Below are 72089 nucleotides of genomic sequence, written 5' to 3'. Positions count from 1 at the left end.
TAAGCATTATTTGAAATTTCCCGAAAAAAAAATATTTTTTGTATATAGGATCCGTTAATATATCGAAAAAAGCATTAAATAAATAATATAGTGTAAAAAAGCAAAAGAAAAAATTTTTAAAGATGACCTCAGCCGGGGTTCAAACCCGCACCCCCTTGCCTAAGGCTTAATTCACTCGCGCACGGTCTTAGCCGTTGGACCGCGTTCATACGGGATTCGTGCAACTACATTGCTTCAAGTAACCTCTTCCGGTCATCTAAGAAAAAGACTTAAGGGGCCTTGGTGACCCCCCTAATTGACCTATAAAAATTTACCTCAGTAAGGTGTTTTGGCTCATAGACGATAATTTTCGATCCTAGTTTGAAAATTATAGCTTAATATGAAAGGGAGTTAGAAGGCCTTGAAATCTGAACCTTTTCCCCGCCATTTAATTTCATTTTATTTTTTATTCCGTTATGCGTTCTTTGAGAAAGAAAGACACTTGATATCAATCATAGAACATCTTTGTCATGTTAAACTATCGTCAAAATATTGTAATAGGAGTTTAAAAAATAATATGATATAAATAATCTAAATATCGGGGATTTTTCCAATTTTTAAGCATTATTTGAAATTTCCCGAAAAAAAAAATATTTTTTGTATATAGGATTCGTTAATATATCGAAAAAAGCATTAAATAAATAATATAGTGTAAAAAAACAAAAGAAAAAATATATAAAATTTTTAAAGTTGACCTCAGCCGGGGTTCGAACCCGCTCCCCCTTGCTTAAGGCGTAATTCCCTCGTTCACGGTTTTAGCCGTTGGACCACGTTCATACGGGATTCGTGCTGCTACATTGCTTCAAGTAACCTCTTCCGGTCATCTAAGAAAAAGACTTAAGGGGCCTTGGTGACCCCCCTAATTGACCTATAAAAATTTACCTCAGTAAAGTGTTTTGGCTCATAGACGATAATTTTCGGTCCTAGTTTGAAAATTATAGCTTAATATGAAAGGGAGTTAGAAGGCCTTGAAATCTGAACCTTTTTCCCGCCATTTTATTTTATTTTATTTTTTATTCCGTTATGCGTTCTTTGAGAAAGAAAGACACTTGATATCAATCATAGAACACCTTTGTCATGTTAAACTATCGTCAAAATATTGTAATAGGAGTTTAAAAAATAATATAATATAAATAATCTAAATATCGGGGATTTTTCCAATTTTTAAGCATTATTTGAAATTTCCCGAAAAAAAAATATTTTTTGTATATAGGATCCGTTAATATATCGAAAAAAGCATTAAATAAATAATATAGTGTAAAAAAGCAAAAGAAAAAATTTTTAAAGTTGACCTCAGCCGGGGTTCGAACCCGCACCCCCTTGCTTAAGGCTTAATTCACTCGCACACGGTCTTAGCCGTTGGACCACGTTCATACGGGATTCGTGCAACTACATTGCTTCAAGTAACCTCTTCCGGTCATCTAAGAAAAAGACTTAAGGGGTCTTGGTGACCCTCCTATTTGACCTATAAAAATTTACCTCAGTAAGGTGGTTCGGCTCATAGAGGATAATTGTCGGTCCTAGTTTGAAAATTATAGCTTAATATGAAAGAGAGTTAGAAGGCCTTGAAATCTGAACCTTTTTCCCACCATTTTATTTTATTTTATTTTTTTATTCCGTTATGCGTTCTTTGAGAAAAAAAGACATTTGATATCAATCATAGAACACCTTTGTCATATTAAACTGTCGTCAAAATATTGTAATAGGAGTTTAAAAAATAATATAATATAAATAATCTAAATATCGGGGATTTTTCCAATTTTTAAGCATTATTTGAAATTTCCCGAAAAAAAAAAATATTTTTTTGTATATAGAATCCGTTAATGTATCGAAAAAAGCATTAAATAAATAATATAGAGTAAAAAAACAAAAGAAAAAATATATAAAATTTTTGAAGTTGACCTCTACCGGGTTTCGAACACGCACCCCCTTGCTTAAGGCGTAATTCACTCGCACACGGTCTTAGCCGTTGGACCACGTTCATACGGGATTCGTGCTACTACATTGCTTCAAGTAACCTCTTCCGGTCATCTAAGAAAAAGACTTAAGGGGCCTTGGCGACCCCCCTAATTGACCTATAAAAATTTACCTCAGTAAGGTGTTTTGGCTTCTAGAGGATAATTTTCGGTCCTAGTTTGAAAATTATAGCTTAATATGAAAGGGAGTTAGAAGGCCTTGAATTCTGAACCTTTTTCCCGCCATTTTATTTTATTTTATTTTTTATTCCGTTATGCGTTCTTTGAGAAAGAAAGACACTTGATATCAATCATAGAACACCTTTGTCATGTTAAACTGTCGTCAAAATATTGTAATAGGAGTTTAAAGAATATTATAATATAAATAATCTAAATATAGGGGATTTTTCCAATTTTTAAGCATTATTTGAAATTTCCCGAAAAAAAAATATTTTTTGTATATAGGATCCGTTAATATATCGAAAAAAGCATTAAATAAATAATATAGTGTAAAAAAAAATATATATATAAATTTTTTAAAGTTGCCCTCAGCCGGGGTTCGAACCCGCACCCCCTTGCTTAAGGCATAAGTCACTCGCACACGGTCTTAGCTGTTGGACCACGTTCATACGGGATTCGTGCTGCTACATTGCTTCAAGTAACCTCTTCCGTTCATCTAAGAAAAAGACTTAAGGGGCCTTGGTGACTCCTCTATTTGTCCTATAAAAATTTACCTCTGTAAGGTGGTTCGGCTCATAGAGGATAATTTTCGGTCCTAGTTTGAAAATTATAGCTCAATATGAAAGGGAGTTAGAAGGCCTTGAAATCTGAACCTTTTTCCCGCCATTTTATTTTATTTTATTTTTTATTCCGTTATGCGTTCTTTGAGAAAGAAAGACACTTGATATCAGCATAGGACACCTTTGTCATGTTAAACTATCGTCAAAATATTGTAATAGGAGTTTAAAAAATAATATAATATAAATAATCTAAATATCGGGGATTTTTCCAATTTTTAAGCATTATTTGAAATTTCCCGAAAAAAAAATTTTTTTTGTATATAGGATTCGTTAATGTATCGAAAAAAGCATTAAATAAATAATATAGTGTAAAAAAAAATATATATATAAAATTTTTAAAGTTGCCCTCAGCCGGGGTTCGAACCCGCACCCCCTTGCTTAAGGCGTAATTCCCTCGCACACGGTCTTAGCTGTTGGACCACGTTCATACGGGATTCGTGCTGCTACATTGCTTCAAGTAACCTCTTCCGTTCATCTAAGTAAAAGACTTAAGGGGCCTTGGTGACCCCCCTAATTGACCTATAAAAATTTGCCTCAGTAAGGTGGTTCGGCTCATAGAGGATAATTTTCGGTCCTAGTTTGAAAATTATAGCTTAATATGAAAGGGAGTTAGAAGGCCTTGAAATCTGAACCTTTTTCCCGCCATTTTATTTTATTTTATTTTTTATTCCGTTATGCGTTCTTTGAGAAAGAAAGACACTTGATATAAATCATAGAACACTTTTATCATGTTAAACTATCGTCAAAATATTGTAATAGGAGTTTAAAAAATAATATAATATAAATAATCTAAATATCGGGGATTTTTCCAATTTTTAAGCATTATTTGAAATTTCCCGAAAAAAAAATATTTTTTGTATATAGGATTCGTTAATGTATCGAAAAAAGCATTAAATAAATAATATAGTGTAAAAAAACAAAAGAAAAAATATATAAAATTTTTAAAGTTGACCTCAGCCGGGGTTCGAACCCGCATTAAAGTTGACCTCAGGCGGGGTTCGAACCCGCACCCCCTTGCTTAAGGCTTAACTCACTCGCACACGGTTTTAGCCGTAGGACCACGTTCATACGGGATTCGTGCTACTACATTGCTTCAAGTAACCTCTTCCGGTCATCTAAGAAAAAGACTTAAGGGGCCTTGGCGACCCCCCTAATTGACCTATAAAAATTTACCTCTGTAAGGTGGTTCGGCTCATAGAGGATAATTTTCGGTCCTAGTTTGAAAATTATAGCTCAATATGAAAGGGAGTTAGAAGGCCTTGATATCTGAACCTATTTCCCGCCATTTTATTTTATATTCCGTTATGCGTTCTTTGAGAAAGAAAGACACTTGATATCAATCATAGAACACCTTTGTCATGTTAAACTGTCGTCAAAATATTGTAATAGGAGTTTAAAAAATAATATAATATAAATAATCTAAATATCGGGGATTTTTCCAATTTTTAAGCATTATTTGAAATTTCCCGAAAAAAAAAATATTTTTTGTAAATAGGATCCGTTAATATATCGAAAAAAGCATTAAATAAGTAATATAGTGCAAAAAACAAAAGAAAAAAAATATGAAATTTTTAAAATTGACCTCCGCCGGGGATCGAACACGCACACCAACATTTCGTATTTTACTTTGGTTATCATAATCCCATTGTAAATGTTATAGATTTGGATAATTCTCCACTCGAAAATGATACTTAAAAGATGCGATCAATTGTGAATTGTAAGCAAAGTTAATAAAGTTTGTCTTAAGGAAACAATATGATTTCACTAAAAATCAATTTCTTCCCCGTCCTATTTTCATTTCCACATTACGAAGTTTCACTTCTTCCACGCGGAGGGACTCCACGCACTGTTTTTTTTTATTTCTTAGTTTTTTGTTTTCTTTTTAGTTATAAACTTGTTTTATAATTCTTATCATGTTTCTGAAAAGATTTAATTTGCTTTATGTAAATAATTCAGTGAGTAGGATATAGTTTTTTAATTATTTTTATAAATTTATTTCAAATAATTTATGGTGCCTTTACCAAGTATGTGGACGCAATATTTAATGATGCATCAGGCTTTTGTACTTTATTGTTTAGTTATTAAATCCTTTAATTTAAGTAACTGCACAATTTATGAATTTTAATCACTTTCTTTTCGTATGTGTGTAATGATGTGGAGATTGCTTTTGTCAGCTTTACACCATTCCTGAATTTATTCTTTTTTACTCTTTTGACACAGATATCTATGATTAAATATGATGTAATGATACCCATTTGCAGTTTTTGTGCCAACAATATTTATGTCCAAACAATCGTACTTAGCTTTGACACTTTTTTGTAAATGTTATGTCCCAAACGATAAATTCATTTATGCTCATTATCCAGTTAAACAGCTTTGATCGCCAAGGGTTGAAATTGAGTAGAAGTTAAAGTTAATTTATGAGATGAACATAATTTTTATTGAAGAGTGCTTTTTATGATTTGTAAAACAAAAAATATAATGCTTGTATAATTTAAAAAGTAAGCTTCTCATATCATAACTTTGACATTCTCATATCATAACCATATAACAATTTAAAGGCCACCTGTTTATTTATTTCTGATTCAGCAAAGACTTTATACGTGACAAGATATTGAGTCAAATAAGAGAATCTTAGCAATTTTTACATTTAACAATTTACGTTAAAGAAAGAAAGTAGTTTTCAAGCAATTGGGATGAAAGACTGAGAACTTACACTTCTCTCTAAAACAATTAATCGATGTTATGATAATAAAGCAAAACTCTTACGAGCAGGGCCCGACTTAACCTCATAGGGCCCGGGGCAAAAACTTGCTTGTGCTCTCTGCTCTCTGCTTAACCATTTCAGTAATGAAGAACCGAACTTTCAGGAAGTATTTCAATTTTTTACTTCATTATAGATATATAACAAGAAATTGACTAAGAGCCTAAAATAGCTATAAATGTCCCCCTCACTTCAATGGTCATATTGTTCTGTCCATTTTATTGATTTTCTGACATTTCTACGTCCATCATGCCGAGTGCAGTTTTCCGATTGTTAACTTTTGTCATATAGCTGCGAAAAATTCTTATCCTTGCTGACATTGGGGTGGAATTCAGTTAAATTTTCGAAATGACAATAGCTCAATTAGATTAATCAGAAACCTGTAATTTTGTAAACGTATAACATTTTACGACAGGAAAAAAAAAGACGTTTGATTGAAGGAATTTGTCCATCGTAATTGCGAAAATTTTGGCTGAATTCCACACTAGAAATCCATGGATTTACGAAATATGGATTTTTTGTGTTCAGAGAATGGATCAATGAAAAAGCTAACATAAAACTGGCGGATTTTGCACTGCACTGATATTTTGTTTGAAAAAAAGTTCATTAAAAAAGAAAATCTAAGATAAGCCTTTTATTCTATGCAACTAAATACAATCCCAGTGGTGGCTGAAACGATTTCTACATCCGACTCGAACCAATTAAAGTGTTGACGTAAAAAATTCTCAGTAGTTGACGAATCATGAGTTAGAGTCCCTTGCCATCAGGCTAACCGTAGGCAGTTTCCATGGTTTTCTTCTCCATGTAACTAAATTCAAGTTAGTTCCATTAAAAAGAATTCCACGAATTTAAATTTCTTCTAATGTTTATTCCAGGAGTTTTTCTGCGTTCTGGATTAAGTTCAAACTTACGAGGCTACGAAATTTAACATTAGTAGACGTAAACTCAAAAGTGGGGTCATGAGTTCAACGACGGTTATAAAATAAAATACATGAAAAAACAGTCGTTTTGGATCAGGGCGCTTGCCTCCCAATGAGGTAACCCGTGTTCCAATCCCAGCGATAGCTGATCGATACGAATTCCGTACCCGGCTTGCACCGATTACAATTCTGAAGGAAAATATTCTCAGTGGTTCACGGAATATGGATTAGTATCCCCTCGCCGTCGTGCTAACCATGGGAGGTTTTCATTCGGCGTGTAACGCAAATGCGGGCTTATTCCACCAAATAATCCTCCACGAAGGTTAGTTTACTTCAATGCTTGATCCCGGAGTTCCCTTGGCTTTTGGGTTGGATTCAACAATAAAAGGCTACGAAGTTACAAAACAAATTAAAAAAATTACAAATCTGATTGTTGGGTCGGAATTGGGAATATAAAAATACATTAATGAGGTTTTCCCCAAGATAAGCACAAGATGGTTTATTAAAACAACTTTTCAGGGAGAAGATAGAAAACGTTTATTTATTTCAGATTTCTGTATCAAAATATTTTATCACACACTCCACATAAATTCTATCCAGAGAGAAGAAAATAATCTGCTTTTAGATCAGCCCTGTGTGCGAATAATGCAATTTCTCCCTAGTATGTACAAGATAGTGTCTTTTTTAATCCGACTTTTTTTTTTGTAAAAGACTTATTACAAACACAACATTAGTGAGGTTTCTTCCCAATATGTACAATGAGTAAGAAAAAAGAAGAAAAAAAAAAAAAGACGGACCACACTGAATAATTTTTGATTTAATGATCGGATCTTCACGTTCTAGGTCTCCATCTTAATGATTCGTGAAAGAGACATGAAATATACTAATTAGTCATTGAAGTTGATGTCTTAGGCTAAACAGATGAAATTTAAATATCGTCCAATCTGTTAAATATTAAATATACAAATTCTTTAAAATTCGATTTCCCAGAAACTATTCAATCCTTTTCTCTGAAATTTTGTATTTTGCCATGCAAAATTAAGCAAATTAAGTGTGCAAAAAATTTTCAATTTACTTCAAAATTTATGTGTGGAAAAATAAAAAATAAAATTAACATTAAGAGGTCAGATCGCTCTCCTGACCAAACTATCGGGATCCTATTTCCGAGTTTGCGGCTAACCCCTATACTTTCGAGGTTCGAAATTTGAATCAGTCGAAAAAAAATGTTTATTCAGAAAAAATAAGTAATTTGTGTCTGATTTCGTAATTCAAATTATCGTCTGTACTGATTAATTATCATATTTGAGGTCACCCCCTTGCACCATTGAGTCCTAGAACGTTAAGTTCCGAACATTAAATCGAAGGTTATTCAGGGTGATTCGTTCTTTTTTCGAATACAGAAAGGCTGGTTCATTCCCTACTACAAGCTGAAGCTACGATTCTCCACCTCATAACGTCACGCCGCGCACACATCTCAAAAATCACACTTGAAGGATATGAAAACTTTGCTTTTCATATTTTCTGTAAGAAATGAGTTGAATGTTCGACACTTTTCGAACAATAACTGTCAAACTTGACACTGCTAACAAATTTTATCTGTTCTAAAATGTGATATTCATACATTTTCTTGGTATTCCTTATAATATTAAAAAAAAAGAAGACATTTTAAAGTTCGAAAAATGTCTCAATGGTTGTCGTCATCGTTTTCTCATTATTTTGTTGTTATTTTAGTTTTTAACTTTCACTGTTAAATAAATGAAAGCATATAAGAATATTTTTATGGTAAAATTTTGTGTGATAATAATATGTAACTATAGAAGTGTCCTCATATTTTATTAATTTTAATATATTTTCTTATTTATAATTGCAATGGCAATTTTTTTTTTGTATGCAATGGCAATTTTTTTTGTGCTAATTACTAAAAATATTGATCTTTGACCATATAATAATGGAAATATATATTTTTTCTTCTTTTTTATACATTTTGTACATTTTTATAAATTTTTTGTACATTTTTTTTCTTCTTTTCTGTATAAAGTAACGAGATAGTATCGATTTCAATGACGAAATTAAAAGTTCTTAACACTTAATATACCAACATTTAATCTATACCTATTTCTACCACAGCCGGTCAAATGACCGGACGGATATGTTTCTTGATTGAATGTATGAAATGTGGATGTTGGGAAGGAAATAAACTAAAATAAAACTTTATTATTACTAAACAAAATTGTATATTGTCAATTTTCATGTATTATAAACACACAGAATAAGAATTTTTAATTCACTAGGAGGATTCGCCACCTGCTCGCTGGCGCTCGCCAACCCTTGGAACTGCTTTCGCAGTTCTTTTCGGATTGCTTCGCAATCCGATGCTCGCTCATTGGATACGTTCTTAACGTCTAGCTTTTGTATACTTTTTTGAACACTGAAGTTCCGAAAACTTTTCACTGTAGAAAATTCTAAACCTGTGCATTTCAATATTAATTTGAAATTGCAAACCGTTCGCATATTTTTCTTAATCACACTATTCTAAATTTCAGTTGTTGAGAAAAGTAACTTTTGTACGTTTTGTTTTAAAGTCTTTCCCATCAGAGGGCTAAGACCATGTGTTGTAAAACAATATGAAATAGTACTGAACGCTGGATGTAAAGCATCGGCTTCGATGAAGATAATTTTGTGAGAATCTTTTTTTATAATTCGGTGAGAATTCACCCGATTAGACATATGATACTCACTACGTGCTCTTGCGTTCCAAAGCCTATCAATTAAAACGTATTAGCGTTTTATATAATATAGATTAGCCATAAGATGCTCACTACGTGCTCTTGCGCGCCGAAGCCTATCAATGAAGAATGAAACTGTTGCCAACGCGAGAAAAGAAATATCATCGGTTTTATTGATACATACGTATTAGCGTTTTATATAATATAGATTGCTCAACACTTTTTCTACATATACAGGGTGTTTATATTGTACATTTTCCACAAACATATTTCTTTTAATTATTATTTCTGTAATTATAATAATTAATTATTCTTATAATTATAATAATATATAAGAATTATAATTGTTATAATTATTCCATCTGAGAAATTCGGCTGTCTTGATGGTTTCGACATTTTTCTGGGTAAAAGCTAACAGTTAGTTAGAAATGAAGCGAAGCTATCAAAAAAATATATAAGCTACTTCCCAAAGCATTTAGTTTTTGTCACTTTTTCTTACACAAATATGCCTATTTAAAATATTTGGTACTAAAATTGAGTTTAAAGTTATTCTGATTGAAATAACTACGCAACGGTCTTTGCAGATATGTGCAACTCATCGAATGCTATACGTTGAACTCGCATTACATGGTCATTTCTGATCCGATAACCTTATAAAGCAATAAATTATACTTTCGATCACATGACCGGTTGAGGTAGGAATAGGTATACGACGCGTATTATTTGAAACAAACAAAATACACACAAACTAATAATATAGGATATTAACTGTATATAATTGTTAGAAAAAGTCATGAAGTCAAATGTGCAAAAACGATAAGCACATTTTCGATGCAAAAGTTCCTAAACGATCATTTTACTGGCTATGGTATGTGTTAAAAGTCTATACAAAAAACATGAAACATAATGTTTTTATTCACAGCAGGATAAATTCGTCCAGTACGTTTTATAATTTATTTGATGTCATCTTTGTATATTCTGAAATAAAACATGCAAAATTGCGTTTTCTCATTTTGTGTCGTACAATAATTCTTTGCCGGTCGCTATCGCGCAAGCTCATATTTGACTACTTCAGTCAAATTTTTGCAATCAGATGACAATAAAATCACCTTTAAATAAATAGCAAAAATATAGAAAACAATGAATGTATTGAAATAAGCTTAAAAGAGAATGAGTCTCCTCAAAGGAGTGGCTGTTCTATTCTCTCTTTAGCCCTTCGATTCGACAACCATCAAAGCAGTTTCTTCTCCCAAATCATATGAAGTCACAGGACAGTTTTTTCTTTACTTGCAATCAAATATCATTGCTTAGAATAATAACAATACGATTCAGGAGAAGAAACTGTTTTGATGGTTTCTGCATTTGTTGTTCGACAGCTGTGAATCATAATTTAGGGCTGCAGGTCTGTCGCGGCGCGAATTTCCGCGATGATTTCCGCGAAATTGTCATCTTTTTTCCTAAAATCCGCGAATTTCTCAATATGTCTTGACTTGCGCGAAAATTGCTTAAAATTTGAAATTTTTTTTTTCATTTTTTATTTATTATTTTTATTAAACAGAATTTTTTTCCCCCTGAACCTTAAATTGAACATGTAAAATTGATTAGATATTTAGGGGAGTGAATCGATAGCAAAATGACATGAAAATAGTTCAGAGATAAGAGATAATCACTATTTTGTCAAGTAAGGTGGTCTTTCTACACTTAGGGAGGGTAATTACCTTCCTGAAGTCAGTAAGAGTACAAAAGAAATTTGAATCACAAAAGAAGGAAAATCTTGACAGAAAAATTGTTATACATGCTATTGCACTGGGCAATGAAATTTCTATTGCCTTTCTACAAATCCAGTTAATTTTTCCTAGGCGGCTTCTTGTGATTTCTGAAATATGGATCAGTTTCTTAGATGAGAGAGGGGGGGGGGACTAGTAGTTAGTAGGGACTTGTATAGTAGTTTGAATGTAGAATGCTTGAGTTTTCACAGCAATTACTTCTTACAAAGCAACTTTCAAGGAATTGCGCGTTGGTGAAGGAAAATTGATCGAGTTTTGGAAATCAAAGGCCGAACGCTCCAAAATTGGCAATTCGATGTTTGTCGGTGCCTAAAAACAGCGTTGACGCAGAAAGATCGCTTTCTAAGTATAAAAATGCATTAAGTGAGCATAAATAAGAATAATCTGACAATGTACAATACTTTGTACCAAAATTCTGTTCATTTAAATAAAAATATTAATATTGCTTGAAATTCAAAGAAATACTTTTGTTGTGTATTTTTAAGCTTTTTTTATTATATGCGCAATTTCTGTCTTTTGCATCATTTATATAAGAATTTTTTTTATGTTTAGAATTTGTGTAATTTTCAAAATTTCCCCCTCGATTTTTCCGCGAATTTGGGTTTTTTTTTCCCGCGACAAGCTTGCAGCCCTAATCATAATTCATGTTGTCTTGCTCTTTATGAACAGGACTCCATTTTCGCCCTTTTCTATGCTTGTTTATTATTGCACTTGAAATTGCAATGTTTATATGTAGAGCCATTATTTGATTCATTGTGAACACCTGAGCTACGAACATGAATATTTACTTGCATGTTGTTCTCAAAACTCTTAAAATAGCTCCATCTCTATGAATTTACAGTTCCTGGCGAAATTAGTTGATGCACTATAAGGATCTATGTTAAATCTTAATTATCAGACGATACTATGCAGCTTTAATGTTTTTACGCGATTGAAACTGTTTTACGTTTGTTTATGTTCGTGCGACAATTAATTGCGTAATTGTTCGTGCAGCAATTGATTAACATAGTAATGCAATAAGTTAAGAATAAATACAAATAGGAAGTAGATAAAAAAATCTCTTGAATAAAAACCCATTACATGCGTATTTAAATATAAAAGTGTTGCCTATAAACTCGTACAAAACATGTCATTATTAAAAAAAAATACAGCGTGTCTAATTATTATACTATTTCATATAATAAAAGATGCTCGGGTAAAAAATATATCGGCGGTAATAATATTCCGGTAAAAAGAGTACCGCCATAGGTTAAACTTTAACTGAGACAGTTTTTTGTTTTAATTTAATGTTTTTGAAATAGTTTTACAGTTTTTTTTTTTATAAAAAAATAAAGTTATTGTTCTTTATAAAAAGATAGTTAAAAAGGCTACATTTTAACGCAATTTTTATACTCCATTGTGTAAAATAATCTAGAAACAAGAAGTTATACTTTAATTATAAAAGTTAATTGTTTCCGTTTTAAAAGAGACTTTTTTCATTTTTCCGATACCGACATCAAATTATGAGTTATTTCTTAGAAGAGATTCATTTTCATTAACAGAAAGAGAAAAATTTATGATTTTATAAACAAAAGAACTCAAGAGATTTCAAGACATACTCATGTTGATTAGTTATTTCCCGAGATCAGTTTGGGAAAACTATATGTTACTGATCATAAAAACGCGACATATATGTATACGTCACGGTGAAAGACCGAAATCGGTGATTGTTGACTTTACGATTGCAACATTATATTTTATGCTGCTTCCAATAATTTCCCAAACAGAATTTAAAAACCACAATAAATTCAATTTTATCAAATAAAATTTTCAATTACGATACCACGCTATATGTGATGCACTGGCGTGCTTCCAACAATTTCCAAAACAGAACTTAAAAACCACAATAAATTCAATATAATGAAATAAAATTTTCAATTATCTGGGACGAAAATCAAAACAACAAGAACAACCAAATTCTTTTTAGAAATATGCTATCTGTGTACTCTGGCGAGTAAAAGAATTCACTTTAGAACACTGGCGTGTTCGTACTCTGACGAGTAAACTAAATTAATGTTCCATGTCGGAACACAAACATTTAATTTCCATTTTGTATAATTTTCGCCCAAATAATTATAATTACTTATTTATGGGAGCATACATTTACAAATATAAAGTGAGCTCTCACCTGGTTTTTGGTTCTGCATCATCCTGCCGGCTGCGCCAGTAATATTTCGCAGGTTCTTTTTCAGATTTTTCAATGTGAAATGATTTCACCATAAACCTTTCTTGGCATAAACGATTTTATTTAGATGCATACTTATGCCACGGCACAAACATGAAGTATATAGAAAATAATAGTAATTAATCACATAATCAATGAAACTTCGCGCTCCATCATAATACATTCCAGTCTTTTCACACCAAGCTAGAGAACAGCCTCCCGCTTCTTTTTTTTTCTTAAGTTTTTTTTCTTAAGTTTTTTTTCGTATCTCGCAGCGCCATCTATTGTCGACGATTCTTACAACCGGTGAATGTCGACAAACACCAAATACGACGGTGAAAGATCAAATATTTCATTACATTCTTGTACATTCGGACCCTCACCGGTGTATATCGACAATCACAGATATGCTTTGGTGAATGTCGGAAATATTTATTACATTCGATTTGATATGAATTTATTCGTGGATATAATTAATTTTATTCCACATTTTAACCCCACACTGATGTTTTTTTAAGGTCAAGTGCCATTGCCCGGTATATATTTGCCCAATACTCCAAACACTGATGTTTCTTCTAATCTATCGTCAGCAAGTATTAAAATATTGAATAAATATAAATATATCAAATAAATATAATAATATTAACGAATAAATTAATATAAAATTGGATATAACAAATATTTCGGACATTCACCAAAGCGACTATGTGATTGTTGACATTCACCGGTGAATGTCGACATTCTCCAGATTTCGGTGTTTCATCGTAACATATATATAACATAATAAAAGGGAATAAAAGAAAAGAGAGGTTAGCGAAAATAATTGAGAAAATGAAGAAATATAAAAATATAATAAGTTTTATTCATTGCGCATATAAGCTGCAAATATATAGAAACTATAAAATAAGTCTGCAAAAAAATTATATATTTCTTAAATCGAAGACGAAAAATTAATAAAAATATTTACATTCAATAATATTTACATTAATTAACATTTTATTTGTTAATTTGCTTTTATTAATTATTTATTTGTTAATAATGCACCTAATAAGTGTTTAAACTGGGTTCATAATGAAATCACTTCATTTAGGCTCCTGATAATGTTTAAAACTTTTAGCTACATCGTTATTTCAACATTAACTTCATTGCGTTCTGGTTAATTATTAATTAACTGTCTCGATGCAGTTTTTATTATTTTTTTAATTCAACATTAACTTTGTTTCTTTCTGGTTAATTATTAATTAATTGTATTGATGCAATTTCTATTATTTTTTTTATTTCAGCATTAACTATGTTGCTTTTTGGTTAATTATTAATTAACTAGGAAGCTTCGCCCCCTGCTCGCTGGCGCTTGCCAACCCCTGGAACTGCTTTCGCAGTTCATTTCGGATTGCTTCGCAATCCGATGCTCGCTTTGCTCGCTCATTGGATACGTTCTTAACGCTTAGCTTTTGTATACTTTTTTGAACACTGAAGTTCCGAAAACTTTTCACTGTAGAAAATTCTAAACCTGTGCATTTCAATATTAATTTGAAATTGCAAACAGTTCACATATTTTTCTTAATCACACTATTCTAAATTTCAGTTGTTGAGAAAAGTAACTGTTGTAAATTTTGTTTTAAAGTCTTTCCCACCAGAGGGCTAAGACCATGTGTTGTAAAACAATATGAAATAGTACTGAACGCCGGATGTAAAGCATCGGCTTCGATGAAGATAATTTTGTGAGAATTTTTTTGATAATTCGGTGAGAATTCACCCAACTAACCATATGATGCTCACTACGTGCTCTTGCCCGCCGAAGCCTATCAATTAAAGCGTATTAGCGTTTTATATAATATAGATTAGCCATATAATGCTCACTACGTGATCTTCCACGCCGAAGCCTACCAATTAAAAATAAAAACTGTTGCCTACGCGAGAAAAGAAATGTCATCGGTTTTATTGATACATACGTACGTATTAGCGTTTTATATAATACTAGGAGGCTCAGCCCCCTGCTCGCTAACGCTAGCCAACCCCCGAGGATTGCTACGCAATCCTATGTGGTTCACGCCGTGAACCATGGCTCGCTGCGCTTGCTCGCCAATGAACACAATGTTCTAGCACAAAAACATAATATATTATCATCAAAGACATAGTATTTTATCATCAAAGACATAGTATTGTACTTATGTAGAAGAATTCTACCAATGTTCTTATTGGCTTTTAAAAAAGTATATTAGCTATTTAGATTGTACATGGTGAAAAAATCAAAACATTAGCTAAATAAGAAACATATTAGTAAAATAAATTATTAAATATTGCTTCACTAATATTCTGCATTTTAAAGCGTGAAAATTCAATGCATAAATAAACGCGAAATATAAAAAAATTTAATGCATTCAATAAAAACACTTAAACGTTTTTTAGACGTAGCTCCCAGTAGAAAAATATCAATTCAACAGCGGCCTTTTAAAGCATTCTCACTTCAATTAATTAATTTCTAATTGGGTATAATATGAAAAAAACACAACTACTTTCACTTCGAAAATTTTACTAGGAATAACATTTACCTTTTAGTTTAATTAATAAGCTGAGTTTTAAATACGTTTACTAAATTCATAAACTTAGATAAAACAACAAAATAAATTATTTCAAAAGGAACTAGACTAATACAATTCCAACCTGCCGAGTAGCGACTTATAACAACACACTTCATTTAATGTGTACTTGTTGTTAGAAATCAGGTTCGCAGAAAATGCTGTTTCCTAGTTAAATTTAGTAGGAATAACACGACCTGTGACGTAGGCTATAGTATACCCAATTGAATTTAAATTAAATATTGTCATGTTTTTAGTGCAAGAATCTGAATTGAACAACCTGATAATGCTCACTCTGGTTATTGTTATCTGGTTGCTCACTACGTGCTCTTGCGCGCCGAATCCAATCAATTAAAAATGAAAACTGTTGCCAGCGCGAGAAAAGAAATATCATCGGTTTTATTGATACATACATACATACGTACGTATTAGCGTTTTATATAATATAGATAAAGAGGGCTCGTGCTATTCATCAAAATTTCTTCGTTTTATATAATCTGCTTAGGTTAAGGAATGATTTAACTATAAATACATCTATCCCCACGTGAAATAAGGATTTTAATTTTTCAAATTCAAATTTGTTGGTTCGCATGCCAAGTGCCAGTTCGTTCAGCACTACACTCAAAGTTGTTTTTTTACTAATTTAAATAATTTTTTATAACTTTACATGTTAAAAGCATTATCAATCATATTATCTTATCTAAATTAAGGTAGCCATTATTTTAATTTAATTTTGCTGCTTTGTAAGCGCTTTGTATTTTTAATACGAAATCATCGTCAGAATAGAAAGTAGAGAAAAATTTAAATTTGGTTACTTAAAAAGTTGTTTAGACCCCGGTTAACATTTTGTTAAAGAACAAACATTTATCCAACAGATCCAATACTTAAAGCTTAGAAACATTTAAAAGAGCAAAACAGTGGGAAATAAAATTGTTGCGGGTTCGCATAGGTAATATTGGAAAGCGGGAAATAGTTTAGTTGTAATGGAATGGCAACAAAATATAAAATATTATAGAACAAACAATCGATAAGTTAACAAGAAAACGATATCTAAAATAGTTATTCTTTCTATGTTTCTTCCTATGTAAAATGTCCTCGTCATGTAAATAAATGTGCTCTTGTCTAAAACAACCTGTATCTTCTTCTTGTGAGTCGTAGTTCAATATTAGTATAAAATTCAAAGTTCGACTTCGCAACATTAAGTGGCGTCCGTGTGATATTCAAAAGCCAAGCATAAAAAAGAAAGGACAAAAGAAACGAAAGTAAGTGAAACTATCAGAATTTAATTAATATTTCACTTAATAAATGGAAGAATTAAAAAATAAAAGAAAGCCATTGCGCCAAGGATTTACTTTAAATGCCAATAATTTAGAAGCAGAGTTATCGAATACGGAGGTTAAAGTGGATCGCGTAAAGATTTTATTATCACAATTGACGAATAAATTCGAAAGATTAAACGATGTGCAAAATCAGATTTCTGAAAATTTATTAAAACTAGGAAATAATGATGATTATGAAAAAGATTTTGAAGCCAATGAAGAATATATTGACAGATATGTGTGCTTAAAAGAAACTGTTAATCTTCGTTTGGCGAACAATGAACCAAGTACACAAAATAGTGCGGAAATGAAGAGAAAATACAAGCTTCCAATGTTAGAACTACAGAAATTTAATGGAGAAATAAAAAATTGGCTCGGATTTTGGGGGCAGTTCCGTAAAATACATGAGGACAACACCATCGTTGATGATGATAAATTTCAATATTTGGTTCAAGCAATGGTTCCCGGGTCACCAGCAAAAGAACTGGTAGATAGTTTTCCACCGTCAGGCCAAAATTATCAAAAAGCAATTACTCAACTAAAATCGAGATTCGCAAGAGATGATCTGATGGTCGAAATCTATATTAGAGAATTGTTAAGATTAGTGTTGGCACAGGCTACAAAAAAAGGTCACATGCCATTGGCGACATTGTATGATAAATTGGAAACACAGTTACGAGCTCTGGAATCGCTTGGCGTTAAAAGTGATATTTATGCCGCCATGCTTTACCCATTAGTAGAATCAGCTCTTCCAGAGGATCTTTTGAAGGCGTGGGAGAGATCTCGATCATCCGGAGAAACAAATGCTAGCACAGAAAATCTTACAAAATTAATGAAATTTCTCAGAATTGAAGTTGAAAGTGAGGAACGCCTGCAAATAGCTCGTAGTGGATTCGGTAGCCAAGGAAGTTTTGATGTAGTTCCACCAACTGCCGCTTGTATATATTCAGGTGATTCAAGGAATAACACGAATGATTTCAAAAAGTTTAAATGTATATGGTGTGACAAGGATTCACATAGCTCAGTGGAATGTTTCAAGTTGCACAATTTAAATTATAACGATAAAAAGACAGTTTTAAAAGAAAAAAGAGCATGTTTTCGTTGTTTGAAAATCGGCCATCCAGGACAACAGTGCAAAAGTTCTGTTAAATGTTTAATTCGTGATAGAAGACATTTGACAGTAATGTGTTGGAACATAAAAAATGGTGAAAACCAAGGTCAAACAAAGTCAAGTACTAAAGGAAAAAATGATGAAAATAGCAGTAGTTCTAAAACTCTTGTTAATCAACAAAAGGGTGAAACGTTGATGCAAACACTGATAGTAAAAGTTGAGGGCATAGATAAAACAGATAGACTCGCAAGAGTTTTGATTGATTCCGGTTCCCAAAGGTTCTATATAAAAGCAGAGGGGGTAAAAAAGCTAAATTTGCCAATAGTTGGAGAAGAAATTTTAAACCATGCATTGTTTGGCGGAATAGAAACTGGTCAGGAAAAACACAGTGTCTATGATGTTAATATCAAATCTCTAGATGGTCAATTCAAAATTACATGTCCAATGTTAGCCCAGACAATGATATGCAATTTCGTACCGAGATTAAAGAATCAAAACATTTATCCCATTCTACAGCAAAAATCAATAAACTTATCAGACGTTGGGGACAATCCTTTAGAAATTAAAGTGTTATTAGGTGCGGATGTATTGCCTCAAATTCTCACGGGGAAAATTGAAAAATTGGCTGAAAATATTATGGCTATTGAAACTCGGCTTGGGTGGACAATAATGGGTCAACAAAATAGAGAAGAAAAAACAAACACTACTTTGAGCTTATTCTGCCAACCCAGCATTGAAGACCTTTGGAGCTTGGAGACTATTGGAATACGAGATCCAGCCGAAGCTAAAGCAACAAAAATGAAGGTGAAGAAGAAGAGAAAGAGAAAGAAGGCTCAACTTGTACAGCGTGGTAAAGAATCAAATAACAATTTAAAAGAAGGAGACGTGGTGCTTATTGGCGATGATAATGTCAAAAGAATAAATTGGCCTTTAGCAGTTGTCTTAGAGTTATATCCCGGCAAAGATGGCATATCAAGAGCTGCGAAATTGAAAACAATCCATGGAGAGAAAATAAGACCCTTACCAAAGCTGTTTCCCTTGGAAATTTCGCCTGAAGAAACAGATTTTTACAAACCAAAATCAGCAATCCCTGTTTCAGAAGGAATACGGGAGAATATTACTCGTTATGGAAGAAAGATAAAAATACCAAATAAACTGGACTTGTGAACTATAAAACATTTTTACATTAGGACATTAAGGGCGCTTTTTCATTACACGACACGATAACGACAAAACGGATCCGACTGTCGGCGAACGACATAGGGTCAAGTAAAATACATGGTCAGCAACGGAGCGCTTTTTCACTCACCGATACGATAACGATTATGTCGTATCCGACAAGGCGATATCGTTTGTTGGAATCGAATGTCGGTTAGGCAAGCAAATTTCTCCTCAAATCGTGGCGATTTTATTAGTTGATGTGTATTTTTCCTGTTTTATCTCCTGTTTTGATATCATTATTTTATTCTTTTAATCAATTTTAATCTTTTATTAGATCATATCAAATGTAAAATTTGAAAATAAAAGTTTTATATAATTTATTCTCATGTCTGGTTATAAATTTTTAATTTTATGAAGTTGAATTTTTTACATTATAGTGAGGTTGAAAGACTTAAACAATCATAAAAGTTTCATTGAAAATTTTTATAAATTCATTATATGCTTTAATGAAGAGATGGTATTTTGTATAATAGTAATGGTTTGATAAGAAGGCAAATAAAGACCATTATGTATTTCAAACAGAACTCGATCTAACTACTGGTTTCTGCTTGATTGAATAATAAAAAGTCTGCTCCCTGATTCAACTGAAACATTTTTTTGAAACATGGTAGAGCGGCTTCATAAGATAAATTTGATCAAACTCATTTAAAAAATCATCTAAAAAGATTATTCTAAATGAAACTAATATTTTAATTCGATTTTTAAAAAAAACGTTAATACTTTAAAACATTTAAAGAATTTAAGCAATATTAAGTGATTACAGACGTAAGTTGGCGAGCAGACGCCAACTCAGAAGCCGTATAAAAATTATTCCTCATTAACATCATTCTTGTTCTTGGTTTCTCTCATTCGGATGTAATTAAAAAATTTATTTGGGACTTTTTGTAGCTTATGGAAAAGCACATAAAAATCTTCATCAACATATCTTGCCTCATTTATTTCGTGCGTACTTACGTTGTTGCAGAAGTTGCGCCAATAAAGGCTGTAGATTAGCGGCACTTAAAAATTGCTAAATCTGTGGCTGCGGTGGCGTTAATACGTAAGTACCATTTCGTGCACCCAAAAACGTTTCTGCACTGCTAGCTTTTTTCTTCTAAAATAAAGTAAGAAGTTTGAGACGACGATTATCATCCGGCATATTTAAAGTTTGCAGAAAAAAATCACAGCAGAACACAAGCAACAGCTCACTTGTTGGGTTTTTGTGCCAACTAAATTAAATGAACTCCAATTTACGATACTACAAATAATTTTATCAAAAAAATAACATATTTCATTTCTTAAACATTTTAGAACACAACAACATTTATTATATATCTAACTCCGTTGCCAAAACGAATTCAAAACTAAAACTTATAATTTTTCAAACCACGTTCAAATAAATTATTTAAATTTTATGTCTCTACACACTCAAGCTCAATACATTGAATGAACAAGAATTTCTACTTCTCGGACTAACGATATCGGACAAGTGAAAAAACAATTGCTTGAACGATCCGGCAACGACATTGTCGTTCACACATTTGTCGTTCGATTTTGTCGTTATCGTGTCGTGTAATGAAAAAGCGCCCTAAGAGTTAAAAATATTTTTATAATCAGAAATTGTTGTCTTAAAACAAAACAAAAAAAAATAATTAAAAGTTTAAAATTTATTTGTTGGTGGGGAGGATGTTGCGGGTTCGCATAGGTAATATTGGAAAGCGGGAAATAGTTTAGTTGTAATGGAATGGCAACAAAATATAAAATATTATAGAACAAACAATCGATAAGTTAACAAGAAAACGATGTCTAAAATAGTTATTCTTTCTATGTTTCTTCCTATGTAAAATGTCCTCGTCATGTAAATAAATGTGCTCTTGTCTAAAACAACCTGTATCTTCTTCTTGTGAGTCGTAGTTCAATATTAGTATAAAATTCAAAGTTCGACTTCGCAACAAAAATAGTTTCTCAAACGTTTAATAATCTTCAATCGACAAAAGAGCAACTTTGACAGTAATGCTAAATATGCCTTTGATTTAGTTTCAAATATCGATGCTTCAAATATTTGAGATAAATTTAATACTTTTGAAATTTAGCACTTTATTTATTGATAATTATTTACAATCGGTGGACCCCTCTTGTGCCTGGTGCTTGGAAAATTAACCCATTTTTATCAAAATAAACAAACAGCCAAACACCTGAGGGTAAACAAAAGTTGTGGTGAACCGAAGGTGACATTATTGAATGCAAAGGAAGCAAAGAATACCAATGGAAACCAATACATATCCATTTCGTCAGTACAATCAAATTCAGCTATTTTATTTATTTACTGAATTTTCTTTAATTTTAATTTATTTGAATAAAAACCTTAAAAAAAATTTAAAAAGAGCAGTTGAACTTTTTTTTCTTTTCTAATTGACCTTTTTATGACCTTTACCGATGAAATGCAGAGGTACCGTTCATTCATCCTTATAGAATTGCATTTTTTGGGAAATCAAAATTATTTACTTCTTTGGGAATTCAGATTATCATTTAGTATAAATCATTTAATGTTTTCTGTTTCTCGTTTAAATGTTCCACAGGATAAGAAAGAGTTTGTTTAAACTTAACCCCATGAAGCATTTTTCTTTTTTCTCTCGCCTTGCACTTTGCAACGTTTCTTTAGTAAATTTCACTTATCTTGAAAAAAGTTTCCAAATTAAAGCATCTATACATGATTAAATATACGCTAAAATTAAATTCCTTATTGAAACATCCACGTTATTATAAAAGGAATCATTTAGCATTTAAAGTGTTGTTCTTTTTATTAAGAAATGTTTTAATTCCAACGTATTTTAATTAGAAAAAAATATTTTAAAAATTATTTCATGTGTTTATTTATCTTACATTGAAGTATCTTCAAAAAAGATTTTTTATCTGTCGTCAAAATACACATTTTTTAAGCAAGTAACACTGCGACCAAAAATTAAATGACATATTTCAAGTTGTCTCTATTTAAGTTGCCTATTAGCGCCAGTGATGTTTTATTAGCTAAAGTCATCGGTACTACTGGTTTTGTGTTTATAGGTATCTGATGTATTAATATAGGTACTTAAATGTGCGGTAATATTCCTTTTTTGCGACCCCTTGAAATGGTTCAATATTTAGGAAATCAATGTTGCACTAAATCACCTAAATTCATAGGTTTTCACACAATGCTAATTACATATTGTACAGTGTGCCGAAAAAAAAAAATGGAACCTGAATAACTTCACGTTCTAGGTTTCAATGGTTCTAGGGGATGACCTCAAATATGCTAATTAATCAGTGCAGACGAAATTTTAAGTTACGAAATCAGACATAATAGCTTACTTTCTCTGAATAAACATAATTTTTTCTTTCAACGGATTCAAATTTCGGACCTCCAAAGTATAGGGGATAACCGCCATCTTGGAAATAGGGTCCTGATACATTGGTCAGGAGAGCGATCTAACCGGTTGCCTCGTAATTTTGAATTCAACCCAGAAGCCGGGGGAACTCCGGGACCAAGCACTGGGGCAAACTAACCTTCGTGGAGGACTGTTTGATGGAATAAACCAGCATTTGCGTTACGCGCAGAGTAAAAACTTCCCGTGTTTAACACGACAGTGAGACTATTTTACGTCAGAATTGTGATAGGTGCAAGCCAGGTGCGGATTGGAACCCGGGTTACCTCATTGGGAGGCGAGCGCTATATTCCCTGATCCAAAACGTCTCTTTGTTGATGTATTTTATTTATAACTGTCGTTGAACTGCGTACCCCATTTTTGAGTTTACGACTACTAATGTTCAACTCCGTAGACTCGTAAGTTTGAACCAAATCCTGATGACAGAAGAACTCCTGGAATAAGCATTAGGAGAAATTTCTAACCCGCTTTTAGTTACACGGAGAAGAAAACCACGAAAACATCCCACGGTTAGCCCGATGGCAAGGGGACTCTAACCTGTGATTCGTCTACCACTGAGAATTTTTTCCGTCAGCACTGTGATCGGTACGAGTCGGATGCAGAATTCATTTCAGCCACCACTGATATTCGAACCCGGTTCACTTCATTGGGAGGTGAGCTCTCTATCCCCTGAGCCACCACTACTCTTTATTGATGTATTGTATATCTTAAGTCTCTTAAATGGAAATCTTATTTAAATAAGTTCTCTCGGGTTCATACTCAAGTTTAGCCGATATAATGCCCTCTAACCGATGTAACTCTGTCTAGCCGATATAACCCCCTCTAAAATATCAAAATTTATTAAAAAAATTTAAAAAATCGAATAACGAAAAAGAGTTTTTGTAATTCTGATGAAGCAGGGAGTAAATTAAAAGAACTAGGACTAAAAGAAAAACGTCAAAAGAAATTTGAACACATTATATTTCATTCAATAAGAAGGTTTTAAAATTTAGAAATAAAGAACAGTATTTAGAAAAATCGTGACCTATGTAAAATCATCTGTTTTCAAAAAAATGAGTTACTTTTTCAACTATACGATATAAATGCGTACTGAAATATATCTTTTTATCTAGTTCTGACTTATGTCAGTATTTTTTAAAATGGTAAAGCATTTCACAACTTATTTTAATATATTTCAAGAAAATGTAGATTGAAAAGTTCTTTGTAACATCTAGTTCAAACTTTTTGAATTGGCGACTTTTGTCCGGAAAATTCGAAATGACTTTAATTAGGCAGAAATGATATTAGATTATAACAACCCTAGAAAAACAAATTATTATTCTCTCTCGTCTAGTACAGTCGCAAGTAGTAGAGGTAAATTGTAAAAGCTTCGATAGTTCATAGTTTAAAGATATTAAATCTCAGTTATTTCGAGTGATAATTAAGTGATATATGATAATAAAATTTTATAAAAACATTATAATAATCATTAATTTTATAAATATGCTAAATCTCAGAAATAATTTAGGTTTTTTTAAAAAATTCCATATGCTACGTTTGCGTAACAGTTTTGATGAAACTGGCGATGTACCAAGTAAGTTTCCATAGATTTTTATAATTGTTTATATATATCTAGCATTTTTTTATTATTTTATAACTGTTTAAGTTAATAATTGTAAATGTCTATATCAATAGTATTGATTGAAAGAAATTAAATTGTTTTCAACAACAACGGATTTTTTTTATTTATATTATATTGCGGACGTTAAGTTTTAATAGACATTTGTTATGCTTTTAAAAGCGTTGTGTATTGAATGGTTATCAAGTATAATATAATGTAAAGTTATTAAATTTTTATTTAGTTATTTCAGAAACGTTAAACTCAAAAATATGTGTTTAAATTTGTATAAATTTATATAATCATCGACTTGTATCTGACAGATTTAAATTGATTCACGGTTTTATGATCTTTCTGTATCAATCCGGTTAAAGATTGTATAATTGATTGTTCTGACAAAGAATTAAATATCTTCATGAGCAATCTTTTCAGGTTTTTAATCACTTAAGAAAATTAACCGGCAATTTCGTTTCATATGCAAACAACGCATCGCGTATTCACGTACTATTAAAATCAAATATCCTGACTTGTAATTACGAAATTTAAAATCCGCACATCTTGATTTGAATTCACGAGATTTAAAAATGACACATTGTGATTTGTACCAAAGTATTTTAAAATCACACATCATAATTTATATTCAGGCGTTTTAAAATAACGCATCACGATTTATATTCCTATGATTTTAAAACCTAACTTTGATTGCTGTATAAAAATTAAACATTACGATTCGTAATCACGTGATCTCAACAGCAAATAGGGTGATTCATGTTCCCGCAATTGAGTAAATTTTGCGTTTGCATAGTTCAAAATTTATTTGAAAACATGGTGCTTATGTTCAGCACAAATTATTAAAAAATAATAGTTTTCAATGCAAAGTGTGTATTTAATAAGCTTTTGCTAATTTTAAATGTTGTTTTTAAACAACGTTTTATAAACTCGATGACTTAATCAAGTATCATTTGATTTCGGTTAAATGTCATAGCATTTTTTAGTAGCGCGTGAGATGTTTTAAATCACATTTATAATTCTGCATGCTTATATAAAATTTTGAAGGTACTTTGCATTCAATGTCACTATTTTGTTAAAAATAATTGTTGACTGCCGTAACTCAATTTAGAAGTTAAAAATTTTTTGCATTTACAAACTCATTCACTGATTCGACTTATCACTAAAATACCCTTCAACCACTGTATTATAAACAAATGTTATTTATAGCTAACTTGTTGTTCATTCACCTATTCGGAGAGATTTTCGTATCATGATCTGTGGCAGAATAACCGCCAAGTCATAGCAACTTCCGGGCAGTGGTCAGCAAGAAACTAAAAAGAGCATACAGAAAAACATCACAATAGATCACGATATGGAAAGATACCCACCTATTCACTGATCCAGTGATTGGTTTATTTTTTTCATTCCTCATATTACTTTATTCACTCGCTATATCTAAAATTGTTCATTGCTCATAATAGAAATTCTCGTGAAGAGAACTTGTAAAAAATATTTATGAAGTATACCATCTTAAAAATAGCCTTTTAAAAATAAACAAAGAATGACCTCGTTTAATTTGAGTAAATGTTTTTATTTTTAATTATTTTATTTAATAATATTTAAAAAAAATTAAGAATTGTAAGATATAAATTTTTTCTCACACTATTTTAACGAATGTAATTTACACTATTTTAAAGAATGTAACTATTCGACCCAATTTTAAATTATAATGCCTATTATTAAATAAAATTTTAAAAAATAATAAATATTGACAAAAAGTTATTTTCAGCATGGAAAAGAATTTTAAAATTGCGTGCTTAAATTTTTCAATTCGCTTAAAACCTCCTCGAGATGTGACGAAAAACCTGGAAAAATAAATGTACGGGTTCGAACTGATGGGGTTCGAACTGAGGATTGCTCTCTTGACCAAACTATGGGAATCACATTTCCCAGATAGCGACTATCCCCTACATTTAAGCCGTGTTGGCTTAAGAGATAAAGCGCTCGCTTCCCAATGAGGTGACCCTGGTCCGATCCCAGGTACAGCTGGTCGATTCGAATTCCGCACCCGGCTCGCACCAACCACTGTGCTGACATAAAATATCCTGAGTACTAGATAGAGTAAGAGGTCATGGGTTAGAGTCCCTTTGCCATCAGGCTATACGTGGAAGGTTTTCGAGGTTTTCCTTTCCATATAACGCAAATGCGGGTTAGTTCCATCAAAAAGTTCTCCATGAAGACAAATGCCTTCAAATACTTGATCCAGGAGTTCCCTTGTCTTCTGGATTGGGTTCAAAATGACAAGGCTACGGAATTGAGCATGAGTAGCCGTAAACCCTAAATTGGGACGACTGTTCAACGACGGTTATATATATATATATATATATATATATATATATATATATATATATATATATATATATATATATATATATATATATATTCGGATTCAAATAAGTGAATTTGTTGAAAAATATATTTAACCTAATTTGTTTGTCCTAAGATGTCCAGTATATTAAAATATCATATTCGTTTATCTTGAGATGTAAAAAATAAATTTTAGTAAATATATAATATTTTTTATTATTTTACTTATTAATAGTGAAAAAATATTTTAAAGAGTAAGATAAACAACTTTTACATCATTTTTAAGAATATAATTTTACATGGCAAAATACAAAAATTTTAGCGATATCGGTCGAGTAGATCCTGAATAACCAAATGTTAAAAAAGTCGTTTTTTGAAATTAGTTTTCTCAGGAACTATTCGACCGATTTCGCTCAACTTTTTTAATTTTATCCATCAAATGTTTATTTAGAGAAAGTATGTTATTATGTTTGGTCTCGTAAACACAAAATATCGTCTGCACGAATAAATTTGCATATTTAAGATTAAGATCTGAAATCATAAGTGACTAATAGTGCACAAAAATTCGATTATTAGATCAAAAGTTATTCTGGATGTTCACTTTTTTGTCCTCCGTACTTTCTTTTCATATCAGTTTTCAATTTTATTTAGCTAATCAATGTGTACAGTTAACTGCTCATACAGTTCCGCTCCAAATTATTCGACGCACTGTAAGATTTTATGTAAAATCTTAATTATCAGGTAGATACTATACTACAGCTTTATTGTTTTTATGTGACTGAAACCGGTTTGCACTTGTTTACGTTCGTGTATCAGTGGATTAACATTGTAATGCAATACGTTAAAAATAAATATAAATAGGAAATATATAAAAAATCTTCTGAATAAAAACCCATTACATGTATGTTTAAGTATAAAAGTATTGTCTATAAACTCGTGTAAAACATGTAGTTATTAAAACACTACAGTGCGTCTAATAATATCGTGAAATTATTTAAATATACCAATATAATACCTGATATAATAAATATTCTATATTTATATAATATATCGTCTTATTTATCCGATCGTGAATCGCGATGGCTCAGGGATTATAGCGTTCGCCTTCCAATGAGGTGAACTGGGTTCGAATCCCGGCGGTGGTTGGTGTTTACGAATTCCGCATCCGGCTTGCACCAACCACAGTGCTAACGGGAAATATCCAGACTAACGGTTATTCAGGCTAACCGTGGGAGGTTCTCGTGGTCATCCTCTCCATGCAACGCAAATGCGGGTTAGTTCCATCAAAAGTCCTCCACGAAGGCAAATTTCTCCTAATACCTGATTCAGGAGTTCCCTCGTTTTCTTTTGGATTGGGTGCAAAATTACAAAGCTACGTAGTTGAGCATTAATAAACACAAAAATTGAATCGGCTGTTCAACGTCAGTTGTAAAATAAAAATGATACTATAATATTTAACACTATAAAGTTTCATTTGAAAATATTTAATCTATCTCGCAAGACTTTTTGTTTTGTAACCATTGTATTTTGAAACCTGATGGAAAAAAAACTAAATTTAATATAACTATGTTTAGAAAAGAAAAAAGCAACTTAACATGTCTGTGAAGCAAAGAAACAATTTGCTTCAAATGTGATTTACACTTTTAATTACATTTGACGAATAAAAAAAAAAATTTTTTTTTTTTACTTGAAAAAAAAGTTGTATGTACAACTGTTGATAGATAGTTTCCTTTATAAAATTTATTAAAACATAGGTCTAAAATATTACACTTTATGCACATAAAGCACGCGTCTGTTTTTAAAAGTTGTAATCTATTTCATAGAACGAAAAAAAGCAAATAAGTTAAACATTTAATAAATAAACTCGATTTTTGTTTTAAAATAACTTTAGCAAAGCACACGTTGAGTAAAAGCTCTTAACAATAGTTTGTAAAAGTTGAATGTAATTTTGAAAGAAAATTTTGTTTTAAAAAGGGTATGATATCTTCCCTTTAAAGTTAGATTTTTCGAGATGTATTAAAGTTCGAATTTTTCAAAATTCACATTTTAATCATCTTTGCAACTACGATTGTAAACAAGGTAGTAGGTAGGGGGGAAGGAGGTGGTCTCATTTTCTAATGAGTGACGTCTCTATTGCGTCACTAACTCTCAGCGAATCGAAAACCAGCAAAGAGCTTAATTTGCATTTTCTCTCTATCTTAAATCTTTAGGACGTTCCGTGTTCAGAAAAAATATTTTTTTTTCTCCGGGTTTTTTTTCCTGAAGTTCTACTAGACTAATATGTAGGAGTTAAATCTGTAGTTTTTAATCGTTCATTTGAATGTAAGCAATCTTTTATTTATTTATTTTCATTTGTAACGATTTTATCATATTTCTCTGACTTGAATGAATTTAAATACTTAAATAATTTTTCATTTGAAGATTTATTTTTATTTGGGGTTTTAATTACGTGAGTAATTGGGATATAGTTGAACATTTACTTAAGTTGAATAAGGATATATTTTGGAAGTGTGTATTTTATTTTATAGCCGTCGTTGAAGAACAGCCGACCCAATTTTGAGTTTAGAACTTTAAGTTGACTGTTAAAACTAATAAGAAAATGGAACGAATTTTTTAAAAAATGCAACAGTTAAATTTTTTATTTACATCTAAATTTAATTTAATGCACAAAATCCAACATTTTTTATTTATTTTAACCAGGGAATCTAAAGGAAATATATATATATTTAGACAAGTATGCGATATTGGAAATTTTTCATTTAAAATTGTTCATTTTAGGCTAACATTCTTAGCAATATTTCGATCACTATTTATGAAATAAGCAAATTGAACTTTTTTTTGTTGATGAAAATTATCTTTTTGTTAAGAGGAAAGTGTTTAATAAGTTAGAAATCGATTTTGTTATGTAATTGCAGTAAAAATGCAATTATTACTCAACAAATATTATAATATTAAACTGTGATTTGATACAACTAAAAAGGTAATTTAATGATGTTATAAAAATTATCTTTGTGTTAAGAGGAAAGTGTTTATTAAGTTAGAAATCGATTTTGTTATATAATTACACTAAAAATACAATTAGTACTCGGCAAATTTTATAATATTAAAATGTGATTTGATTAAGAAACAAAAGGTAATTTAATGATGTTGCATGCAGAAAACATAACAGTAGTTTTATAAATTAGTTAGATTTAAAAACTAATTGAACTTTTTATTTACATAAAATACCTTTTTTGGCATGTAATTTACTGTTATATTTGTTAACTTCGAAATATATGAAGAAGGTATGTTTTAGGTTACTTAAACTAACTTATTAAACTAACTTTACTTTAGGTTACTAATGTAAAATTCAAATTTTTTAACATTATTTAAGAATCATTATAATAATCTTTTTAATAGAATCTTTATAATAATCTTTTTAATAGAATCTTTATAATAATCTTTTTAATAGAATCTTTATAATAATCTTTATAATAAAAACATTAAAATCTTTATAATAATCTTTGTAATAAAATCTTTTTCATAAAGTCTTTATAATAAAATCTTCATATTAATCTTTATAATAAAGTCACAAATTTTGAAATTAAGTTAAATTGGCGAGTTATACAGTTTCTATTTTCTTGAGGGGAAAGTCACGTATGGCAACCCTACAATTTGAAGCGATGGAGAAACATTTGTTTTATTTTTCATTTAAAATATTAAGTTGAACATCGACTAGTCGTTCCAGGTAAATTTTTTTTTTCATAGTCACATTGGAAAACTGAAATCAGCGTTTGTGATTGTGAAATTGTTTTGTTTTTCTTTCTTCATAAACATAGATTTTTTTTTATTAACGTCAGATATCATTTAATTACGGTTCAATATTTTCATTTAATTCATTTCGTTTTTACGTTCTATATTTATTGAATGTTTGTTAACTCAATAGAGAAAGAAATCATGAATTCAATGAATATTTTCTTATTTTTTATATTCTATTTACAAGTAATTTAATTCTAGGAAAATAAACTAAAACTTTTTAGTTCAGTTTAACAATCTGTTAATTTTTTAGAAATTATTAGTACATGAATTTGCTTGTTACATATGTGTTACGGTATACTCTCGTAATCTCTAAAACCTTGCTTTGTCAAAAAATTCATTTCCTTTACATTTTAACCTAATATAAATTTGAATTCTATGTCGAGGAGTTTCTTGTCAAAACCTTGCTATGTCGAATTCCTTTCGAAGTAAAAAATGATTTATAAATGCGAATTATAACAGTTATCAAAGGAATTATCAATTTTAATAAACTTTATTAATGCAATTTTATTGTAAACGAATCCATTTACATTTTTGTTGATTTTAAAAATAAATTTTATAATTGCTGTATTTAGACTTATGGTCAACTATTATACAAATATCTTTTTTAGTATTTATTCTGATGTACCATTACTCTACGTTTTAGAATAGCTATTTAAGATTTTTTTTATTTTTTAGAGCATATGTTTTTGAACTTATCTCGAAAACTCGCTAGTTAGAATTTTTTTTAGCGTCTCTTTACCTTTGAGATATCGAGAGTAAATGAACTTTTAGATTTATATACTTCAGTAAAAATAATATTACAGGTTAAACTTGTTATTTTTTTCAGCAAGATAGTTCCTAAATTTTATTTGCTGCCTCTTTAATTTAAGACTGAAGTTATTTTTTTTAACGCAAGCTTAAAAATTCAATCTGAGCTTTATTAATTTAAAATAAACTATTAACTCATTAATGATAGATATGATATAAATTTTACATAATAAATCTTTCTCCATAAATTTAAATCTAACTTTAGATTGTTGTGTATATAATATAAGTATTTTTCATCTGTAATTGTTACAAAAATAAATTGGCACTTAACCATATTTCGTTGTCGCACCTAAAATTGCTTATAAAACAAAATCTTCATTTTGACCATTTACTCTTTCAAAAAAAAAAAAAAAAAATTGAAATTGTTAAGAATTATTCAAAGTTTGAAAAATATCAAGATCGATAACTATGAAAAAAAAGATTGCTGTATTACAACTTCATCTTTTTTTTTTTTTACGTCTGAATTCTGAATACCTCAGGTCTTTACCGTACAGTCAATCTAAACAAAAACATACAACTTGATGTTGTAATTTTAGGAGTCAAGTTCACTTCACGAGGAAAAACGTGGTTTTTCTAGTAGTGTTCGAAATGTGTCAGTGTGAACATAGTTATCAGAAAAGATTTTTTTGCGAAATACTTGCGGGTTTTTTTAAAGCTGCTGCCAGGTAACAGGAAAGCAGCAAAGTATGTCTATTTGCGTTTTTACTCAAATTATTTGGCGCGATGGCCAAAGGTGGGCCCGAGCCTTCAGATCCAGATTCCGCCAGGACAACTTATTCTTCGACCTGGACAGCATACTTTCATCCCTGTCACTCTAAAGTAACGTTATTGGACAACATAAGGTTGTGTTATTTCGGAGAAAGTTTCACCTATCAGTTCTTTAACACGTTTTATTTCATCTTTGTATTTTCGGCTTGTTGTAACTATAAATGTTATTAGGCATGTTTTTTTTCTCTTTTAATATTGATATCCCCTCAAATAAGTTGTGTTTTCCCTTATATATTTCGAGTTTGGCTTAATAGAACATTAAATAATCACTTATTTTATCTTTCAATAGTAAATTATTATTATTTTTTAGGAATTAAATGACCTTGCCGATCTTGCCAAGGCAACTCGACTAGTAATTTTGCTCCATCGTTTACGCTACGACGCCAGACGGTGTTTGCTACAGCGCCTGTGGTTAGTACTCTCTGTATTGCTTTATTTATTGTTATAATGGTCGAATATATTTTTAATTGAAAATATTCGAAATTAAATTTTTAATCTAAGTGTAACTGATTTTTTCAGTGTGTTACTCATATTCTTATCTTGTATTGTGATTTTATCATCCTTTTTATTAGATTAATTTTTTAAATCTTTTTTTTTTCCTTTTAAAGTACCACTTCAAAAATAATGTTAAATAATGAAAAGTGACAAACGTTTTCAAAATGTTCAAGCGTTGTACATCTTTTTCTTCCTCTTAATCATACGTCCAATTACAAACTCGCTTAATCTTAAATTTCATGAATTTCAAAATTATGCTGTCCTGTTACACGAAAGTTTGTACTGGTTAAAAAAAAAGCAGAAATATCAATTTTATATAACAAAAAAATTGATGGCAATGCAATTAATTTATTATTTAACATTGACATTTATGAGGCAAAATGCTAAAGTAGGGCTTACTCGTAGTAGGACATGTCAGTAGTTCTGATGTAGTACATAAAGCACTCCTTTATTTACATTTTACATTTAGAAATTAAATTTTAATTTTCGTGTCAAGTGCAGTTGTAGAGTAATGTCTATAGAAATATATGTAACAATCGTTAAACAACCGACCAAAATTTTGAGTTTACGGCTACCAATGTTCAACTCTGAAGCCTTATAATTTTTAACTCAATCCAGAAGACAAGGGAACTCCTGAGACCCCCAGAGGAATTGATTTGTTACGGCAACTTGGAGAGCTTTGTGACCCTAGCAGATTTAAAGTGCACCCATCACCATTTATTACACGGGTGGATTCTTCTACTATCTGAGTTCGAACTCCCGTTCTCACGAGCACAAGTCCAACGCCCTACTAATCAGGTTATCCCAGACCCCGAGTAATGCGTATTTTATAACCGTCGTTAAACAGCCGACCCCATTTTTTGGGTTTACGACTGCTAATGTTCAACACCGTAGCCTAGTAATTTGGTACCCTATCCAGAAGACAAGGGGACCGCTGGTTCAAGTATGAGGAGAAATTTGCCTTCCTGGAGGACTTTTTGATGGAACTAACCCGCATTTGCGTTACAAGGAGAGGAAGACCACGAGATCCTCCCATGGTTAGCCTGACGGCAAGAGGACTTTAACCCATGATCCATCTACCACTGTGGATATTTTTACGTCAGCACTGTGGTCGGTGCATACCGGAACCGAATTCCTTTTGATCAGCCATCCCTGGGATTTGAACCCGGTTCACCTCATTTGAAGGCGAACGCACTATCCCCTGAGCCACCATGGTTCCAGAGTAATGTATATTTTATTTTAGATCAGTTTACAACATCAGACCAAATTTTTTGGGTAAACCACTACAAATGTAACTCCGTAGCCTTGTTATTTTGGATCCAAACCCAGAAGACAAAGGATATCCCTGATCATTTGGATCATTTTGATATATTTGGAGAAATTTGCCTTAGTGGATGACTTTTTGATGGAACAAACTCGTATTTGTGTTACAAGGACAGGGAAACCACGAAAACATCCCATGGTTTGCATGACGGCAAGGGGACTCTAACCCATGATTCGTCAACCACTGAGATTATTTTACGTCAGCACTGTTGTCGGTGCAAGACGAATGCTCGAATCAAGCAGCTATCACTGGGATTCGAACCATGTTGAGCTCATTGGAAAACGAACGCTCTATCCCCTGAGTCAAATTAAATCCGTCACTTAACTGAAACGCGCAAATAACTATATTTTGTTTTGAAGGCATGTTTAAATGATATTATAAATTAAAATTATGTTGTTGTTGTTGTTACTTTACGTCGCACTAGAGCTGCACAATGGGCTATTGGCGACGGTCTGGGAAACATCCCGGAGGATGATCCGAAGACACGCCATCATAATTTTGATCCTCTGCGGAAGGGATGGCACCCCCGCTTCGGTATCCCGACGACCTGCGCGCGAAGTCGAGCACTTTACGGTAGCACAGTTTAACGAGGACCCATACCGCACACTCTCGGTCCCTACGCAGACTGATCCAAGTGGTCACCCACCCGCACACTGACCGTAGCCAGTGATGTTTGACTTCGGTGATCTGTTGGGAACCGTGTCTTAACGATCAGTCCACTGCGGGACATTAAAATAATGAAATTAAAACCATATTAAATGTAAACAATTAAATAAAGCTCCCCCATTTCAACGGGTAACGGTAAAATTATCAAACGTTGATCATGCAATACCGTGGTTTTAGAGCGCTGATTCATGGTACGAAAGTAAATGTTGAGTCATTCTGCGTCACGTCAGACACATTTGAACCAGCCATGAGATTTAATGTGACGTAAGATCATGTTAAAGTTAGTAATTGTGTCAACTTGTAAAATTTTAGTTTGAAAACTGCCCTAGCTATAGATAGCTGGAAAGCTAAATTTTTCATAAAAATATCACTAATTTGTATACAATTGCACTAATTCGCATTCGAGGTAATCAAGAAAATTTCAGACATTATTGCAAAGCTAAGGAATCGATAAAAAATATCTTCTTCTAAGTCAAACTATGAATGTAGTTTTCCTTTGATCTTAAACATCTCGAAACATGTGTCCTCAAAAAATTACGAAAGAATATATGGATATTTTTTTTCACAACGTTCTTCTACTCCTGTATAAAGTTGTAGCTTTTTCGAAAGACTTTTGAGATGTAAGAAAAACTATATGAAATGTAGCTAAACACTTTTACTGCTAAGGCACTAGACACAACGCCTATTGAAAAGTGAGACAAAACCTAAAATTTTATAAATTGTATTGAATCCTATTATTTTTTTGTCTTTGAAGGTCATTTCTTACAAAAATAATTTATCACTTTTTGCATTTACAAGGCAGAATAAAGCAGACATTTTGCTTTTGAGGTATATTTTATTTAATTCGTACTATTAGTTCACGCTCTCCCTATTATCTTGTTCAAATTTTCAATCGTTAATAAAATACTTTTTTATTCATCCATTTATGTTCAAATACGGTTTTTTAAACTTGTAGTGAATGTCACTTGATGTTAATACAGTTTTTTCAATTATTAATTCATTCATTAAATTTAATTCATTAATTTTAGTTTTATATGGGAGAAAATTTTTTAATTATTTAATTAAAAGCAACTAAATAAAAATTTTCTTTATTAACCTAAGTAGCAATTTAATTTTTTTTAATATTACTTTCTTCTGCTATCAATAAAATGTTTACATCTGGTTTTATGCAAAATAATTGAACTGGTTGCATTATGTTGACCACACTTGTTTTGTAGAAAATATATTTTTTTAAAAATTAATAGGTCTATATTTTTCAAGACGATTTGTTCCATTCCGGAGAAAACACAGAGCTAAAAGATAATTGTCTGTTTTAATTGTTCAATAGAATCTGCAGTTCATATGAAACAAGCACAATGATAATGGGGGGGAAGGAAGGTGATGGTGTTTTTTTTTAGAATCACCTTTAGTTAAAAGAAGTAATATAAAAAAATAAACTTTTTTAAATTCAATTCCTACTTAGGTCAATAAAGAAAAATTTTATTTTAGTTACTTTTCATAAAGCAATTAAATGTTTTTCTTCCATATAAAACTAAAATTAATTAAATAAATTTAATGAATGAATTAATATTTGAAAAAACTGTATTATCATCAAGTGTGATCCACTACAATTTTTAAAAAAATGTATTTGAACTTGAAAATTTGAACAAGGTATAGGAAGAGCGTGAACTAATAGTAGGAATTGGAAAAAAAGCACTTAGTTTCAAATAGCTATAAAAGTATTAATTTGGTGATGTGGACCACACGTGCTACTATGCAATGTTCTTTATTGAATTTATCTGGCGCACGCAGCGAATATAAAATTGAATATTCAAATGCGTGCAATAAACTATTTTTTTTGTTCAGAAAGAGCTATAAATTCATCACCGATGTTATTTTTTAAATATGTGAAAAAACTGATTCGCTTATAGTAAAATTTAAAACAATGACAAAGCAATCAGAAAATTCCCTTTCGTTTTTCGCTCATCCCTATTTAATTAATAAATTACTATTCGAAAAAAAATTGTATGAACATGAAGTGCATCCACTACAAGTTCAAAGAAAAAAAAAATAAAGCCTTGGCGTTCAATTTTACCAATTAATAGCCAATACATGGATTCTTTAACTTTCCTCGGCGAAAAGTATTTTACCGTGCACATGAGACTTTTAATTTTTTGATAAACGGGGGTATCTTGTGGAGCTTAGTCCGGCAGCTACACCTTCCAGGTCATTTATTTTATAAATTTACTTATTTATAGGTATTAAAAAAATGAATCATTTTTGTGCACACTGAACTCAAGGTTTGTGGTATTAAGAGATTATTGATTATATTAATGATTTTTATTTACTGAGAAAAGGATTAAATAAGATACTTTAGCTTTTATATGAAAGGAATTATGTTATGAAATTTCAGTATTACAATATGCTTCAGTATTACAATATACGCATGATAATTTTTCTAAATTACATAATTACAATAAATTTTTTTTTTATTATTTAGATTTTTTTCTATACAAAGTATTGGAGCCATGATGGCTCAAGTGACAGATCGTCCGCGTTCCAATGAGGTGAACCGGGTTCGAATCCAAGTGATGGCCGGTCGATACGACTTCCGCATCCGGCTTGCACCGACCACAGTGCTGACGTATAATCTCCTCAGTGGCAGGCGGATCATGGGTTAGTCCCCTTGCCGTCAGGATAATTGTGGGAGGTTCTTGTGGTCTTCCTCTCCATGTAACGCAAATGTGGGTTAGTTTCATCAATAAGCCCTCCGCGAATGAAAAATTTTCCCAATACTTCATGCAGGAGTTACCTTGTCTTCTGGATCGGGTTCAAAATAACAAGGCTACGGAGTTGGACATTAGTAGTCAGAAACCCAAATTTGTGTCGACTGTTCAACGACGGTTAGAAAATTACAAAATAAAATACACAAAATATCGGTCGGTCAAAGACAAGTTTAGTGGTCACCACTAGCTACATGGTGACTAAATAAAATTAAGTTTCAACCAAAAAAATTACAATCATTAGCCATTCACTCGCCTCTGCCTCTTTTTTTAATTTTGTACCCCAATCTCTCCACTCTTTAGTTCCTTCCTAGTAATGCAGCACATAATGCGTTTAATTTTAATAACCTTTGTTTATTTTTTTTTTCAATTTGAATGTTTGACAAGTTGAATAATAATTGTAAAGAATAATTTATTTCAAAGAGTCTTTAAATAGGAGCACAATCAAGTTCTAACTTATTTTTCAATCTTTTTAAATGGAAGGATTTTATGTCTTCATTATCATTTGATGTGATATTTGTTGACTTTTTCTGTCCTTTTTTTTACTGACAATTTGTTTCAACATCTTTTCAGATTCACCCAACTTTTTTTTTAATGAGGCTTTTAAAGTAGAATTAATTAATGACGAGAAGAAACTTATCAAAAAGTCGGCAGATTTTGTTTCTTTACTGGAAGATGAAGTGGGAAAAAAAACCGGTCAGTACAGTGTTTAGCGCACCCGTACCAAATTACAATGAAACTGTTATCATTAGGCCCATGTCCAAGAGGTCGTGGGTTCGATCCCCTCTGGCCGAAGACTCCCCTTGTAGTAAATGGTGACTGACACACGTTAAATCTGTCGGATCACAAACTCCTCCATGTTCACATGACAAATTAGACCTCTGGAGGTACTGTTCCAGGAGTTACCTTGTGTTCTGGATTGGGTACAAAATAACAAAGCTACGGATTATCCCAAGTACTCGTGTTAGTTATTAGTAGTCGTAAACCCAAAATCAGGTAGGCTGTTCAACGACGGTTATAAGATAAAATAAAATGAGTCATGGTGGCTCAGGGGACAGGGTGCTCGTTTTCCAATAAGGTGAACAGGATTCGAAATCCTGCCATGGCTGGTCGGTACGAATTCCACACGCAACTCGCACCAACCACAGTGCTGGCATAAAATATTCCCAGTGGCCCCCTTACCGTCTGACTAACCGAGGGAGGTTTTCCTCTATATGTAGCGCAAATGAGGGTTAGTTTCATCAAAAAGTTCTTCACGTAGGTAAATTTCTCCCAACACTTGATCCAAGAGTTCCTTTGTCTTCTGGATTTTGTTCAAAATTGAACATTAGCAGTTTGAACTATTAGCAGTCTTAAATCAAAAAAATTGGTTCCGCTGCTCAATGACGGTTTTTCAAAATAAAATAAAGAAACTGAAATAACTGGTTTAGGCACGACAGATTTTGCTCTTGTGCTGATATTTATGTAAGATCTTGGTAAAGCGAAATGTGTTCGCTATGGAGAGATGCTCGCTATAATGCAAAATCTGAAATCGAATGATGAGAACTATTTTATCTTCGCTGTCAACTAATATGCATTTTGCAAAATATTTTAGTGTATGCAATTAAATTAACACTTTCGCAATTTTTTGTTGATTTTTGCCAAAATTTTAGAAACCTCACCACCAGAGTTGTAAACATTTGTTAACAATATACCAAGTTTGAAATTTAAACCTAATTGATAATTTGTAATACGAACTTTATCTTGCTGTTGGAACTATGTGCTGATACTAACGTATGATGATGCACGACTTGCTCTAAGAACCAACTGTAATAAGCGAGTGAAAAGAAGCCAAATGAGAACTGCCAAAAAGCGAGTTCTTTTTTAATCCAGAAGCCATTTCACTTTTTTTAACAATACATCTCGAAATAACTAAAACAAATTTTTACTTAAAACTCACTAGAATTGCTTAATATCTTATGAAATACTGCTGATTTGGGCTCAAAAATTATATATATTTTGTTTATTAGAAAAAATTGTTTGTTTGAAAATATCGCCAAGCAGAATAAATTGTAGTAAGCAGCTGTGTGCTTTCTAACCGGAAGTAGAGCAGATCAAGCGCTCAAGACAGTTTGTTGCTTACATTTATATTGAAATCTCCATAAATTTACGTTAGTTTCGTAGAAAAAGTTTTTAAATAAAACAGACTTGCTCCTTATTGAATAAATAATCCCGAGAAGTTATAATCCTGAAACGGAAGCACTATCACGTTAACGGTACTAACAATCCTGAAACGTTACTTGCTTAAAAACTTCATTTGCTTCAAAAATATGCAAATCGGAAGTAACAGTCGCATGCTCGGTGAGCACAAATATTTGCACTAGGTTTTAAGAATTGCTAGACAGGAAAGAGAAGAAACAAGTGATTCGAAAAATATAACCTAAAGTTGCTAAAGAAAAATTGAGAAATAAATCTCAAAAACAAAACTAAAAAACAACAGTAGCCAAGAGAAAGAGGAAAATAAGAGAAAAACAAAATAAGAACCACAGTGGCCGAGTGGGGCAAATCAGGGTAAAATGAATTTCCACGCGCTCTCACTTCAAATTAGTTTTGTTTCTTCTCATTTACGTCCGCCAAGTCTTGAAAATGGGTGCCAATTTTCGAGAGCTTGAATTATTTCTATCTATTGAGAGCTATTATTTCTAATTTGTAAATTTTTAAAGCGAATGAAGTTTTTAATCAAGTAAACTTGCCCCTTTGCTTGTTGCTTAATCAAGGATTTATCTTTTCGGGGATTTAAATTCAAATTATGGGGGGTCGAGTTACGGGGTTCAAATTATAGGGCACATAATTATGTCGCATAACATTAGGAATTATGAAATCAAAATAGGAATTTTCTGTTCAACATCAGGTCACGTATAATTTCTCACAGATTAACGAAAAGTTAGAGATTGTATTAAGTTAGATATCATGGCACTTAAGTCATGTTATGTAAGAAGTTATAGTTTGATTAAAAATTAAACGCTGACAAATAAAACGTGTTTCCTTTTATATATCATCCTAGTATTAAAATACTTTTTAAAATATCCTACTTTAACAGAAACTACATTAAAAAATGATATTGAAAATTCAAATAAATTTAATAAAAAATTAATTAATTCTTAAGTCGACAATTAGCAAATGTCTGTATTTCAAAGCAAATATTTAGATTGATCATCCAGCCATCTCAAATTTTTTAGAAACTTTTTCTTTAAATTAATTTTTTTTATAAAAATTAAAATTTTTTGCTTCCTTTTTATATACGTGCATGATAAACTTTGATTAGAACTCTATCTTGAAAAATATTAATTCGTCGGATAATTCCACGATTTTTGTTTTATTTTTTAACCGTCGTTGAACAGTTCTCGACTACTAATGCTCAACTCCGTCGCTCTGTACTTTTGAACCTAAGCAATGGAACTTTTGGATCAAGTATTGGAAGAAATTTGATTTTAACGGATGACTTTTTTGATGGAACTAGCTCTCATTTGCGTTTCATGGAGAATAAAACCACTAAAGTCTCTTACGGTTAGCCTGACGTCAAGGAGACTCATGATCATCAACCACTCAAGATATTTTACGTTAGCACTGTGGTCGGTGCGAGCCAGGTGCGGAATTCGTATCGCTCTGCCACCTCTGGGAATTTCAACCCTTTTCACCTCGTTGGAAGGCGAGTGCTTTGTCCCCTGAGCCTCCACGACCCTTTATTGATGTATTGTATGCATAAATGCTTTAATGTGAAGCCGGATACCCTGAACCGATCGAGTTATAAATTAAAATTTGACTAGGTACGCGGAATCGGTCCGATGACAAATAAAATTTTTACCGGGTACCTAGAACCGGTTCGGTAGAAGATTCGATTTTTTCCGGGACCCAACGATATTTCAGTACTCGGTACATTTCTTGAAAAAAAAGTTACTATCTATGAAAGATCTATGAAAGTTTGTCATTTTACAGCTTGAGAACTTTGTACTTGAGTTCATTACTTAAATGATTTTAAAGTAAAAAGGAAATCTAAAAATTGTTGGAATTACATCCTGTGTGGTCGCATCTACCAAATTTTGTTAAAATAGAAAGTGATCTGACAGGAAATGAATGTTTTGAATTGTTTTGGGGAAATGGTCGTTAATAATCATTAAACTTTCCAACGGTTTATTTATTTATCAGGATGAGTAACGTTTTGAAAAAGTGCTTGAAGGTGCTTATTTTTGATTTACATTTTTTTAAAAGCTCTTAAAGGTTCTTTTTTATTCGGGGTTTGTAAAGAGTGCTCAATTTTCTATCTTTTAAAAAAAGATTGTTTTCATTGTCGTTCTAAACTACAAAAAATGCATGATTTTCGCAATTTTCACTGAAATATTTATCAGAAACTAGTTGTTATTTATTATAGAAACTAATTTAAGATAAATTATTATTTATTATCGTGATTAGTTTAAAATGAACTATTATTTATTACGGAAACTAATTTAAAATAAATTGTTATTTATTATAGAAACTAGTTTAATGAATTATTATTTATTATGAAAACTAATTTAAAATAAATTATTATTTATAATAGGAACTAGTTAGTTAGCTGAGTATGTAAAGTTTGAAATCTTTTTGAAAAATCTTATGCGAAATGCTTTTGAATTTAATTGATTTAATGTTCATAAATTAAGAACTTTAAACGATAGAGAAAAATAATTTTTATTACAGCACAGATCCTAATTATGAATTTTTTTTTTCAGAAAGTGATTAAAAAAAATTTTGTTCTGAAAAAGTACTCAAGAGGGGCTGTTTAAGTTTGGGACGTAAAATATTATTCAATCCGTAGTTTTAAATAAACCGAATATAAACCCTATTTAAACCGAAAAAAAAGTAGTTTGCCTTTTTAGTTCTGTAAATTGATTTTTTGTTATATATTTTGTGTTTTTGTGCAAACAAGAATAATCTCACGAAAGACGTCTCCCTGAGGTCAATCTTTTTTAAAAATGATTCAATAATGACCATTTGAGTGAAACTCAATGGTGCGTAAATGGTGAAACTGTTAATCGCAAAATAAACAAGCGAATATTTACATGGAATATAAAGTTAAACTGACAATATTATTTGTTGGCAAGCAAATATTTGAATAAGCGATGCATTTTATAGAGGACTCAATTCACATTAAATACGAAATGAAAATCATTACAGTCGGACATCTTTTTAACTAAGTCGCTAATTCCCGATAAAAATTCGTTGTATGGAAAATTCGTTAAATAAAAAAATCATCATTTGAAAACATGCTTTAAATCCATAACAGTCAGGGTTTGAAAAAACCCGGGGATTTTTGAAAAAACCCAACCCGCCTGGGTTTTATTGAAAAAACCCGGGGAAAATTGGGTTTTATTTGAAAAAACCCGGGGGAAATTGGGTTTTTTCATTTAGTGCTCATAAATTTTACTGTGAAAATATTTTTATTTATTAAATAGTATTGTATAAGTAAACACTAAAATTTCATCTGACTTTTACCTGTAATAAAATTAAACTGGAATAAATATTTAATGGTCGTCAATGTTTTTATAATACGATTAATAGAAAGTGAAATTAAAATTATGTATAATTATAAAGAGTATCAGTTACTTGTCCCTTTTTTCAAATATTTAGATAAATATATGCATTTTAACTTTATAGTTTCAAAAAACAAATTAATCTTAAAATTATAAAAAAGCATATATAAAAAGTTATAGCTAATTTTTTTAAAATCAGATAATAAAACTTTAAATTTGTTTATTGTTGTTTAATGTATCACTTAATAATTTTTTTTTTTTTTTTTTTTGCTTTCAATATTTTTAAACATGATTAAAAGAAACAAAATAAATTGTATTCAAATGAAATCTTAAAAATATTTAAAAAATCTTAAAAGTAATATTTTAATTTTTAACTGTTTTTTAATTGTGATAAACTTTCTCCAAATAGTTAAAAATTGTCAGCAGATGTTAAGAGTTAACTTAAAAAAAAAGGTCAATTTTTTCCTTTATTATTATTATCATATAACAGATTCAAAGTGTCTACATTTCTCTCTTAGATGGCAATACACTTTTACGAGTTTTGTAGCTTTATCTATTCCTAATCTATTTCGAAGTTTACTCTGCACCAAACCGAAAGTTGAAAAGTGTCTTTCGATAGAGACAGAGGATGCTGGTGCTGAGTGCAAAGAAAAAAAAGAATTGACAGAAATTTTGTGGAAGCTAGGAATTTTATTTATTTACTTATTTATTTATTTTTTTTTGCCATAATTTTCCACTATTTTTTGATGAAAACTGTTCAATAACAGTGTCAAGCATCATTGATTTTGGAAAGTATTCAGGATCGGAAATTTTGGATGCCATAACACGTGGCAAAAATTCTGGATGATGCTTAGAAAGACAGCTTTCTGTTAATTGGTCTTGTTCATCATTTAAAAATTTTCCCCTTGTTTCGGGATCCAGAATGCATATGCTGATAAATGATGTGGCTGAACAGCCTGATCTTTTAACAAAATGTTTATGGGATTCTAATTCATCACACGATAGTAAGTTAACTCATATTTCAACAGGTTCTGAAATTGAAATGTTTTCTGGTTGAAGCTTTTTTAAAGCTTCAGAAACAATTGATATCTGTTTTTCCCAATTGATAGTTTATTGGTAAAGCCCAACATTATTTAATTTTATTGACATATAAAATTGTTCAAGAACAATCACTTCATATTTATGGTAATTATTGGCAAAAGTTTTTACGTGCTCACAATATGAATTCATCATCATCACCTAGTATCATTTGGTCATCAAGCAGTTTTTTTCATTTGCCCATCCATGTGCTTGATGCACATTTCTAAAATATTTGTTAACTTCAACGATATGTCCAATGATAGTATTAGGAGATACTTCTTTTTGAACCAAATTTTAAAAAAAAAAACAATTTGTGAAAAAAACCACCAAGTGGGTTTTTTCAAAGTGGGCCCACTTGGGGAACCCTGGTTATATGTATTTTATATTAAGTTTAAATAATGCATTATCACTAATACATATTTGAATCTTCTTTATTTTTAAGTACATTACGTTTCATAATTTTTTAACTCAAGAATTATAAAATATAAATGCAGTAATATAAAAGGAACAAGTTTATTAATCTTTTTGTTTTCACACACATTTATTTACTATATTTATTAAACATATGGATATTACTCATTATAAAATTATAATCTGTAAATATTTATAATCAGTAAAAACTAAAATTTCATCTGACTTGAGTTAAATAAAAGACTGAAATAAATATTTAATGGTCTTACATGTTTCTATAATAAGATTAATAGAAAGTGAAATTAAAACTACGTTTAATTATAAAGAGTATCAGTTACTTGTCCCATTTGTTTTCAAATAATTAACCCTAGGAAAAGGATTTCATTTTTAGATAAATAATTTTAAAAAGTTCTCCTATAAAAAGTTTTAGCTTTTTTTTTTTAAGCTAGAAAATAAAACTGTTTAAATTTGTTAATGTATCACTTGGTAAAAAAAAAAAAAAAATTGTTTCTTTTCAATTTTTTTTAATATATTATATTACCTGTATGTATTATATTACCTGTTTATTAATATATAAAGCATGCAACTATAGTTGAAAAATTGATCTTTTCAGACTATATTATTTAAATTTTTATTTGATTTAATATCATTAAAATATTACTTTTTTGAAAAAACCCACTTGAAATTTTCAATAGCACCTACTATAAAAATTACATGAATATTTGAGTTTCTTTTACTTTACTAATATTAAAAACTTAATCATATAAATCATGCAACTCTATTTGACAAATTTATGCTGCACAATAAATTATATAAAAATAAATGTGAAACAATAAGTTTTAGTAAAAAAAAAAAATTTTTTTTTGAAAAAACCCACTTATTGTTCCAAGTGGGTTTTTTCAAGGTGGGCCCACCCAATAAAACCCGGGCGGGTTTTTTCAAAGTGGGCCCACTTGGCGAACCCTGATAACAGTAGACATAGTTAAAATAGCAATTGATATACCTTTATCTTGTAAATTATTATCTACCCTCTAATTGTTTCGCATGATTTTAACTTTTTATCATATGAAGGTTTTGTGATTTCTTCATCATTTCCGTCTTCATCTTCTTCGTATTCCTCGCAATTTACTGCTGTATTGTTTTCATTTTTTAAACTGTATAAAATATCCGATTTAATTAATGTTTCTGTGGTAGAAAGAATCTATAAAAAGAACATCCTTAATCAGTACATCATCGTTGATTTTGTGATTCTTTCTTAGCTGTACCCACATTTTTTATACGTTCTTCCATAGGAATATCATCTTAGTCCTCCGCACTTTCTTAATTTTTCACGCAGACTAAGAATCCAGCTTTAGCAAAACTGTTAGGAATAGTATGATTTGTAACATCATAGTTCCATGCTCTGGAAATTGCTGTTATGCTTTCTCTTTAAATTGATTTTTGGCACGGATTCCTGTATGAAATGCAAATAAAAGGGGAAAGGGATTTTACTGATTTCTCTGAAAAGAAAGTAACTGCGAAAATCAATTCAAGATCCCCATAAAATGCGTTAACGAGTTTGAAATGTTCTACAATATTTTGGGAAATAGGACAAGTGGAGCTTAAAGAAAAGTTCGTTAAATAGAAAATTCACTTCGCTATTTGGAAGTTATTTTGCGAAGAAATTTCTAAAATGTTCGTGCTTCCTCTAAACAAAAAGCAAAATAGATAAATTCGTAAAATTGAAGTTCGTTTAATAAAAGTTCGAGCAATTTATTCGTTGACTTAGCTTTGCGAATACAATTTTTTTATTTATGACGTTGAGAATTAGTTTTTCCCCCTTTACTCTAATTTTAAGTTCTATGTGCAGTTTGAACCATGATGTTTTTTTGAGTAATGTGCTCAGTTATTAATTTTCTATTTTTATTTCTAGGAAAAAAGAGCCACAAGGATATCGCCTCTTGTTCCGTCAAACCAAGTTGAATTAGGGGCCACCATGGCCTAAGGCACCTAGGCCAAACCTTATGAAGGACTGGCAAGACTGACTTCACGCCGCAGAGGATTGAGCCGGAAATAGATAAGTACATTTTTACACATTTTTACATTTTCGAAAATGATTGATGATTGATCGAAAATGATTGACACCATAGCTTCCGTCATTTATCATGGAATATTTCACGCCAATTACGATTGCAAAGGAGCCAAAGGTATTTAAAAGTTGAAAAAATATATGTAGATATCTGCCCGACGGTGCTATGATATATGGCTCTTTGAGTTGGTTTCATTTTTTGTGTTTTTTGTGAACTACTCCCCGGAAGTCACCAAAGCGTGGTGATAATTTCGGCAGGTATACCAACGATACAAAAAATCTCCCCCTCACTTGCTACGAACTCGAGTGCAGCGTGATGAAGTAAAGCCACTGATATGAAGCGCTTTGGAATACAAAACATTAAGGCCTATTTCGATTAAAATATTTTATTTTAACTGACTAACATATACACAGACATCAAAATACCATTCAAAGGATGCATGCACATGCACAGGTGGTAATGTCATGGAGTGACTCGCCTCGATTATCCATGCAAGTCTCCTTTTCTATGACTGATCGCAGACATAATCTTTCGAACGAGATAGTGCTTCCTCAAGAACATTGCTACGCCTCATGTAGCCCAGAATACTAGAGATGGTTGTGAAATTTCGATGAGAGGTCCTGCAACCATCCTTTACCTTCCCAAATTCTCTCTATGCGTCTTTTATGTTTCAGGCGCCTTAAAATATTATCATGATGGGCGCATGTGTGAAGGTCGGACCCGGGAAAGAAAAGTGCGGGTCACCGGGGAAACTAGCTAAGACAGAAACTTTGGAGTTCTTATACTGTAACCAATCTTCACTATGGTTGGTTTGATTTGAGTTTCTGGTGCAAGAGCCAGTTTTGGCTATATCGCGCCTCCAACTTTGTAGATATTTTACAACTAGGTTCACCAAACTGCTTTGGTTTAAAAATTAGATAGATGTATAAATTCCAGTGTCCTTAAGATATGAGATTATCTCCTATGAGGGAAAATAAAGACGGATGGAAGCTACCAAAATGGCGCAGTTTCTGGTTTTTAAAGTTGCTACCCTCTGTTAAAATATGTACTGCAGTTTAATGTTCTTTACAATGGGTGCATTCTGGTTCTGGTTCATTTAGAAAAAGGTGTTTTTATGAGTTTTTCGTGTGTGGCTAATGCGCAATCGGTTTAAGGAATCAGTATTCTGTCATTAGCGATTCCTTATAGTTGTGCTGATTACCACATGAACTGTTAGATTATTTTTGTTAAAATTTTGTTGTATATATTTTAACTGTATTTTTCCCCATTCCCTTGGGTGCGCACTCTCTCATCACTCTATGTCACAGAAATTTGATACGAAAAAGTTGTTCCCGAAATATCAAAAAGTGATTTATTTTTGCTGTTTCATTATGTGTGAACTACCTCTCATTTTCAATACATCTCCGTTTATTTTTCTAATCGTTAAAATGCAAGATGCGGTACCTGCAATATTTTATTACGTCCCGTAGCTGTTCGTTAAGTTTGCCTCCTTCTGTGTTGAACAGTGCACAAAGATACTACGCCCGGCATAACTTTTGGTCTAATGATCGAATTTTCACGAATTAAATGCCGATCATATTGGTTTAAATGACTGCCTAAAATATCAAATTTTTGCTAACTATTAAATTATAGAATCAGACACCTAAACTCATTTTCTCTGAATAAACATATGTAACAAAAATAAATATTGTTTGGATTGAGTTTCACATATTGAAATGGTGCTTATTGAAATATTCAAGAATTACTTATAGTTATTTGTAAATGTTAGAAAAGACAATTAAAATGGACAGTAATTACAAGTATTAGTTTAATTAGGCACGTGATTAAAATAAAAGTAAGCTTAATTTATTGGTAAATATTATTGCAGATTATTTGGCTTAGCTCAGCTAATCCGTCGCATTGCTCAGCTGTGTTAAGAAAAAAGGAATTAATAACTCTTTAAAATGTATAAAACATAATACAACTACAGATGCATAATATTTTCAACTCTACCATGTTAATATTCGTAAGAAAATTGGCAAAATGAAATTCATTCTATTCACCCTTTCATTTCTAACTGAATTCAAAACCTGGAGAAGCTCATTAATAGCAAATTGTCGATGACCAATTCTGTAACTTAATTGCTAACCCTGATTTAAAATCACCCCTTTAAGCGATTATGGTTGGAAATTAGTTCTTGAAAATTCGATCAATAGAACAAAAATTATTCCTACTGATATATTTTTTTATTTCGGGCATTGAACATAGGTCGTGAAAATAGGCAAACCGTTTTTGAGTGTTTCCTCAAAATGAAAATTGAGGAGAAGTATGCATACTTGATAGCTATATCATATACAGGAGTGTGTTGTCGCAAGTTGTTCGGCGGTGATGTTTGGAGAAAATTCGTATAGTTTGTCTACGGTAAGAACACCTCCACCCTCTCCCACCTCAAAGTTTGAGGCCGTCGGCAGCTATGGAAACAAGAATAACGCATCTTAGGGAGGGTAGCATCTCTTAACTCTAGGGCTAACACGATAAACTGAAGAAAAAGATTCCCATTCTCTCGCTAACCCGACCTAAAACCTTTCCTGAACAGTGACCCCTCACCCCTACTTAAAATTGTTACAGCTCGTTACCATAATCACCGCCATTGGCCCAGACGAGGAGAGTTCTTACTTTAGACAAACTTTGCTATTTAGGTTTCAATCAGAACTGCTTATTAAGGAACCTTTATTTATATCGCACTACCGCTGCACAAAGAGCTATTGAAAACGATTATGAAGACTGCGTTGGAGAATTTCCAAGAGATAGACTCTGCTTCTATTTCAAGTAAGAGTTGAATTAATTTAAAATATCTCCTACTTGATCATTTGACTTACTTGCCTACTTAATAAGATATTTACATTGATCGAGAGGGCACGTTTGGTAGAAACGAGTGAGGCTATCGGCTATCTCTGCGCTGTCATATAGTGGAAAATAGGAAAACTTGGAAATATATCTGAAAAAAGAAACAAGTTTAAGAAAAAAAGTACACAAATATTACTCCAAGTCCTTATTTAGCAAAACTTTCTATGATTAAAGCTTGAGAATGATTGCTTACGGAAATAAATTTTCCAATATAATTTTTAAAGAACTATCAAGAGAGTTTGTCTGAACATTTAAATCTTTCGAAAAACTGAAATCAGGAAAAAAATTTACAAAAGTGATATCCAAAAGAATTAAGTTCAAAACATCCCTTCAAATTCATGCTGAATTTATGGAAACGAAAGGAAACTGTAACTTATCGATATCTATAATCGAACTTCGCCACTATCTCACAGAACTATGTGTCAACAGAGAAATCACTTTTAGATCAGACAAATGAAAGGAAGTCTTAACTGAACTGGAGAACATGAGGATTGCACCCGTGATTTTTATTTAGAGTCAGAGTCATGAGTAGAGTCAGAGTAGTTATCAGTCAGTCATGGTCCAACTCTCTGCTGCCAGAGTCATCACCGATCTCCGCAACAGCTGTCCTAGGGATATTGTATTGTATGAAGTTGACCTGCAACCTCTCAGTTTACGAAGCAGATACCTTTTGATCAAATACTTTGCCAAACTCATCAGTTATGGTGACGAGCACAGAACCTCTAGTTATGTGCGTAGCTGGAAAAACAATCGTCGCCTTAAGAGAGAGAGAGAGCTCGCTTAGTCGCGCTGAAAGCGAGGGTTGGCTGCACAATAAAGTAGAATGTCTCTTTGGCAGGTTGCATGAATGTTGCTACGTCGTTCCACGAACGCGTCTTTTTTAGAACGGATTTATGCTCTTATACCAACAAGGGCTTACAGCACCCAGAGTATCTGAGGCTCCTTGCTCTGGAAACTATTCATAAAATTCCAAATGATGCCTCACAGATCTACACTGACGGTAGCATGAGTGCTGGTGCTATATCGGGTAGTGGAATTTTCATCTTAAAGGGGACGGGCATCAAGATATGTATCAAAATCTTGATTTTTTGCTCTGTTTTTAGGCCAGAGCTAATAGCTATAGAGGAAGCTGTGAAATTTTGCATTGCTGACAATGTCGATTCAGATGTATGGATTCTGAGTGACAGCCGTAGCTCTATACAGCACATGTTTGAATGGTGGAGGCATGGTGACAAAGCGACTCTAAACATTGTCCAGCTTCTAAATTGCTTGAGTCACGACATTAGGATTTTCTTTCAGTGGGTACCGTCGCACGTGAATGTCTACGGGAATGAAATTGCTGACGGTCTCACCCGTGAGAGCAGCCATAGAGATACTGCTGGCGATGACCTTCTTACTTTCTCAGAAATAGCAACCCGGACTAGGCAAGATATTGATTCCTGTTGGAAAAATGCTCCTGTGCATGATTGGCATGGGGGAGGCCAGCCTGGTCTTGCTATGATCAGGGCAAGCAATAGGCGTGTCCAAACGGCGCTTGAGAAACTTAGCGGGCACACTCGATCCCAACGTCACCTTGCGGACCTTAAAGTCTATCCACCCTGCCCTAAGTGCAATGTGAACCAGTCTACTCCTGCCCACATCCTATCGTGTATTGGCTGCAGAAGAGCCACCTGGTCTCCAACCCTGCTGAGCAGCTTTGGGAGCTTTTTGGATGAGTTCATGGACTTTATTTAATGCTTCTGTTGGTCAAGTGGGCATAAGCAACAACAACATCGATGAATTGAGAGACTTAATAAAATCTGGTTCTGAATGCTGTTACCTCGTCGTTCTGTAGATCAGCCATGCGTGCCAAACGAAAACAGTTCATTCGTTTTCCATCACTAACTTAGCTTTATCATCTGCTATTATACTTTTCGTTACTCTAGCTGATTAAATATATTTTAAATTTGAAAATTGCCGTTTTCCCAGCAAAATGTCTCAAAGTACAGACTATTCACTCAAAAGAGAGATAAATCATCAATTAATGTTATAAAAATGCACACGAAGATTGCGAAAAAATATTTCTTTCAGTCAATCTCCAAATAGCAACCTTGTTCAGGATTATTCACATCCTTCTCCCAAAAATAGCGAAATAGTATCTTCGGATACCACGTGATGAAGGCGGAGTTAAGTGCCAACTCCTGGTGAACGAACAATACTACAAATACAATGATTGCAAATGTGTGAGGAAAGTCAGAAGTGTGAAAAAAAAACCCACGAATTAATGAACTCAATATAAAGAACACTATCGAGTGCCTCGAAGTAAAGTTTGGCCCATTCCTAAATTCAGACTTCTGCTATGTTGGACGACTTAAGAAAAGTTTGGATATTTACATGAGTTATCAAATTTTAAGCTGGAATTGCGTGGTTATCTATTCAATGCATTTGGAATAACACAGCGTTTTGGAAAAAACTCATGGAATACGATAGTGATCAATGACAGAAGTGTCTGCTTTGTGGAAAGGAAGATACAAGAGAAAATTCCAGTCAACATATTTTTTTCCTAATACGCACCCGAATATTGACTTTCGTCTTTCGGGGCATCAGAAGGGCAGATTAGTGGCCCACTCACGCAGGATTATCATATTGTGTAGGCTGGCATTGCTCTCACAGTAGGATGGACAGATAATGCAGAGAAGTGAAGAATCGGGATTCGAACCCGGGACTTTCTGACTTGAAGTCAGTTCAGCTCCGTGACCACCATACAACCGGTGGGAATTGAGCATATTGTATTATGCAATAGCATCATTTTTGAATAAAATATTTCATTCTTTGAATAACGTATGCGTGTATTACTTCGAAAGGAAAATAAGGGATGTATTGAAATGAATACGAGGTAGTGAAATTGTATCTGCGTGACAGTTTTTAAAGTAATAAGTAGACAGTGTAGTAGAGACCTTTTGCATTTTTAGTAAAAAGACAGTTGGATTTTTTTAAATTGAAGGTTAAATGACTCTCTAATCGATTATGCATTTCAAAATTTCAAGCATTCTTCTCTTCCATAATACCTCTCACGATCTTTTTATCTTATTTATTCTTGCGTTTTATTTACTCTAGCCATGAATTTTAAATTAGCATTTACGCGCGCTTAGGGAAATTTACATCGTATTTAACGTCTAAATATTTTTTTTTTGGTGATTGCAATTGTTTCGATCGAGTAACTCCATATCATCATTTAAGGGGAAATGTAATTTTTCAGGGTGTGAGAAGGAAAAAAAAAGGTTTGTAACCCCTTGAACTTTGCTTAACCTTTTAGTTGCGGCTAGTCAGGTGAAAAAATTCTCCTCTCGTTACGGCGCCTTTTTGCAAAAATTCTTCCCCCACTCAGTCAGTGGGTGGTAACTACTTTAACCAGCTATGAATAGGAAACGTTTTGTTGTAATTTGTGTGTTACTTTTCGAGGAGGCAAAAGTAGTAGGGTTGTTATGTATATCGTTATCGTAGACGTTTTGGCATAGTTATGCAAACTTTGGCATTTTTTTATTTGTGACGTTTAACACATTATGAGAATAAATTGAAATATAGCTTTAAATTAATTTTACTTAATAAAGTGATGTTTTTTCTAATGCAAAGAAAGCATTCATTTAAAAATGATTTAAATATGTTGCTAATTTAATATAAAATATGAATTTTTTTTGCACCTGAAAGATTGTTAATAATCTATTATGAACAAATCTCTTTTAATTTTTTAAAAGAGAATAAAAAAAAAATATTTTAATAAAATGTGCATGTGCTCTTATAAAACGTGCGTTTTATTGCATCTGAAAGATTGTTATTAATCTGTTATAAACAAATCTCTTTTAATTTTTTCGAATATATAAAGCATTATTTGAAGTCTATTCTTATCCTAAAATCTTAAACACACTAATTAGCTTTTATAATTTTGTAAAGCAAATTATTAGAATTTTAAACGATGAACGTTGTATCTCTTATACATTTCCGAAAGTACTTTTATCTGTGAAAAAGAATAGCAAATGCAGATTTTGTTTTGTGAAACATTTTTTACTCATTTAACTTGTTAGTTTCCCCTTAGAGTAGCGTCTATAACATTCAAACAAAATTAAAATATAAATATTCTTTGATTAAAAATTTTCCGAGAACGTTTCGCCTTCATTTCTGTTTTGAAAACAGAAATGTTACACGCGTATATTAAATAGAAATTCATTAAGATCTTGCAAGAATATTTTATAGAAACCTTATTAGAAATATAAAAGATAATTATAAAGACACTGAAAATAAAGAATATGTTTGAAGTAAGTTCAAAGAATAAAAAAACTCCATTGTTAAATCTTTTTACAGCACAAATATTGAGGAATAAAAAAATTGCCACGTTTCCATTTACCTTACATTTGACCCACATATTGAAAGAGTAAAGATATTATTCAATTTTGAAATTTTGCAATTATAGATTGATTGGTTTTCTTTATACTTTCCTTATTCCCTTCTTTTTCTAATACAAAAAGGAATATTCCTCTTAATTTCTTATTTATTTTTATCTTTAGTAGGAAAGGTTTTGTTCAAAAAAAGTATCCCCTGAGTTATTTCACTTCGTCATTACTCTGAGAAGTATTTCACGATTTCCAGGTCCATATGAAATTTTTAAGTCATCAATTGTTATAAGACAAGTTCTATACAAGTTCTATTGACACAATGATGGTAAGACATGCATTTCCTTTAGTCATGGTGTGGTCTTTCTGCAGGTGTTTGAAATAACTGTTGTCAAGAATTTTAAAAATGACAGTAACCAAAATAAATAACAAGAGCCCTCCCAAAACGCATTCTGACCGATAACGCAACAATAAGCAGGAAATGCCACCTCGCCTGTGGAAGAGGCAGGAATGATTTCGTTTTCCTTTATCTTTTAGAGAAGGAGTAACAATTTATTTTGTACCCAGCAAGTTAAATTATGACAAACTGTAAAACTCTCAATAGAAAAACTTCGTCGGAACTTGAAAGAATAATTTGTCCTTGAGAACTTCAGCAAGAGGCGAGAAAGATACCTTTTTAAAATGGTTCAGTAGTTAATCACATATAAATGTTTGAAAAGCAGAGATAGTTTCATTGTGACTAAACTTCCTGTTCAAGGTCACGCATTGAAAACCTTTCCATAGATGCTCCATCATCTTTCCACAAATATTTAATTTTTTTTCTTTTCGGTTTTTAACAGTATTTTTTCACAATAAATTAATATTATAAATGTGTTTTTTTTCTTCCTTTGTTTTAAAAAAGAAAGAAATCTGAAACATTTTCTAAGCGGTTTCAAAAGTTAGATTCCATAAAATTACCAATGAAAAAATTTACACATGCATTAATTTTTTGTGCACGTTAAATTCAGAGTTTCAAACGGTTGATTAGACTTCCCTTTAACCCTATGAAACAGCATATTACTCATGTAAAAAATATACAATACTTTGTTTTCATACTAATCTTGTGCTATAGACTGGAATACAAAAAATAATTGAACTTCATTTACTCAATCATACTAGGCAAAATTCAATATTTCGTTTAATAATTAATTATCTTTCTTTTATCTTTTTAATAATTATTACTTTCATCTTTTTGTGCACGTTAGATTCAGAGTTTCAAACGGTTGATTAGATTTTCCCTTTAACCCTATGAAACAGCATATTACTCATGTAAAAAAATATACAGTACTTTGTTTCCATAATAATTTTGTGCTATTTTAGTACAAGCATAATTTAAATGCTTAGAAGATAATTATTGAACAATTTATCACTAAAGAAAAGTTCAAAGAATTCGACTTCTCTTTTCAAATCTTTATGTTTTTCATTTAATCCAACGTTTCCAGTAAACGGCAAAACATTTACTTTATCATCAAAAGATGGTTCCTTCCATTGAAATACTCTTTCTACTGCTTTTAAATTGGAAGTTGCAGAATTTGATTGACAATTATCCATAGATTCATCCTCACTATCAATTTCATCCACTTCATTTTTTTCTTCTTCCTCCTCACACTCAGATTCTGAATCAGCGTATGTTTCATCATCAAAATCATTCATTATCTTATGGATTTCATCTTGAGTGAGTGGTCTCCCTCTACGTGGCATCTTAAAGATGCGAAAAATTCTTTTAATGTAAAAAGAATAAAAAAATGCAAAACGAAAGTAACAAATTAAAAAATAAAACGTAAATAAAAATTTAATTAGAACATTAAAGCAAAAGCTTAAAAAAATTAACAAAAACGCAAACAAAAAATAAACGTAACTAACAAAGAAATTAATCGAAAAACAATAAACAAGGATTCGCTAAATGTCGCTGAAAAGATCACGAATAAAATGATACTAAACTTTCAAAGGGAATGAAAGAAATTCTCATAGCTCGAACCTCGCCAACTGATAATAACAGAGAAAAATATTTCAGCCAATTCGAATCGAAAGTGAGCACACGTGAAGTCTTTTTTCAACAATAGGAGCAAATTACAGGGGGTTCTTGAAGAAATGACAGGAGCGATGACGGTCTAGTAGAAAAGGGGGAAGAGAACCACCGGTACAACTGTTGATCCAGCGCCGCAATAAAAGAAGTTTTTTCTTACGGTACATATGCTGTACCAGCCGCAACCAAAGGGTTAAAACTAAATTCAGTGTTGAAATAAAGCGATGCGTATTGCATCAAAAGTAAAATTATTTTATTGAATTTTTCGTCTGAGATTAGAACTTGATTTCCAAAATTCGGATCTTTATGAACATTCCATGGCAGGAAAATAACTTGAAACTATTATTTTCAGTGGTGCTTCACTAATATTAATACATTGAAATCGGAAAAAAATATCAAGTAAACTCTAAGCAACGAATTTTCTATCAAAAAAACCTCCGTGGCAGAATAGAGGCGACATTGTCGCTGAACGTTAGAGATTTTGCAGAAAGATTTTTCATTCGGAAGGGAAATTTCCTCTGTATTTCCTATAATTTTCAATTTAAATACATTTCGGAAATTCTTCTAAGTGTCTTAATGCTATGGAATTTTCGACTGCTTTTTAAATAAATCAGCTCAGTTTTCAGCTCAGATTTAGTAACTTTCCAGCCGATTTCACGACATTTAACATAAAAAAAATATTGGGAAATTAATATTATAATTATTTTTTTTATCGTGCATGGATGATGATGAACCTACTTCAATACGCATCGCTTTATGTATACAATTATATTTCATCATAAAAAAACAAATTTTTATTCCGTTTTGAGAGATGGTTTTCTAACAGTAAAATATTCAAATGAATAAATTGGAAGTAAATAAAGACATGGCGCATTGGTGCTTAAACATTCGCAATTGATTCTTATATTTTCAGCTTTACATTTATTTTGTAATTTCATTTGCCTTGATCTTCAACTGGACATTTAATAATGTTATAAGGATTTTTAAATGTTTGTGTACTACTATGTAGGATCTTAAAATATCAAACTAGAGTACTTTGGGGATATGTTCTGTAGTTTTTGATGTTAAAACTGGTAAGGGAGGGAGGAAGAGTTAAGAAGAAAGGGGTTACGAACCACGTGTTATAAACCCTGTGGAGCTTATTGTGAAACAAACACGAAGAAAAAGAGGAATTTTTTAACACTTAACGAGCAATCACATACATGAGTTCGCATACACGATGGATAAAATCATTTTATTATTTTATCACATTTATTGAATTAAATTTTATGTACTTCTAAACCGTTAAGGGTTAAGCACTAAAAGAAAAAACTTCTATAATGGTCACATTTATCTTTATTTATATAACTATTTTACTGATAATTTTGATTCATTTGATTACATCAAACAGAAATATGGAGCGAAAATGCTAATCCCGTGCAATTTTTTTCCCAAGACTTGACAAAATTTCACAATAAGCTCCTACATGGCATCGCTCAACTCGTGGAATTCTGCCACAGCTCAAAATCGTATTTTTCCTTAAGTTTTAAATGATCAAATGAAGATATTGAGGTTAGAAATTTCTTTAAAGGTTAAGCACACTTTTATCATTAAACAGTCAAAATCTTTTTGTTGTGCAAAAGTTGCGCACATGTTGAGATTATGGTGACACTAGGAGTGCGATGCTTTATTTTTTCTAGTTTTGTCGAAACAAGCTCTGTTCTGATGTCAGTGCCCAAGTTAAAATTTTTGATAGTACGGTTTTCCATTACTGGAACAACATAATCTTGATGGTAATCATCTATAATTCCATCACAAGCCATTATATTTTTGATAGTATCCAACTTAAGTGACCATCACCCCAATGTAGGAGTTCGGACTGATTTATGACTGTCCAAGATACGATTAGCTACTTGTTTTGATGGTTTGTTCATGTTAAACCATCAGAAAATTTCCATCATAGTTTCCTAGAAATCAAACGATCATGAACACTCATCATTCTAATGTAGGAATTCGGAATGATTTGTGATGGGCGAACATAAAATAAAAACAAATTGTTTTGATGGCATTTTCCTGAGAACCAACAAAAGTTCCCATTAAACAATCATGGAAATTTATAGTTGGATCCATCATGGACCGTCACGGATCATTATGGATTGTTGGTCCATGAGAATCAAACTTCTCTTGATGGTTAACCATCATAGTAAAAGAGTAGGATCTTCAACATGGTATGATGGAAGTTTGCTGGCATATCAAAACCCATGAACGCATGATGGAAAATTGTGGATGGTGACCATCAAGAATTTTGACTTTCGTAAAAATTCTTGAAAAAAGTAGTTAGTAGTCTTCGTAGTTTTGTATCGAGAGTCTACTTTCATTAAAGCAGAGGTGCCAACTATTACGATTTGTTCGTTATTATTACCGTTTTTACTGTAATTTAAATTACCAGTTTGGAGAATTTTCGTTTAGTATAAATTTACTTTAACCCTTAACTACCAAGAGCTATAAAATTTTATTGTTTGCAACTACTATAATTATTTTCTACTGCTCAAACAATTCTGAAAGCACTAAAAAAAAGAAAGCATTCTGGTAGAAGCAAGAAATTTAGAAAAAAAGGAAAGAAATCTCATATTTGGACCTTACAACAAGCTATTTTGAAAACCTAATATTCTCTCTTTGTAAAAAAAAAGCATAAAAATTTTAACTCAAATCTGAAATGCAACGAGAGAAAATGTTTAGTGGGTCAAATGCAAAATGATAAAAATGCAATAAAGGCTAGTTCTTGTTTAACCAAAAGCTTGAAAATTAATTACAATTAATAATTTTAAATTGATCATCTAATAATAGGGTGCGTGGCGTTTATAAAAAATGCTTAAAAGTGCTTCTTTTTGATTTACGTTTCTTAAAAGTCTTTAAAGGTGCTTTTTTTCAGTAAGTGTTTAATTTTGTAAGTGTTTAATTTTCACTCTTTTAAAATGAGATTTTTTCTTTGCTGTGCAGATCGTCGTCATAAATTATAAAAAAGAAATGATTTTCAAAATTTTCCTCTGCAATATTTATCAGAAACTAGTTATTTTACTATGATTACGTAAAGTCATTGAAAATATTTTTGCATTTTGTTGATTGTAAGTAGATAAATGAAGAACTTATATGCGTAATTAAACTTATAAATGAAGAACTTATGTATGTAAATGGCGAACAATAGAAAGAAATAATTTTCCTTACTGCACATATCCTGATTATGAATGTTTTTTTTTTGAAAAGTGATTAAAAATACTATTTGAGTGCTTAGAAATTGGTTAGTTTTTATGGAAAAATCTGGCTACGCACCCTGAATAATGAAGTATAAAATAGTGAAATAGTAGGAATGAAGTATAACGTATTTTCTATTTAAAAATTTGTTACTATTTTGTTTAATAGTAAACACGTGCGTGATTTTATTAGTATTACATACCTATATGAAACTTGAGTTGTATATACGCTTTAAAATTGTACAATTGTGAAATTGCGTAAGAAACTAATTTGATTCTGTCAACACCAACTTTATATTGTTTTGTGTTCTGATTTTTAAAGCTAGTTCGGAGAGTTGGCACCTCTGTTAAATGGGGAGCACTCTAAAAAATCTAACTTTTGAGTTAAATTAGAATATTAAAGAGGCGTGGAAATATCTCAGAGGTCGAATTTAAACGTTTCAATTTTAGTAACCATTTTTAAGTAAAAAATAAACAATCGATGTTTATGCAGTTGTTATAGTTTCGGTGGTAGATGAATCTATTTGGTGAGAAAAGGTTTAACCAAAAGTTTTCTTTAATACTCAAATTACGCTAAAATGAATTGTTAAGATTCATGAAAATACTTCATATTTCTTTTTTTAAAAAAAGTTTAATGTGTGTTTAGAAAATGAGAGTTGAGACATTTCCCATGAAGAGGTGTGTGTTATTTTTCATTTACAAATTCCTTACATTTTTCCCTTTGGGAACATTTTTCCCTACGAATAAGATTGAAAGCTCCCTTGCTAGTTCAATAAAATTTTCGTTATAACGCTACTTAGCTTTGTTAGCTCTTGGGTTCGTGATGCAATTATAAGTTGGGTGCTGTGTCGTATCGTTTGACTCTTTTGCTTAAAAGGTCTGCATTAAAATTGATACCAAATAGTATTTTATTACAATTTAATGTTATCTGAAATGAAAATGGTGTTTACGAGTGATTAAAAGTCTTCTCGAGGAAGTTTTGAAGAATTTAAACTGTCTCATTACTGCTTTGAGGTGCTACAACAATAGAAATTACTATACTGATAAGCAGCAGCATGAAAAATATTTATCTACAGAGCCCGTGGTTAGATATACTTTTTGTCCGTATAGCAAGATAAATAAATTTGTGTGCACTAAATTTGCTGCAGATAATGATTCTACAAGTATTATTTCTTAAGTTTCAAAAGAGATAGTGTTTGAAAACTCCCATATAGTTTATATTTTGTTATTTATTTTTTAAATGTTACATACTTAACTCACATATCAAATGTTTAATATTGAAATTGGATTATTTCACTGGGCAATTTTATAACATTTTTAAAATACTTTAGATTTTTTTTGTATCGTTATTTGCAACTGATTAAGAAATTCATAGTATCTGTTATCAAAGCAAAACCTAGTTCTAACCTCTTCATATGCGTAAGACACGTATAATTTAGTTATGATTTATAGAACATTCTAATGATTATTTTGAAACAAAATTTGTTCATTTAATTTTTCTTCCTAAATTCTGGAGAATTGAATTTTATTTCAGAGGCTGCACTCATACAGTGTATAAAGAGTGTTTTTGAATGGTTATATTTCAAAAGAAGCAAAACACATTCGATAAAACTTTTAAATTTCTGTTTAATCTGTTTATGACTTGGTATGATGAAATATTTCGTCATATACGAACTGCTGCTGCAAATTACTTGAGGTGTAATAGTATATAACTATAAAAAAAATCGTAAAGAGTTGAACAAAAGTTTATTCCCCGGTTGACTAAACTATAGATTCAGGGTTAGAATACTTGTATTATCCAAGCTAGATAACTTGCATTAATATCAGTTGTGCAGGTTTATATGCAACTAAACTTATGTTGTTCATTTCACAATCATTAGCGACCCTACTGATGAATTTTATTTCATTTTAAAGATATTGTGTGTTAATTTAAAAGATATTGTAGCGAATAAATTTTGTCAAAAAAATTAACTAAAAGCATTTTATTTCACCCCTGATCCGTAAGCAAGTATTGTGGATACAGGTCTGGTACGTTTTCTGGGGAAATATTACTAAATTTCGAAAAACATTTTTCCTTTATGCATTAAAATAAATTAAAATAAAATTAAATTAAATCAGATTTCACAAAATAAAATTAAGTCAAATTTCAAATAAAATAAAATGAAATGAAATTTTCTTCACTTTGAAGAAGGGTTCCAAAGAGTAATCAAGCTTAGGGAGTAAGAAATAGTTTATTTTTCCGAAATGATCTCTAATAGTAAAAAAAGAAAAGAAAATAAGTTCATAATTAAAGACGATAATGTTTTACATTGTTAAGAGCCCTTCCCCTAATCAGAAGTTCCTAATTTTTTGTTTGCTGACAATTTTTTTTAGAAAAAGTGTTGTCAATTAGCAATTAATCACTAATCATTTTTTGAGTTCTATAAAACGATAAATCAATGAAAAATTACAATAAACTTGTAATAATTAAAGTTCTATTTATCATAAAATATGCTGTTTTAATTATTTATGATGCACTTTTATGCTTGAAAATCATTTTTGTTTCTATCATATGCTCTATGAGAAAATCAAATAAGAGCTGAAATCATCAGTAACAATTTCTATTCATTTTAATTTTAAACTTTTTTTTTTAATTTAAAATGTTAAATTGATTTTTAACACAAAAGATACTTTTTAATATGGGATTTAATTCCTAAATATTTTTGCTGCGCAATATTTTTAGAAAAAAATGCTTTCAATTTTAAATTGCAGATTACTAGTGTGAAATCTTCAATTCTTTGAATTCTTTATTGCTTGAATTTGGGAAATCGATTTACTGGACGTACAAAAGGTTTCTTAATTAAAAAAAAAAGATATTTTTTCTTCTAAATTTTGTATTAAGCTGTAAGCAGGACATCGGATATTTTTTAAAGATTTAAATTTATCTGCAAATGCTAAAATAACTTTTTTTAAGAGCTATCAAGGTGCGTATAGTTTTTAAAAAGTGCTAAATAGTGCGTATTTTTGGTTTACGTCTTTTAAAAACCCCTTAAGGGTGCTTTTTCAATTCGGAGATTGTTAAAAATGTAAAAAAATTAGATATTTTTTTGCCATGTTGAGTGTCATCATAAGTTACGAAAAAATCATGATCTATTTTCATTTCAATATTTATCAGAAACTTGTTTTTTTTTTTATCATGATTACATAAAGTCACTGAAAATATTTTTACATTTTGTTACTTTAATATTATAAGTGAACTTTAAGCAATAGAAAGGATTTTATTTTTTTATTTCTGTGCAGATCCTAATTATGAATTTTTTTAAAAGCGTCTAAAAATAGTTTTGGAATGCTTATTAAATACTTAAAGGGTGCTTATTTTTTGTTGAAAAGTTTGGCTACGCACCCTGACCATGATGAAAGCCTTGCTAATAATATTAACTTTCGGTGCAAAAAACGGTAGCCTTCTCTTACAACCCTCCTTTTCTTGTGCTAGTCATTTTTGTCTGTTTTCAACAATCATAACAAAGAATCATATTGATCTTATAATATTGATTAAACATTCCTTTACGTTTTAGCCTTCGAAGATATCTAAAAGTTAAAATGTTATTTTACTAATTCTGTTTAAAAGTGAGCACGTTTTTCTCCCTTCGTAGGGAATTTTTTTCCCTTTATTATCTCGCATATTAAATTCATTCAATAAAAAATTAATTCCGACAAGTATGGCAACATGCGTATACTTAATACATGAATTTTATAAGTTTAAGTGAATTGTTTTATTTTCAAAAATGCTCTGATTCTTTTATTATTCATTCATTTCGATATGCAATCGACCTTAAGAAATATTTCATTATAAAAACTCTATCAGAACTTCATAAATAGTTGAATTCAAATTCGTTATTTTCTGTTGCAAAATGTTTTACAATTTAATAAGCTATGGACTCAGATACAAGACAACAGTAACCTTTCCCTCTTTTATTTTTGTTCGACTTAATTTTTAAAACCGTCTGATTTTGTTGCATTGACTACTTAATAGAGTTTATGGTTAACTCTATAACTGCTTCCAGATTTTGAGCTATAAAACTATGCTTTTATCTTACCAACTTATTCACGTGTCAACATCATATTTTATGAAATCTTAAACACGTTGAATGCCACGCAAATTTTACACAGCTTTTCAGTCTAGCCAAGATGATTTTTGTGTGTTCTCTATTGCATTAATTTCATCAAACCATCTCAAACCTTCCATTTTAGTAACGATAATAATATAAAAAAAATTAAACGCATTAAAAATTTACTTGAATTGAGTGTTTCTAATAATCTGGGCTTCTCCGGTCACAGGTGACCCCCGTGGCGCTACGAACAAATTCAGTGCCGGTCACCGGTGACCCACACGGCATTCAACGTGTTAACACAGTTCAAGACTCTGGGACAAATATATATCCGTATAAACTCCACTTTTTGGGGTTATTTTAATAACTAATCCATACTTGGCTACATGAAGAGAAAAACTAAGAAACCCTCTATCTGTTAGCCCGATGATACTTGATAATTATACTGTAATGAATTTCCAGTCCATCGCTTCTGTTAATTGTGTAGAGATTTATTGAAAAAAGAGGAAAATTGCATCTTCAAGTATTCTAAAAAGTAAGGAGTATTCTTTTATCGTTATTGTTTGTACCAAGTAGCTTTTACAAGAATCATTATTCATTGTTGTTAATTAATCAAAAGAAAAATACGAATGAAGAGGGTTACAAAAGTGATACGGCCTTAAATATAAAAATAGTAAATTACTTTATCTGAATATCTTTCCTCATGCTGATCTAAGTGTTGTAATTAAAACACTTTGGTTTAATTTGAACCTGAGGGCCTGTTTAAACAAAAGATAAATATCAGCCATGAATTATTTAATTAATATTATATTTGTATTATATTGATATTACATTTATATTTCCGTTAATTCATTTAACTCATAATCAGTCATTCGGCAAAAAAGGAAATTGGAACACTTTAAAAAAATTATTTTAAGAACTTTGACGATGAACGTTTTTTCTTTTTATTTACTGCGATTTCAAAACCTGAAAGATGGTTAGAGAATCTGTTGAAAATTATTTTTTTTTGTTAAATAAAATTAAATGAATTCAGTTATTTTAAATTTATTACAATGTTAAAAATTAGTCGATTTAAATTTTTTTATTTAACGTATTGGCAATTTCTTCTTGTATATCCTTTACTGTAATGAAAAGTCCTCCAATAAAATGTAGCATTAGCTTCGCAAGAAGCTTATTCTTAAATTACATTAAATGAAGTTCGTAGTTTTATTACCTTGAACGTTTTTAGTTTGGCAAACCCAGTGTTTTGAAAACACAAATGTTTTTAATTTTCGTAGAAACAGTTCTAGATTACATTTTACTTTACGATACCATTTAAGATATTTGCAAACATAAATCATTACAATGTTTATACTTTGCATTTGTTTAAATTAAAGCAATTTGCCATAAAACGACACTAGTTTCATGTGATGATATAAACTTCCGTTATTAATATAGTTATAACACTAGACAGGCAAGTACTTTTCATAAATATTTTAATATTTCAAACATTTATTGTACAACGTCAATACAAACGTTGTCAATGCAATGTGTTGTCAATACAAACGTTGGATTGACATTGCATCAATAATGTAAAAAAAATAAATTTTTTAATCTCTAAAACTCTTACATATTGTATTTTCAACAATATTCATCGTATAAAAAAATCATTTACTTTGAAAAAACATCTATTTCTTATGAGGGTCCAGTTAACCCATAATGGCGGTTATAGGCAAGTCCAAAATCCGGCTGTTCTAGTGTTAAGTAAATGTTTTTTATTCTTTTCAAAAATCAACGATTAGGTAACAGAAGAAAATATTCATTTAGTTTAAAAAAATGACCATTTTTTAATAGTTTTTTTGTTTCATGGCTTATTAAAAATTAAGGCGTTAATGGGTTTTAATAGTAGTTAAACGTACATCGATATTTCTCAAATGCATAATAAAAACTAATTTCATATCAACAAATGAAACTTTTCTCAAAATCGGAGTGGAAAAATTAGTTACTTTTAAACGATTTCTTTACTCAGAAAGAATTTCAACTGATCGGGATTGAAATTTAATTTTAAAATTCTAATTTTTTTTTTGAAAGAAAAAGTCTGTAGACAATTTCAATTCTTATATTCATTTTTTTTCTTGCCGTATTGGTTTCTTTTTGGAGAACTAAAAATATTTATTTTTTCTATTAAGGGTAAGTTACTGATCAAAGCAAAAGTTTTGTTCACATTTTAAAAACTTAAGATGTAAAAGTATAATAATTATTTTTATGAGTCAAATTTTAAAACATTTAAAAAATATATATGCTTGCTTGAATACGCTATTGGAATTTTTTAATTTTTGTTCTAATTTAAAAGAAAAGTTTATGGGTGTGTATTATATGTTATAAAGAGTGCAAGCATGTTTACAATCCAAAATGACCAGATTTTTTATGCAACAATAAACTTATTAAATAAAATTAACTAAGTTGTTGAAAAAATATTTTGAGAAATTAGATTATTTGATTATTAAAGTTGTTCCAGAGTTCATTACTGTGAAAATAAAAGCCGTGATCTCACAGCATCATTGCACTGAATATCCTTGTTTTTGCCCGTTTCTCAAAATTATTATAATACTAGTGGGCGTTAGCGATTATTATTATAATACTCGCTAACGCTCGCCAACCCCAGAAAATTGCTACGCAATCTTATATGGTTTGCTTCGCAAACCAAGCTCGCTTCACTCGCTACTAACTTAGATACATTGCAAATGCACAAAATTCTAAGAATTCAAAACAATCATTCAAATCCATATAAAAACTTTCTTTTTTCTAAAAAAATGCATCTTTTTAGTAAATACTAAGTCATTAAAATTTTGAATTCAAATAAATGACATGTAATTCGTTAATCCTATTAGAAATGTGCTATAGTGTAATTCGTGACATAAATCAAAAATCGTCAAATAAATTCGTAATATATAAATTCGGGAAAAAAAGCGCTTTCGACAAAATACTGAAATAGAGATCTATCGACAAAGACTACTCACTTCTGCCTAGCTTAATAGTATGAGACTGCCGCAGCTGATGCTCTCTGGTTATTTCAGTTTCCGTTTTTAAAAGCGCTATATGTTGAGTCACCTCATCTAGATTTGGCATGAGACAATTTTAGCGGCAATCATTGGTCGATTCGCCGTGTAAAAGAAATGGTAAAGTAAACAAAACAAAGCAAACGTTGCCACCAGCGGAGAAGATATACAGCCAAAATTTTGAAGCCACGTAAGACTAGATATAAGACTAGTACTTTTGTTTAACTTTTTTATCAACATTTAACTATGTAGTTATCACATATTAGCATAAACAATTCGATACAACTGCGACGCATAGTTATAATCTAAAGACGCATACGACATAGTTATTTAACATTTATTTTGCATATAATAGATACCTTTAACAGTTATGTTAGTTTTGAAAGCGAGAAAAAAATACATAACTAATAAAATAAAGATTCTGATTACTTTATATTGTGTCTACGAGAAAAATTTTTTTCTGACCAGCCAGTTACGGATGGTTTATCCGTTTAGACTTAACTCTCTGCGTTATATAGAGGATCATCGAGTTTTCAGAAATTTTAAACTGTATTATGAATTCATTTAACAAATCAGTACATCATTAGTCGTCTCAGAACGGAAAAAAATGGAAACACGTTTGTGTAAATGGGATTTGGAAAACAAATCTGGAGAAATTGCGGTAAAGATTGAAAACAAACCTTTTGTTTTTAATATTTTTTCCTTATTTTAGATTAAAACATTTTATGAAGAAAGTGAAATGTAATTTATTTAATAAATTTCGAGAAAAACTGGGGTAAATTCGACAATTTTACGATTCCAAAGAAGTTTACTGTTTTAAAAAACAATTTAAGTTAGTATCTTAGGTGCGCAGTTATGTCTCAAAATTACATTACTTAATTTATGCATCAAATTTTACAATTTAGATAGCTATTCCTGTTCATCACACACTAAGGTTTTTGCAAGGCAGGAATTTCGTAATATAAAAATGAAATTAATTAAAAAAAACTTGTTTAATAATTTCTTTTATACAATGTATTTTTTTTTAAATATTAGCTTAGATTCCTTATCTCGTGAAATATGGAATTTAGATGTTTCAAATAATTTATAAAGCTTACTGAACAATAAAGAATGAGTATTCTTTTAAATTTTTTTAAATAATTGTAATAAGACGTAATTAACACGATAAATTTGAAACGTCATTTCAGGAAGAATTTAATGGTGAAATATGAAATAATTAGCAATAATATTCAAATAATAATAATAATAATTGAATAATAATACAAATTATTAATAATAACAATTAAATAATAACGATTAATAATAATAATAATAATAAGTAATATTAATAATTTAATAATTATTTTTAATGCTCAAAGCATTTTATATCCGTCTGTCCAATTTGACAATTGCAAACATTAAATATTTGACTAAGTGAAAAAAACTTTCCTTCATCAAGGACATCAATAATACTTCATTTTTATTTGATATGGAAAACAGTAATTACCTACAATATAAATATAACATTTATTTGCAGAAAAACTTTTTCACTTAGAAATGCTGTTTAAAAAGCTCCATAACGAAAATTTCTAGTAAAATTATTTCGAATTTATTGTATGAGGTTTAACAAAAAGGAGCAAAAACATTTTCTGCCAAAGAGATTTCTTCGAATTCACAGCAATTCACAGCAACAGGCTGTTTGAAATCAATCATGGCTAATCAGTTCTCTGTTGCATATAAAATCTTGTTTGATCATCCTTTAGTCAAATAACATTTTCTATTTTATGATGATTTTTGAGTAGTGTTTTAAACTTACAAATCATATTATTAGTAGTTAAGAGAACGCGTCATAAGCAATTTAAAATAAAGAAAAAGATTTTGCAAATTTACGTTTTCTTTGTGAGTGTAAAAAATCCTTTGATTCAAATGAATCTTTTTAAAAATGGAACATCTAAAATATTTGCTCTTTTTCGGTTGCGCACAATACCAATAATGCTAAATACCTGCCTTAATATTAAAACGATCGCTAAAAAGAACCTCCTTTCCTACCACTGAATGTTCTATAAGATGCCGAACTCTAATTAAATAAATATCTAAATCATATCTAAACATTTTAATTTATGCATGAGTTTGAGTATTTTTATACATCGCCTAAAATATCTTTACAATTATGTATTTTCCTTCTGAATTATTTTTTTAATTTCAAATAAATATTTTTCAAAGGAATAGATTGGATTTTAAACGTTCCTTTTATTTTTGAAATTTCGATCTCGTCATGTCTTAACATGTTTTTAAATCTGTAACAACGTGAAAAGGAAATGTTGTTGAGTGGTTAGTAAGTTTTGGATATTCAATAATGTTTCGTTTACTTCCTGTTTGCGAACGCTTATATCGATCGAGGTGCATAAAATGCTAACGAAATTTAATTATATTACGAAACCTTGAATTACAGAACAAAGTTTTTAAATATCTTTTACATTAAAAGAAGCATAACTCTTTTTAAGACTCGTTTTTGATTCCGTTGCTTTTAATGAATGTTTCGCCCCGAGTAATTCCTTTTAGATAAAAATAATTAGAAAATATTCAATTTATGAAAGGTATATATTGAGCTTCAACTGTATCCGCGTTATGTCCTCTTAGTACAATAATAAAACTGTAGATGAAGTGGTGAATTTTCTTTTTTTAATTTTGAAATGTTAAGCAATTTCTTTAAAGGTGTTAATTTGTTTCAAAAATGGTTCGGTTAAAGTATTGGTGCATTAATTTACATTCGTTAAGTAACCTCAGGTAGTTTCATTATTTATGATACTGCACTCTAAATTCAAAAATGTTATGCCATTTCATTGTTAAATTCGATATTTCGTTTGAGAAATGCCGGAAATCTATATATACTTGGTAAAAGATTCGTTTATGATACCATTTATGTAAAAATTTTAGAATATTAATCTTATCGTTATGAAAATTGTTATAAATATGTGTTCTCACTCAGATAAAAGCGTTTAAAAAGTATCAATCAACACTCGTGCAAAGATTTGTTAAACAAAAAAAAATATGAATACGTATTTATTTAAAGTTTAAGGATTTTTAAAAATGATCTAAGGGCAATTTTTCAAAAAAAAGGTATTAACTGATTATTTAAAAAATGATCAATTTTTGAAGAATTTAAAAAAAAAAGAAGTTTTAATGTTACTTTTCTTGTACTTCTTTAATGACACTTTTTGAATTAAAAAGAATTTAGTATTTTGTTAAACAGTTTTATAAAATTATACATTTTAATCAATCAGTACATGACTAGTCGTCCCAATGCTTGAAGAAACTGGAAAAAAAATTGTCGAAAATTTGATTTCAAAGCTACATCTCGAGACGAAAATAAAAAATCACGTTAATCCTCCTATTTATTAGATTTTTCATATAATCATTTCATAAGAAACTTTTTTCTTAAAAAACTTAAATCATCTAAATTTCGCAAGAAAAAAAAACGAAAAAAATTCTACTCCTATGAACTACCAGAAAAGTAATAGCGATTCCACGTTCTCTGCAATCTTATTTGTTGATGTTATCTATAATTATAAATGCATTGAAGAAGCAAATTAAGTTTGTATCTAAAATTGTTGATGATAAAATGACATTTCTTAATTTGATGCATACAATTTAACAAGTTTCGTAGCCATTCATGTGCATCACACACAAATTAACTTTTTTTAGTCCTTACTTGTTTTATAAATACTTGAAATTCATCTTAGTATTTATGATATGTGGGAAAATCAAATTAATGAATTATAGATATTTTGTTTATCTGAAAGAGTGTTTAATTTATCAAAGAAAAAGAATCATGGTGGTTTCAAACTTTAATGCTGTTTGATATAAGGGATTTAATATTTATTTAAGAAAATTAAATGTTTTTAGTTTTTAAAAGTTTTGATGCTTCAGACATCATAAAATCGATAAAGTATTGAAGAAAAAAAACTTTATCAATTGAATGCAAAATTTATTTAATAACTAGGCATTAAAATCTGAGAATGTATTTTATAGGACACGAATTTTGTAATGTAAAGATTGAAATTAAAGCTTCTTAAAAAATCATTTTTACGTTGATTATGTATTCTTTTTTCAAATATTAGATTAGATTCCTTATATAGCTTGAAGTTCAGAATTTAGCTGTTTCAAGTATTTTTTTTTAACACACTGAAGAATGAAGTAAGCGCATTTAGCTTTTGGTGGAAAAAAGGTTGAGCTTGTGGGAAAAAATGATTAATTTAAAATTGAAGAATTTTGTATAAATAATTGCTTTAACAAAAAAGTAGCACAGTAATTAATAAATTATGTTTTTTTTTGAAAAATTCAAAACTATGTCCACAGCTATATCCTTATGAGCAATTAATATTGGTCATGAAAAAATACTTAATACTTCGACCATGCCTTAGACACAATACTTGGACTATGAAAAAATACTTCAACATCATAGACGTCATTAAATATTTTTGAATACTATCAGGTTGCACATACATGCTTAATGTCGAGTGGCGAACTAAAAAAGGAATATTCTAAGAACTTTTTAAGAAAAAAAAACGTGAATAATGCGCCGTAGTAAAAAGTTCTTTTGACTTTTTACTGTGTGAATGTTTAGCAAAAAGCGAAAGCATTTTCTGCCACAAAGAGAGATTCTAATTGACAGCAACAGGTTGTTTAAAAACGACTTATGCTGCTCTGTCCTCAGTTGCGTAAACAATCCTTTATGATGCGTTTTTGCCGGGAAACATTTTATTATAAGATTATACATGGTTAGTAAGAGTTTTCTTTTATTCGATATGTGTTTTAAACTTAGTAGCATTTTAATTATAAGAACAGTTATAGAACGATAATAAGCAACATAAAATGGCCAATCTTTTGTAAATTTGAGTTTTGTTTCGTAGTCCAAAAAGTATATTATATCTCTAATTTAATAAATATATATTAGAGTTAACTTTTAACAGTTATCTTCCGTGAGTTGAACAAATTTTCAGATTACTCATGATAAGGACTGAGCATATCTAACTATATTCATTTTAGTTATTGAATTTAGTGTACACAATCATCTCCCCCTTTTTTTTTTTAAGAAAGATACTATCTTAACATATTTTTAAAATTTTAAAAGCAAATGAAGCATCAATTTGTAGTGGGTAAATTTTGGATTTTCATAATTTTTTGTTGGCTTCTCGTTTGCGAACGTGTATCGATCGAGGTACAGGAAAATTCTAACAAAATTTAATTATATGAAAGTTTTGTAAACTTTTTACAATAAAAAGCACTCTTAAGAATAATTTTTTAATTTATTTTAATTCCATTTCTTTTTTATAAATGTTCGCCCCGAGTAATTTTTTTACATAACAAATAATAAGGAAATATTTATTTTTTGATAAGGTTAAATTGGGTTTCAAAAATATCATAACGTCCTTTCAATACAATTACGATAGTGTTGATCATAGCAATGATAGCAATGCTGACAAAATCATAACAATGCTGACAAAGCATGTCAGTTTTGCCGACATGCATATCAAAATCTAGGTCAAAAATTTGAAACTCTATATTATCACTCAATATTTAGAAAGCAAGTTATATTTGTCGGTTTAAGCACATAAAAATGTTGAAGTATAAAAACTGATGCAAAGATTTATATAAAAGCATTATCTAAATAGTTATTATTATCTAAATATGTGTTTATTGTAATTTGTGTATTTTACTTAAAAGTTGTCCTATTTAATATTATTTTTAAAAAAATACTATCAAAGACAGATATTGGACCATTTTTAGAAAAGTGAAATTTTTGTTTGAATTACACAATTCCCCCCCCCTCCCAAACTGATTAAAAATATAAAATTACTGAGTTGGGTCAATAAGCTGGATTTTTTACGAAATAAGATACTTTTGCCCTTTTTTAAAAGTGCTGTGAT

The 72089-nt window shown here is 30.7% G+C and overlaps 2 protein-coding genes across 2 annotated transcripts; both read left to right on the top strand.

Annotated features, from left to right (window-relative positions):
• The first annotated feature begins 17399 nt into the window (after positions 1–17399).
• Positions 17400–19370, top strand: LOC147806576 (uncharacterized). Its single transcript, XM_087149682.1, has 2 exons — positions 17400–18042; positions 18274–19370. Exons 1-2 carry the CDS (start codon positions 17400–17402, stop codon positions 19368–19370), a joined length of 1740 nt encoding a protein of 579 aa, XP_087005808.1.
• A 13099-nt stretch (positions 19371–32469) lies between these two features.
• Positions 32470–55613, top strand: LOC147806575 (uncharacterized). Its single transcript, XM_087169494.1, has 2 exons — positions 32470–32564; positions 46350–55613. Exon 2 carries the CDS (start codon positions 50236–50238, stop codon positions 51124–51126), a length of 891 nt encoding a protein of 296 aa, XP_087025620.1. The 5' UTR covers positions 32470–32564; positions 46350–50235; the 3' UTR covers positions 51127–55613.
• Positions 55614–72089: the final 16476 nt, after the last annotated feature.

The sequence above is a fragment of the Parasteatoda tepidariorum genome, chromosome 8 (assembly GCF_982258835.1).
Source record: "Parasteatoda tepidariorum strain Cologne lab strain chromosome 8, Ptep-v5.0, whole genome shotgun sequence".
Lineage (NCBI taxonomy): Eukaryota > Metazoa > Arthropoda > Arachnida > Araneae > Theridiidae > Parasteatoda > Parasteatoda tepidariorum.
The sequence above is the reverse complement of the archived record's forward strand: the minus strand, read 5'-3'. Positions and strand labels throughout refer to the sequence as shown.

Coding starts and splice junctions, on each gene's coding strand:
- LOC147806575 (XM_087169494.1), top strand. CDS start 50,236: ATGAATGTTGCTACGTCGTTCCACGAACGCGTCTTTTTTAGAACGGAT.
- LOC147806576 (XM_087149682.1), top strand. CDS start 17,400: ATGAAGAGAAAATACAAGCTTCCAATGTTAGAACTACAGAAATTTAAT. Junction 18,043..18,273: donor TGCCGCTTGTATATATTCAG/GTGATTCAAGGA, acceptor GACATTTGACAG/TAATGTGTTGGAACATAAAA.